Here is a 72,089-nt window from a genome sequence, read left to right as displayed (position 1 = left end):
AATTACATCTTGGAAGATGATCGTGTCTACACCGTTCGTGATGATAAAATTAGATCTTGGAATATTGATAGTGTCAGTACCATTCGTAGTAACTGAATTAGATCTTGGAAGATGATCGTGTCTGCACCGTTCATAGTAACATAATTAGATCTGAGTCTCTTGATTATCTCTGAACTATATCTGGAGAATACCTGGAACTAAGTATCAGAATTAAATCTTGGTCTTGATCATTTCTGAACTATCTCTGGAGAATACCCGGAACTAAGTATCAGAATTAAATCTTTGTCTTGATTATTTCTGAACTATCTCTGGAAGATATCCAAAATTAAGTGTCAGAAGTAAATCTCTGTCTTGATTATCTCTGAACTATCTCTGGAGAATATCCAAAATTACGTATCAGAACTAAATCTCTGTCTTGATTATCTCTGAACTATTTCTGGAGAATATCCAAAATTAAGTATCAGAACTAAATCTCCATCTAGAATGAGCGTCAGAATTAAATCGTTGACTTGATTATCTCTGCACTATATCTAGAAGATAATGTTCATTTGATTGTAGAAGTAGACTGCAAAAGAAACATTAGTTTTATGCAAAGTCGTGATGCATGTATTATAATTTTTGAAATGAATGAGAGTGTATGCATATGCCATGAGATGTATGTACGTTATGAATTCACTATGATATATGATGTATGAACGTGATTTATGCTATTTTGAAGTATCTTGATTGAGAAAATAAATCTCTAGGTCATTGTGACTCTGATGCCTGATCCTGTTTTGAAGATACACAGCTGGGGATTTATGATTTCTGCTTGGGGAGGAGAGCCATTCGTATGAATGATCCTTGACGCGCCTTGACTCGGGATTAGGGAGATGAATAACCCTGTCTTGGACACAAGAAAGGAATCAGAGAACCAACAGTGTTAAAGATGTGAACTCCGTTGAGGAACTAGGTCTTTGTTGGACGAGGACATTTGAAGATATCTTCTTGCGGATTACTCTGTGGGGATATGATCCTGTGAAATCGACCTTGTGGGAAGACGTGGATGCCTTGAACGTTTCCCCCAGTAACTATCATTCCTGGATTTGTGTTGATTGGGACATATCAATGAATATTGATCGAGATGTCAAACTGGACTTTGCATAGGTTTGCCCCTGCTAGTGGGGACTTTGGAAAGATTCGCCTCGTGAGGACTTTATAAGATGTGCACCATGGGCGACATGCCCCTAGTAATCATAGACCCAGGACAATGTCCCATATCGATTGGATAGTAGCCTCAGATCTACTTGGATGCATGCTCCTGATTGTTTTGGCATCCTTGAGAGATTCTTGGAATCTTGACTTAATTGCCCCAGATTGATTGGACAAAGCATGTCATGCCCCTTGTGTACGTAGGAGGCATTGCTTCTTGGAGTAATCTTGTCTGTCGGGATAACTTTCAGTCATTAGTTGTACCCTGTGCAAATTCTTTCTGTTGCTAACATTTGAAATTATGTAGCAGAATATGTTTAATAATGGATTCATGAGATGCAATGCGTACGTTTGTCTTGAGTTTTTGAAAAACGTTAAAATAAGAGATGTAAAAGCGAGATATTTGTAAAAACTCGATGTTTGTAAAAACAAGATATCAACTCAGCATCTTGGTAAACCTTAAGGAGTCAGGATACCTTTTTGGTGACAGTATGCTTTCGAACTAACCACGCTTCAGTTAGGACTTTCAAGGGTTGTAACGTGGATTGGTTCACGGTTTAAGAAACAAAGGATAAAGGCTCAAAATTTTATTTATACCCATCCCAATCTTCGTGATGTTCTCTGATCCTATGCTCAGTTAATTCTGCGTTTAAGCCTTAGCAAAGCTTGACGTTGTAACATTGATATTTGATGATGGTTAATGTATCAGAGTTTTAATTTGGACAGGAAGTCATCCTTTGTTGTAATACTTTCTTTTTGTCGAGGATTTGTGATGACCTCTTTTGAAATTTTTTCTTTTGTCGAGGATTTGTAGCAACCTCTTCTTTGATTTTGTTATCCCTAACTTTTGCCTGAACTGCTTGTTTTGAGATTGCAGTCAGCGGGATGTTTTTTATTTTTGATAAGTCTCCTTCATAGGTTTTGACTTAATAGATTTTTTCTTTTGATATATGTCGACTGCCTGACTTAATGGTTACAGGAATCCATCACTATTTGTGTAAACGACAGCTAGTATAATTGAGTTAACTGAGTCACTACCATGTCCCAGGTTATGATTAAGGGTTTTAATTTGCATATAAAAGAAAACTTCTACTCCTTAGGCTCAAAGGGGTTGACGAGGGATTAACATCCTTATATCTCCACTGTTTAGGAATTGAAACAATGCCTGTACATCGTCAGCATAGTCCGTTCAAAAGCATACTGTATGAGGTTGCGGTATCATTTTCGTCATCCTCCCTTTAAAGGCTTACGGCTTAGCAGGAGTTGAGTATCACAAAACATATGCAAGGTAAAGACATAATTTAAAATGAGTGATAGCGAAATAAATTATTCAAGACAAACATATGCAATGCACTGATGACGATTATTAAAACAGATAATGTCTATCATGAGTCAAATGTATAAACAAACAGAAAAGAAACTTGCAAATGAAAGTAGATCTAATGATCCAAAAGTTCATCCGTCTAGACGTCAATCAGTCTTGTCATGACTAGGCATAGGAGTGGTGATCACCATAGGAGTTTTCAGGAGGGTTGAATTTGATTTCCCCGTTATCGATCAGATCTTGAATCTTATTCTTTAATGTCTGGCAATTGTTTGTGTAATGTCCAGGACTGTTGGAATGGTACGCGCACTTCGCATTGAGTTTATAGCCAGGAGTGGAGGTGTTAGGATTCTTAGAAGGGTCCCTCAGAGTAATCAATTCGATCTTCAACAGATGTTGTAATGCTTGAGCCAATGTCATATTAATTTTGGTGAATTGACGCTTAGGTGCATCTGGCTTGTGTCGTTGTTGTGGAGCTGGTGTAGAGATCAGAACTGCCCAACAGATTGGTTGCGTTCATTACGGCTTTTCTGGTTGTGCACAACATCAGCTATATGAGGTTCCTCAGGTGAAATGAAATCAATGATCTTGTCATCGATTAAGTCTTGAATCTTATGCTTCAATGGTCCATAATCCTTAGTATCATGACCAAGATTGTTCGAACAATAAGCACATCTCGCATTGTAATTGTACCCAGGAATAGGAGTGCCTTCAATTCTTCTTTCCCCTTGGCTGAGTTCAGAATCAAAGTTTGGGATCGGATATTCTGAGCCTGAAGGTGTTTGACTGATTGCTCGAAATCCATTTGTGCTGAAGTAAACAGTAAGAGAGGATGAGATACCTGTTGTGAGAAACCTGTTATGCGATGTTATGAATGCAAATGCAATGCTTTCAAGGTTCTTTAGGAAATTTAGTTCAAGATATATAGAAATTAAATTGGTCGCAGCCTTGTTAGAAGAACTTTGACTTTCGTCTTGGAACATCCTTCTTTGAGAATCAAGCTCACCATATCGAGTGGGTCATCGCCTCTGATTTGGGATATCTCTGAATTTGAAGGTACATGGATAGAGGAAAATAAATCCTCTTGCCCCTTGATAGGTATGATGTCTTTAAACTGGAAGGCATACGGCCAGACTCTTGCCCCTTGATGGGTACGATGTCTTTGATTTGGCAGACAAATGGCCAGAGGAAAGTAAATCCTCTTGCCCCTAGATAGGAATTCCATCCTTGATAAGAGCACCTGAAACTGTGCGTCATAAATTCCTAAGATCCTTGTAAGGGTTAGTTAACATGATATGTTATGAGGTCATGATGTCATGCACATGTAATGCATTAAGTAAAGCATAAGGTAATAAGGACGAAATGTCCTACAAGCAAAACCTGCAAGGAAATCGGAGGGTTAGATAACAAACACAAGCAAGTCACACAAGTGTCCTTAGATCGAAAGGCTTGCATGGAGTTTAGATCATGCAAACCGCTAGTCCTCCAAACTATAAAATATACTTTGGTTACTCGCAGGATCGACTAGATTGATCCTAGGACATAGTCAAACAATTGTTTTTCGATATGATTTGATTCATATTTGTTTGTTCTGACTTCAAGAAAACTTGTCTGTGATATGATCGTTTAACTATTCGCTTGAAACAACACTTGTTATACATGTAAATATGACTTTCGACAAAGAAAACATAAATAAAAGCGTGTAGATTGCAGAAATGTAAAGTGCAGGAATATAACGTGCTAGAATGTTAAAGGCAGAAATGTAAAGTGCTTCGTAATGAAAGTTAAACGAAAAGGATAAAGGAATTGAAAAGATACTTGAATAAAGAAAGATACAAATGTATTTAAAATGGTGTTGGTGTCATACGTACATTTCTCAGCAAACTCGTTCTCTAAACACTTGATACTTGAGTGATTTGTGAGTGATTTGTACAAAATGAACACCCGGAATCCTAACATTAAGACCATTATTTATACTAATTTCGACCCTAACAGTCCTACACTAATCTGATGCCACGTTGCTCGCAAGAATCCCTAGGATGCCGTCTGTCCTTGTTCGGTTACACAGACTATTTCAAAATTCAAATCCTCCTGCCTGAATCCTCTTTCGACGCGTGGCAACGTGATCAGAACCGAGAATGTCATGAAAACACGTTAAGCCTCAGTACCATTCGTATTTCGCAAAATGTTTAAGTCTCAAAGATAATTCAATTCGAATTAGCTCCTATTCTAACCATCTTCACTCCAACTTAAACAACATCCTCGAAACATGGCCATCAGTAGCCATTTTTAATCTCAGAAATGGTCATCAGTAACCATCTTTCTTCGAATTCTAACCCTTCAAAGAATATTTCTTCTAAACGAAATCTCCAGCCAACAAATTGCCCCCAATAAATGCCTGTTTCGAAAACAAGAGAAATAGGCGTTTCTTGTTATGACGAGATTTCGTTTTACTCACTTTTTAGAGTTCCAAGACAACTGACTAACGTCATAATCATTTATGACTCCACTTTCAAAACGTCTTGTCATTTTCAAAGATGTCTTCTCAGAACTTACATTCCCACGTTCTGTCATTACTTCATGATCATTACTCCTACATATTAGGAGTAAGGCTAACAACTGTTCGACCGCCGTTGGATTAAATAAACGCCTGCTGCGTGTCTTTTGATTCTTACCCAAAAGATTTGAAAGGGTTTCCGTTAAACCTTTAAATACTTGAACCTATACCCTCACATAACTTTCACTTCTATTTTCCTACGTTCATCACAGAAAAGAAAATCCTCTTTGGTTTTGTTTAACCCATTTCTCAAATCAAATTTACTCATGGCGTCTTCTTCAAATGCTCTTCAACCTATTCAAAAACTTCAAAATCCTACATAGATAGGGAATTAAGAACATATTCCAGACCCAAATGCTACAGAGGCGTGCGCTATCTACGCTTCTCAGGTAATCATTCCTTTGGAACTTTCTGGAAAAACTCACGCTTTCATGGGTCCTTTACCAGGAGGAAATAACCCCTCTTTGAGTAAATTTTTTCCTGCTTATTATAAAACTAGACCTTTAGTTAGCAAGAATAAGATAGATGAAGATGGTCATCCAATCTTAGCTGATCCTGACAACGCGGAAGAAACCTCGACTGAAACTTCTTCGGTCTTAGAGAAAATTAGGTTAAACTATGTAACCAATTTCGTGAAAGTCTTTAGGTCAATCCCTTTAGCAAAAGATCCTGATATGTATTACGCTTGGCTAGCCAAAGTGGAAAAGCAAAAGGCTTCATTTTGGAAAGAATTAGGGATTTATGACCTAATTCATTTATCTAAAACAGGTTTAGAGTATAACCAAACCATGCTAGTAGCATCAGTACATTTCTGGGATGCTTCTCACAATACTTTCCACCTTCCTTGCGGAATGATCACTCCTACTCTTTTCGATATAGCTGCCATTACCGGGCTTCGACCAACTGGGGAACTCTTCAACCCCAACTTCATGGATACTGATACCATCCAGTTCAATGAGGGAACAGTCACCTATACTGATTTCATTCAAAGGTACCATGTTCAAACGACTACAGAAGTCACTGATGAAGAACACACTGCATTTCTAGCACTCTGGCTTTCGAGATGCGTCTTTTGTTCTAGGTCTATCCAAGTAGCAAAGAGATATCTCTGTATGGCTAACCAGCTAAATGCCAGGAAAAAGCTGAACTTAAGTCAGTTAATTTTAGGATTTCTCTACGAGAACCTTGGTGAAGCAACAGATCTCGTCAAAAACTATAAGACAGGATCCCTTCTTTTTGCTGGTCCTTTCTGGTTGTTGCAACTATGGCTTAATGCCACTTTTGAGGCTTACCTCCCATACAAAAGTGTTGTGGATGAAGAAGATACAGCTATAAAGAATCGAACAGTGGAAGGAACCAGATTAGCTTCCCTAACTCCAAAAGAAGAAACGCGAAAACTTCATGAAACCTTCTTAGCGTATATGATGATGTTCGCTAAACGTTACCAATTTAGTCTGTCCATGGCTCCTTTTGTAAGAAGGAAGGTAGGTCCTGAATGGTTTACTCGAGAACTTCTAGCAACTTCTTCCGATAACAAGCCGAATCCATGGTCATTTGGGAGGCTTTCCTTACTCCTAAGCTGTTATACCACCGACTTCGATCTTCAAAAAGTCATTGCTGTCTTCTTTGTTATCAACCAAATCTGGTTTCGAGACAATTTGGGTTGGTTCAACTCAAACCAAAATGTTTGTATGACAAAAGGAATCACATGTGCCTAAACACTCTACATTTAGCTGAAGATGAATACGAGTCAAAAATCTCCAAATATGTTGGCATCACCACTTGTCTCCCGTCTCCTTCGAACCTGCTTTTTATTCTACCATAGATTTTCATCAATGGTGGACATATTACTATACTACGCAAATCTTCAATGCTGAGAGCCTTACTCAAGAACTAACTGAAGCTTTTGCTGATGTGCAGGCGAACTTCCATAAAGGTACTTCGACTCATATTAAAGAAATCCAAGCATTTCAAAAATTCTTTGAAACTATCTACAGGCCTGATGATCTTAGTCGGACCGTTCGTGAGGCTGCGGTCATTTTACGTGAAAAGTTTTCTGCTAAACTGGATAAGTTGAAATTGCCCACATCTGTTCGACTTGAACTACGTTATGAAGTGGCTTTTGAACTTAATCCTCCAAAATTTCCTCCACTACCTAGTGCTGATTTTGGTGTGGCTTTAAGCCCCCCTTTTCCAGACTGGTTTGTGTAGGAATGCCATTAAAATCCTTCAGGAATAATCTAAAAAACGCGCTGAACGAGTGGTCCCGACTAAGCATACCCAGGATACTTTTGAAGGACATCTTCATATAGGTCTTGAGCACGTTCGCGTCTTGACTCCAATACCTGAAGGTTGGGGTTTAGACAATCCTTCGACTAAATCTTCCTTCTTCACTGAAATACTGATTCCTATTTTGTTCACAGCCGTTACTCGAAAGAAAAGTATCAAGGAGGCCCCTGCACAGAAGGGTTCTGGATCTTTGAGGAGCTCCAAGACAAGTGAGAGTGATTCTGTCACCACTGGCAAGAAACCCACGATACATATACACCTTATTTTCAAATTCGTGCAATTTTTCTGAATATTACTCACTTGGTTTAATATGCATCTTCAGAGCTCGAAGCCTCCAGCACCTTCGAAGCAAAAAATTCCTCAGACAGCTGCTTCAGATGACAAAGATAAATCTCCTCCTCGTACTAGACAAGCAATAAAGAAAAGACAGAAAACTGCCACCCCTTTAACCAAAGAAAAGGGATCTGGGACTTCGAAGCTTACTTCATCGAGTGATAAGGTATCTTCTGATGAATCACCCTTAAAGTCTACTAGTACTATCCCTATTGTAGAGAGCCACAACTCAAGCCCAGACAACGTTCCAACTAAGGTATTTGGATTTCATAACATAATAATCTTTTAAAATTTTAATTTTAATGATTAAGTTCACATCTTACCTTATAAATGTAGGATGATGTTTGTCATACCCCAAAATTTGCCCGTACTATTTCTCTTGTTTAAATTCAAATCAATACACAAAGCTCCAAGACACACTCTCCTAAACAAAGATCAGAGAATTAGGGTTTTGTTGTTCTGAGGGAAAATCAATGAATCAATGGCTCCAACGCATTCCATATGGTCTATGATGTCTCACATTACCTCCACGACAAGTTCTAGGTCTCAACTCAAAGGATTGATCACTCAATTGTTCAGAAAGTCAACAGTCGACTAGGTTGTCCTAAAAGCCAACTGTGGTCAAAGTATAGTCAAAACTCCTGATTTTTTTGTCAACATCCTCATATTGAAGTATCATTCACCATTTTATCAAGAATTGATCATGGTTCTTCAAGGAAAGATCAGAAATCAACAATTCCAAAAGTTTCTAAATTAGGGTTTTCATCGGAGAAAGTCAACTAAACTTTGACCAGCCATAACTCCTACATGGAACATCAAAAATTTTCCATCTAAAGCTCATTTAGAAGGAAATTGAATCCTCTACAAATTTGTCTCTCACATGCCAAGTCTAAAAATGCTTCATTTGAGAGATATGGACCAAAAGATTATAGGTCCTTTTCGAAAGTCAACCGAAAGCAGTTTTTTGTCAAAGCCAATATCATCAAGATAAAATCCTCAAATGGAAAAAATCTTCCAAAGTGGATTGCAGAAGACATCTCGAGGTTTCCAAAAAGTCCCAGAACTCCTCCATATCTTAAAAATTGAGGGAGATATGCCTTGTCAAAGTTGGTCGATTTTAAGAGAAAAAATGTGAAGTAGAAGGCTTCAAAATGGATTTCTTTGCAAAGAGGCCCAATATTTTATGACCCAATCTTTCTATACAAGTTATCTAGAAGCTCCAATCTCTATGTCACGAATTATTGATGATGAATTGATTTTATATGAATTTTTATTCATTAAAAAGTCAATATTAATCAAATATTTTGAAAGAAAATAGAAAAGATTGATTTTATTTTGGTTCTAATCAAATTAAATCATCATTTAAGTAATATTATTTATGTAATTTCGTGCAAGACAATATTGAAGAAAAAAGATTGAAATTGGAGCAAGTTTAGAAAGTTTGAATTCAAGGATTCAATCAAATTTCAATCATAAAAGTTACCAAGATTTGATTCGGTTTTTTACCTAAAAACAATCTCCTATATATAGACTATGAATCCTAATAAAGAGGAGAGGTTTTTGTCTGCAACCCAGAGTTCCAACCGAGCCCTTAAAGTTCAAGGAAAGGTCAAATTCCAAATTAAGATTGCAACCATATTCACGGTGATTTAAAGACTCCAATCGATCCCTTGGCGTTCCCAGAAGCTGTTCCAATCCTTTCCAAGTGCAGAAACCTCAAGAACCACGTCCTCCAAAGTCACGGTTTGCACACTCTAAATTTGACTTCAAATTCAATGTTTTATGCATTCCAAACATAATTTGATCATGTATTCATGTTTGTGGTTATGTTCCGATGATGTCTGGAGTGTTTGATTTAAGTTTGAGTACGGGATCCGTAATTCACCATGGCTAGGTTTCCAAGTTCATGATTTGGGGGTATTAGGTTGGAGGAAGAATTGGGTGAAATTAAGGCCTCCATCAAACTCGTGGGCTAGCATATAGTGAATATGGATTATTGTATTGTGTTTATCAATGGTTATTCGCAGGTTTCGAGATGAAGGTCTATGACCACGCTGAGCAACCGTAGGCAAAACTGTTGCCTTTTCTCCAGAAAATCTCCCACGAAGAAGAAGACTTTGGCTGGGCGCGCGAAATTCCTGTTTGAAATTTATTATTTTATATAATGTTTGTTTGTCTGTGTTGTTATCAGCGAGCGAAGATTGGTGTGATGGCAAAAGGAAGCGCTATAAGGTCTTGGTGCCTAGGGTGGTGGGATCGATCCACACCTCTTGCATCTATTTTTCCTATTTCTTAGTTAACTCTCACTTGTGGATTCCATGCGTACAACGCGAAGATGCCCCATCGTACGTCCTCATATCTCCTCCGTAGGACCGTCACTACACGCAAATCCAAGGCCCCTGTTCGTAGGTGCACTGTGGAACCTCAAAGGCTCATCACGCTGGATTACAGCTGAGTTTTTTTTCTAATTCTTTTTAATTTTAATTATATAAATGCTTTCATTCTTTTTCTTATTCTTCCTTTTTATTATTATTTATTACAATTACTATTAGTTATAGTTTTTAGGGTTAATAGTAGTTTACCCCCCATGTAATATGAGCGTGTTTTGATTTACTCCCCTACCTACCGTTGCCAAAGGCAGGTTTTGGCAACGATTTTTTTGAAAAAACCGTTGTCAAAGGGTAGGGAGGGGGCAAAAACATAATTCGCTAACATTACAAGGGGGTGAATTACTATTAATCCTAGTTTTTACCCTATTTTAATAAATTATTTTCATAATAAATTATAATTATTTATTTTATTGAAAGCTCGAGTTTTTTATAATTTTATCCATAATTGTTTGTTATTATTTAAAATCCAATGTTTATTTTCAAATAAACCTTTTATCAATTAAATGATTAGGATTACATCCAATAATTATTTAATTGGTATATATTGATTCGAACTCTCGATTTTTCTCTATTAGCCTTGGTACTATTTTTAATTTAGTTTTTATTCATTCTATTAACCATGGCTAACTTGTGCCCTAATCAGGGTTTACGAGGATCATTCATGCACTGAAAAAAATATTTTCTTTTGGGCATTTTTTCAGGGTTAGCAACAGGGTGTTTCCCGACTGTGCACCACGCCTATTACGAAGCTAAGCCCCGATTTAATCCTTATTTAAACACTTGTTATTTTATTTAAAATTAGGGTTCGCCTTCAAATATAATGAACTCCGCCAACACTCACTTCTTTTTTCTGTTTGCCTTTGCTCTGCCAATTTTTCAGGGTTAACCCCGAGGCTACCTCTGACTACGAACCATATCAGATCAAATCAAGAGCTAAGTCCTACTTCATATTTATTTTTAATTTTCTTCTGCCACTTTTTTATCAAATTAGGGTTAGCTTTAACCTTCGATGAATTGATAATGCACTCACCCCTTCGTATTTGTTTTCTCTTTTCCCAAATTTCAGGGTTGTCCAACCGTCAAAGCTCCATAGTCGGTAACCCTAAAACCTATCAATTATTTTTCTTATTATTATTTGTGTCAGACTTACTGCCTTATTGATTCGCTGGTTTCTTTTTCCCCTTCCCCGTATTATTGTGTGGTTAGTAATCTTAGGGAGTGCAAGCCTTGAACTGAATTAGAATCAACTAATTATAAGATAAATAACTGAATTTAATCACGTGATTGTTGCACCCACGCACACTTTTTGGTAACCCCTCTTGTTGCCTGTTGCCTGTTGCCTTGTGCTTTTTTTTGCAGAATAGCCATGTCCCTCGAATACGAGGATACCTCAGCCATGTTGCCTCGATTATGCAAAGATCATAGGTCCCTAATGATGCTGCCTTCGATACGCTAATATGATCTCATCCCTCAGGAGTTGCCTACGAAAGGCTGAGGTATCTTCTGGTTGCCTACGAAAGGCTATTCTGACCATTCCCTTAGACTACCTGCCTCTCTATGGCATGGGATAGTCTTATGGCGAATGATATTGCAACGACCCTTCAACCTCCAAATGAAAGGCTTCCTGCCCTCTTATGGCATGGATAGACCTTTTCACCCTGAAAGGCTAAAAGAACTGATTTTCTACATTATTAAGGTAATTGCCCCTAATTGCCTTGCTCTGGCTAAAAAAAAATTTCATATTCTTTCTCATAAACCATCAAAATGGCTACGCTCATTTACGAGCTAAAGTCCGTATTCTCTTCTTCTACATTTCTTTTCAAAACGAGCAAAGTAATTAAGAGCCCATGGATAACCATGGATGCAAAGGGTGCCTTACACCTTCCCTTTGCATAAATTACCCCCCGAACCCGTTTTCTTTTAAAAAGGTTTTTTCTGTTCTTTTAGCCTTTCTGAATATTTGGATAAAATAAAAGTCGGTGGCGACTCTTGCTTACCGCGACATTTCGATATAAAAAGTCAGTTCACCGTATTACAGAACTGGCGACTCTGCTGGGGAGATTTTCTTATAAAAGAGGGGTTACCTTAAAAGCTTAGGAACACTTTAAAGGTTTTTATTGTTTGCTTTGTTTGTTTTATTTTTCAGGGGCGTTTTGGGAATTAACTGAAGGACGAATCCTATTCCCGGATTCAAGAACACTTAAGATTAGGAGTGGCATAGTCATGGCGACCTCTTTCACATATGTGGGAGATGAGTCAATATGAAGTTCACACTTGAGTTAGGACTCCATAGCATATGCACACCTTTCTCAAATGAGGGGGTCTATGTATGTGTCTACGGGTGCGCTGGAGCTCAAGGACCTTTAGTTATCCTTAACCCATCCTGGCCTTTAGGAACGTAGTGGGGGGACTACTCTTGACAAATGTTGAGAACTAGTCGCTACCCGATGCTACAATTCAGATAGGTCCTTTCTCAAAGTATCATTGCATGATGCAAATGTATCATGTCCAAGGGTGCTTTAGAAGGGCTGACAATTCTGGATAACTTGTAGAACCCGTTGCTGAAATTTCCTTATCCATAGAAATACCCTTGGGAAGGACACCTGATCAGACTCCATGCAAGCCTTAAGCCAAAAATTGTGTGACTTGTGTGACTTGCGTGACTTGTGTGACTTATTTGTGTTTGCTACTAACCTTCGTTTCCTCGTAGGTTTTGTTAAGAGGACTTGTTTGTCCTTACTATTTCACACTATACTTAATGAACTGCATTCGCATAACATCATGACATCATGACATCATGAGCATAACATGTTAACTAACCCTTTCAAGGATCTTAGGGATTTAGGGCGCACAATTTCAGGTACTCTTATCAAGGACTAAATTCCTATCAAGGGGCAAGAGGATTTATTTTCCTCTAGCCACATACCTTCCAATTCAGAGACTCAGTACCTATCAAGGGGCAAGAGGATTTATTTTCCTCTAGCTACATACCTTCCAATTCAGAAGCATCCCGAATCAGAGGCGATGACCCACACGATATGGTGAGCTTGATTCTCAAAGAAGGACGTTCAAGGACGAATGCGAAGGTTCTTCAGACGAAGCTGTGACTGATTAAATGTCTAAATGTTGTTAACTAAATTCTTAAAGATCCTTGAAAACATTTCATTTGCATCCATAACATTGCATCACAGGTTTCCACCACAGGTTTCTCATCCTTCCTGGCTGTTTATTTCAGCATCATGGATCTCGAGCAATCAGTCAAAAATCTTCAGGCTCAGAACAACCAGTTCCAAGAGATGATCCTTAACTTGGCCAAAGGGCAAGAAGAATTGAAGGCACTTCTGATCGAGAAGGAGAAGAATCAACATAAGCATCAAGGTAGTAAAGATAATCGGAAATCCAAACCTAAGCGAGCATTTACTCCGTTGCACATGCCGCTGTCTCGAGTTTTGCAAAAACTGCTCAATCAAAACTTGATAACTCTATTGCCTCCATATTCATTTCCTACCAATGCCACTCCTGGATACAAGTATCATGCAAGATGTGCTTATCATTCGAACAATCCTGGTCATGACACAGAGGATTGTTGGCAACTAAAGTACAAGATTCAAGACTTAATTGACAACGAGATCATTAACTTCAACTCGCCTGAGAAGCCTCATATGGCTAATGCTATATACAACCAGAAAGGTCGCAATGAACACGACCTACCCGTTGAAGCAACTCCACCACAACGCAGCAAGCCAGGTGCACCGAGGCGTCAGTTTACAATGATCAATATGTCGCTGGCTCAGGTATTGCAACATTTGCTGAAGGCAAACTTGATTACTGTAAAAAACCGAATCAAATCTTGGTAACTTTTATGATTGAAATTTGATTGAATCCTTGAATTCAAACTTTCTAAACTTGCTCCAATTTCAATCTTTTTTCTTCAATATTGTCTTGCACGAAATTACATAAATAATATTACTTAAATGATGATTTAATTTGATTAGAACCAAAATAAAATCAATCTTTTCTATTTTCTTTCAAAATATTTGATTAATATTGACTTTTTAATGAATAAAAATTCATATAAAATCAATTCATCATCAATAATTCGTGACATAGAGATTGAAGCTTCTAGATAACTTGTATAGCAAGATTGGGTCATAAAATATTGGGCCTCTTTGCAAATAAATCCATTTTGAAGCCTTCTACTTCACATTTTTTTCTCTTAAAATCGACCAACTTTGACAAGGCATATCTCCCTCAATTTTTAAGATATGGAGGAGTTCTAGGACTTTTTGGAAACCTCAAGATGTCTTCTGCAATCCACTTTGGAAGCTTTTTTCCATTTGAGGATTTTATCTTGATGATATTGGCTTTGACAAAAAACTGCTTTCGGTTGACTTTCGAAAAGGACCTATAATCTTTTGGTCCATATCTCTCAAATGAAGCATTTTTAGACTTGGCATGTGAGAGACAAATTTGTAGAGGATTCAATTTCCTTCAAAATGAGCTTTGGATGGAAAATTTCTGATGTTCCATGTAGGAGTTATGGCTGGTCAAAGTTCAGTTGACTTTCTCCTATGAAAACCCTAATTTAGAAACTTTTGGAATTGTTGATTTCTGATCTTTCCTTGAAGAACCATGATCAATTCTTGATCAAATGGTGAATGACACTTTAATATGAGGATGTTGACAAAAAAATCAAGAGTTTTGACTATACTTTGACCACAGTTGGCTTTTAGGTCAACCTAGTCGACTGTTGACTTTCTGAACAATTGAGTGATCAATCCTTTGAGTTGAGACCTAGAACTTGTCGTGGAGGTAATGTGAGACATCATAGACCATATGGAATGCCTTGGAGCCATTGATTCATTGATTTTCCCTCAGAACAACAAAACCCTAATTCTCTGATCTTTGTTTAGGAGAGTGTGTCTTGGAGCTTTGTGTATTGATTTGAATTTAAACAAGAGAAATAGTACGGGCAAATTTTGGGGTATGACACACATCATCCTACATTTATAAGTTAAGATGTGAACTTAATCATTAAAATTAAAATTTTAAAAGATGATTATGTTATGAAATCCAAATATCTTGGTTGGAACGTTGTCTGGGCTTGAGTTGTGGCTCTCTACAATAGGGATAGTACTAGTAGCCTTTAAGGGTGATTCATCAGAAGATACCTTATCACTCGATGAAGTAAGCTTCAAAGTCCCAGATCCCTTTTCTTTGGTTAAAGGGGTGGCAGTTTTCTGTCTTTTCTTTGTTGCTTGTCTAGTACGAGGAGGAGATTTATCTTTGTCATATGAAGCAGCTGTCTGAGGAATTTTTCGCTTCGAAGGTGCTGGAGGCTTCGAGCTCTGAAGATGCATATTAAACCAAGTGAGTAATATTCAGAAAAATTGCACGAATTTGAAAATAAGGTGTATATGTACCGTGGGTTTCTTGCCAGTGGTGACAGAATCACTCTCACTTGTCTTGGTGCTCCTCAAAGCTCCAAAACCCTTCTGTGCAGGGGCCTCCTTGATACTTTTCTTTCGAGTAACGGCTGTGAACAAAATAGGAATCAGTATTTCAGTGAAGAAGGAAGAGTTAGTCGAAGGATTGTCTAAACCCCAACCTTCAGGTATTGGAGTCAAGACGCGAACGTGCTCAAGACCTATATGAAGATGTCCTTCGAAAGTATCCTGGGTATGCTTAGTCGGGACCACTCGTTCAGCGCGTTTTTTAGATTGTTCCTAAAGGATTTTAATGGCATTCCTACACAAACCAGTCTGGAAAAGGGGGGCTTAAAGCCACACCAAAATCAGCACTAGGTAGTGGAGGAAATTTTGGAGGATTAAGTTCAAAAGCCACTTCATAACGTAGTTCAAGTCGAACAGACGTGGGCAATTTCAACTTATCCAGTTTAGCAGAAAACTTTTCACGTAAAATGACCGCAGCCTCACGAACGGTCCGACTAAGATCATCAGGCCTGTAGATAGTTTCAAAGAATTTTTGAAATGCTTGGATTTCTTTAATATGAGTCGAAGTACCTTTATGGAAGTTCGCCTGCACATCAGCAAAAGCTTCAGTTAGTTCTTGAGTAAGGCTCTCAGCATTGAAGATTTGCGTAGTATAGTAATCTGTCCACCATTGATGAAAATCTATGGTAGAATAAAAAGCAGGTTCGAAGGAGACGGGAGACAAGTGGTGATGCCAACATATTTGGAGATTTTTGACTCGTATTCATCTTCAGCTAAATGCAGAGTGTGCAGGCACATGTGATTCCTTTTGTCATACAAACATTTTGGTTTGAGTTGAACCAACCCAAATTGTCTCGAAACTAGATTTGGTTGATAACAAAGAAGACAGCAATGACTTTTTGAAGATCGAAGTCGGTGGTATAACAGCTTAGGAGTAAGGAAAGCCTCCCAAATGACCATGGATTCGGCTTGTTGGTCGGAAGAAGTTGCTGGAAGTTCTCGAGTAAACCATTCAGGACCTACCTTCCTTCTTACAAAAGGAGCCATGGACGGACTAAATTGGTAACGTTTAGCGAACATCATCATATACGCTAAGAAGGTTTCATGAAGTTTTCCCGTTTCTTCTTTTGGAGTTAGGGAAGCTAATCTGGTTCCTTCCACTGTTCGATTCTTTATAGCTGTATCTTCTTCATCCACAACACTTTTGTATGGGAGGTAAGCCTCAAAAGTGGCATTAAGCCATAGTTGCAACAACCAGAAAGGACAAGCAAAAAGAAGGGATCCTGTCTTATAGTTTTTGACGAGATCTGTTGCTTCACCAAGGTTCTCGTAGAGAAATCCTAAAATTAATTGACTTAAGTTCAGCTTTTTCCTGGCATTTAGCTGGTTAGCCATACAGAAATATCTCTTTGCTACTTGGATAGACCTAGAACAAAAGACGCATCTCGAAAGCCAGAGTGCTAGAAATGCAGTGTGTTCTTCATCAGTGACTTCCGTAGTCGTTTGAACATGGTACCTTTGAATGAAATCAGTATAGGTGACTGTTCCCTCATTGAACTGGATGGTATCAGTATCCATGAAGTTGGGGTCGAAGAGTTCCCCAGTTGGTCGAAGCCCGGTAATGGCAGCTATATTGAAAAGAGTAGGAGTGATCATTCCGCAAGGAAGGTGGAAAGTATTGTGAGAAGCATCCTAGAAATGTACTGATGCTACTAGCATGGTTTGGTTATACTCTAAACCTGTTTTAGATAAATGAATTAGGTCATAAATCCCTAATTATTTCCAAAATGAAGCCTTTTGCTTTTCCACTTTGGCTAGCCAAGCGTAACACATATCAGGATCTTTTGCTAAAGGGATTGACCTAAAGACTTTCACGAAATTGGTTACATAGTTTAACCTAATTTTCTCTAAGACCGAAGAAGTTTCAGTCGAGGTTTCTTCCGCGTTATCAGGATCAGCTAAGATTGGATGACCATCTTCATCTATCTTATTCTTGCTAACTAAAGGTCTAGTTTTATAATAAGCAGGAAAAAATTTACTCAAAGAGGGGTTATTTCCTCCTGGTAAAGGACCCATGAAAGCGTGAGTTTTTCCAGAAAGTTCGAAAGGAATGATTACCTGAGAAGCGTAGATAGCGCACGCCTCTGTAGCATTTGGGTCTGGAATATGTTCTTAATTCCCTATCTATGTAGGATTTTGAAGTTTTTGAATAGGTTGAAGAGCATTTGAAGAAGACGCCATGAGTAAATTTGATTTGAGAAATGGGTTAAACAAAACCAAAGAGGATTTTCTTTTTTGTGATGAACGTAGGAAAATAGAAGTGAAAGTTATGTGAGGGTAGAGGTTCAAGTATTTTAAGGTTTAACGGAAACCCTTTCAAATCTTTTGGGTAAGAATCAAAAGACACGCAGCAGGCGTTTTTTTAATCCAACGGCGGTCGAACAGTTGTTAGCCTTACTCCTAATATGTAGGAGTAATGATCATGAAGTAATGATAGAACGTGGGAATGTAAGTTCTGAGAAGACATCTTTGAAAATGACAAGACGTTTTGAAAGTGGAGTCATAAATGATTATGACGTTAGTCAGTTGTCTTGGAACTCTAAAAAGTGAGTAAAACGAAATCTCGTCATAATAAGAAACGCCTATTTCTCTTGTTTTCGAAACAGGCATTTATTGGGGGCAATTTGTTGGCTGGAGATTTCGTTTAGAAGAAATATTCTTTGAAGGGTTAGAATTCGAAGAAAGATGGTTACTGATGACCATTTCTGAGATTAAAAATGGCTACTGATGGCCATGTTTCGAGGATGTTGTTTAAGTTGGAGTGAAGATGGTTACAATAGGAGCTAATTCGAATTGAATTATCTTTGAGACTTAAACGTTTTGCGAAATACGAATGGTACTGAGGCTTAACGTGTTTTCATGACATTCTCGGTTCTGATCACGTTGCCACGCGTCGAAAGAGGATTCAGGCAGGAGGATTTGAATTTTGAAATAGTCTGTGTAACCGAACAAGGACAGATGGCATCCCAGGGATTCTTGCGAGCAACGTGGCATCAGATTAGTGTAGGACCGTTAGGGTCGAAATTAGTATAAATAATGGTCTTAATGTTAGGATTCCGGGTGTTCATTTTGTACAAATCACTCACAAATCACTCAAGTATCAAGTGTTTAGAGAACGAGTTTGCTGAGAAATGTACGTATGACACCAACACCATTTTAAATACATTTGTATCTTTCTTTATTCAAGTATCTTTTCAATTCCTTTATCCTTTTCGTTTAACTTTCATTACGAAGCACTTTACATTTCTGCCTTTAACATTCTAGCACGTTATATTCCTGCACTTTACATTTCTGCAATCTACACGCTTTTATTTATGTTTTCTTTGTCGAAAGTCATATTTACATGTATAACAAGTGTTGTTTCAAGCGAATAGTTAAACGATCATATCACAGACAAGTTTTCTTGAAGTTAGAACAAACAAATATGAATCAAATCATATCGAAAGACAATTGTTTAACTATGTCCTAGGATCAATCTAGTCGATCCTGCGAGTAACCAAAGTATATTTTATAGTTTGGAGGACTAGCGGTTGTTTACCGGAAATCACCGTAAACAGTGAGATACCCTTCCCCAAAGGTATTTCTAAGGATAAAGATGATATCAGCAACGGGTTCTACCGAGTTACCCAGAATTGTCAGCCCTCCTAAAGCACCCTCGAACATGATACATACATACCATGCAATGATACTTTGAGAAAGAACCTATCTGAGCTGTAGTATCGGGTAGCGTCTATGCTCTCAACATACATCAAGAGTAGTCCCCCCACTACGTTCCTAAAGGCCAAGATGGGTTAAAGGTGACTAAAGATCCTTAAGCTCCGACTCACCAACAGGTATCCACACGAACCTCTCTCATGCAAAAGAGGCATGCAAACACCCATAGAGGCCTAACTTAAGCGTGAACTCTCATATTGACCAGTCCCAAGCATACACAAGGGAGGTCGCCATGACTATGCCACTCCTATCTTAAGGTGCACTCGAATCCGGGTATAGGATTCATCTTCCATTCAATACCCAAAACAACCTTGAAAAATAAAGCAAGCAAACAAACAATTATTAAAGTGATCCTAAACTTTAAGGTAACCCCTCTTTTATTCGAAAGCATCCCCAGCAGAGTCGCCAGTTCTGTAATACGGTGAACTGACTTTATTCGAAATGTACGGTAAGCAAGAGTCGCCACCGACTTTTATTTTATCCAATAAGAAAGGCTAAAAGAACAGAAAAAGACCTTTTAAAAAGATTTTGAGTTCGGGGGGTAAGTTATACAAAGGGAAGGTGTAAGGCACCCTTTGCATCCATGGTTATCCATGGGCTCTTAATTGCTTAGCTCACTTTGTTTTCAAAATGTTTGAATTGTTTGAAAAGTGGGGTGTGAATAGGAAAAGATTCGTTAAGGACTTTAGCTTGTAAATAAGCGTAGCCTTGTTTTGAAAGTATTTGAAAAGAGTGGGAAAAAGAATTTGAATTTGAATTTGAATTTGAAAAAGAGCAAGCAATTAATAGCAACTACCCTAAGTTTGAAAAATCGTTATTTTAGCCTTTCGGGCGAAAGGGTCTATCTATACCATAAGAGGGCAGGAAGTCTTTCAATTGGATATGCGGTTCATCGAAAATTATCGTTCGCCATAAGACTGTCCCTACCATAAAGAGGGCAGGTAGTCTAAGAGAAGGATATAATAGTCATTATTCTTTTAGGCATCATGCGAGGATACCTTAGCAATTGGGACAATTATCTTATTTCCGAGGCAGCTTCGAGGGAGTTTCAATAACTTTAAAGGCAACATTTGCTTTAGGTATCATCGGAATCGAGGGACTTGACTATTTTTAGGCAATAAAATTAAGGCAACAAGGCAGCAAGTAATAAGGCAACAGACAACAAGAGAGGTTACCCTAAAGGTGCGCGTGTGGTACAATCACGTGGTTCAGTTCGAATATTTAATCTTGTATTGTTAGTGATCTAACATTTTGATTGATGATCTTGCACTCCCTAATTTACTAACCACGCAATTAATAGTATACAGGAATTTAAAACAGTTGATGAGTGCATAAAGTAAAGTGCGGAAAGTATAAAAGCCCTAATTACTATTACATCAAAAAATGAATAATTGCAGCCTATACACCTTCTAATATTTAAATAGCGGGAACTAAATTAAATAATTAAATTAATAACGTAATTAAATAAAGGCATAATTTAAAAAATGACGGAAATTAAATAGTATAATTTAAATAACTAAACCAATAGCAAATTTAAATAAGCAACCATGCGCCAATCATAAAATATGGGATGAGAAGAGAAGTCGAGGATCGAAAATTAATTGATGTTCGAAAATAAGTGAGATAAAAACTTAAGTTAAAAAATAAAATGAAACCTAGTTACTAAATGAGTTGGAATTATTAAACTAATTAAAAACCTAAAATTAAAAAATAAAATAAAACCTATTTACTAAATTAATATCTAAATTTAATTTTTTTGTAATTTTAATGGTTGATTTTAATAATAAAAATGATTAAACAATTTAACAAAAAAAGAAATAAAAGGATAAAAAAAGATTTAGACAAGCCTGGGGGTGCAGTCTGGAGAAGGGAGTATGAATAGCATGTCCAAAGCTGAAAATAAAATCCATGGCGCGCATAATCCTGTACGGCGTCCTCCTGATGGCGCATGGTGGAATCTGTTTCTTGGTCCATCAAATGTGCGTCCAGAATGATCAAACGGCTGACTTTGGAAGTTGCATCGTGGGAATTCAAAAGGTGACCGCATGGGATCTGTATTCAACATATCTCAAAAAAAATAACACACAGCCTGGGTTCGAACCCAAGGCCTTAAGGTCACTAAAAAGCGCTCCCCAACCACCTGTGCTACGTTTGGCTTGTTATCATATAATTATGCAATAAAAATAATATATGTAAATAACGTATCAACAGGAAAGTCAAAACCTGGGGCCCAGTTTCATGAGCGAACCAATCAGAGAAGGAGTAAGAAATTGGACTGGTTGACCAACGAATGCAGTGAAGCCACGCGTGCGGAGAAAGGAAGCATATGTTGACTGGCGAACAGATGCACGCCACGTGTAACACCCTTCTAAACCCCGCGGAAATAATCATATAATTCAGAGTAAACATGAAATACAAGGGTATCACAAATACTTTAATATAAAATACCATAGTCAATTGTCATGCCACACGAGGAACAATTTAACATAAAACACAATATTCATGTTCAACACAGCGGATTATAATTCATAACATTGCATATTCATTATCCATGCAAGCTACTCCAATACAATTACTAAACAACAAAACCAACAGAGTAATTCGTCTCTAAACTAGCGTTCCCCAGTGTTACATCAGAGCATGACCGACACGACTCATGGATGAACTCTAAGAGCTATCCCCACCGAATCAGCTAAGCCGCTACTCCTCAGTCTGAAAAACAACATGTAAGGGTGAGTTTCATTCACAATTAATAAGCATTATATAATTTTTGGCAACAAAATATCATAGCTTATAATTCACCCAATTTGTCATATATTTCAGATTCACATCCATTATTCCTCAATTCACACAATAATAGATTACAACACAAAACACAAAAATCTATACAATCATGTTATGATAAAATGCATATGGCACAACTGACACTATGCATGTGGTACCAATATTCGTGAATCACATTCACAGGACTTCTCTCTATGATACTGCCCTTCAAGTCGTTCACACCCCACATGGGCACACGACTAACCTCATCGCTCAGACCCCCATGGGCACACGATGACTGCTTACTAATCTCCGCACAATGGGAATTAGCCACCAACGATCCACTCATCAACGGGATCCAATGTAAATGATTTATGAATGAATGCACACATATCACATACTTATATCATCACTGATCCGATGCTCAACATCGTCTCATTTCGTCTCACCAATATCATCACAAACAAGTATGTACATGTCCAAGCATCATTCACATACGTTCACCACAATCAACATATTAATATTAACAGCATATTAATATTCACAAATCATCAATCATCACCACAACCATACATTGTTACATCTATCATCATTGCACACAATGTAATAAATTGCCAAAACAACCCAACAGTATAATCACGAAACATGCATCATCTACGACATGTTATATACCAACATCACTCAATGGATATCATAGTCCAATCACCAACACAAATACATGCATCTAATAGTCATTCACAATTAATACTATTCACAATCGCATAACGTATTTTCATCACACAACACATTGTCATATATATAAGCACATATACATATACAATATTTCAATTCATCAAAACAATTAAATTGTGTTTTAAAAATAAAGTCGGCCACTGCCCATTTTATCAATTCATCACATAAAGCTTTAAATTAGCTTCGCAACGCTCAAAACGGTGCTCAAAACGGATGTACGGTTTGAAAGTTATGCCCCTCAAAAAATTTGTCATAAATAGGATGCTATGCGTCGACGCAAACCCCCTTCAGGTCGATGCATTGGATTTTCTGTCCCCCCCGGGTATGCGCATGCTGACCCTATAGGTCGATGCATGCTGTCACTCAGGTCGACGCAAACTGACACTTAGGTCGACGCATCTGACGCTTAGGTCGACGCATTCTTCGCAGATGCAGATTTTTTTTGCGATTTTAACATATTTCTTCTCCCAATTTCATCCAAATCGCACCAGAATGGTCCCATACAAAAACCTCATCAAATAACATATTATAATACAAATATAACACGTTTTAGAAGTCATCTAACATCAAACGTTCATCAATTTTATCAAATTCATCAAAATTATCAACACCTAACAATTCAATCCAAAGCATCATAATTGAACCGAACCACAAGATAATCAATCCTATCACCTAGAATCACATAATACTTAGTAATAGGAAGAATCCCCCCTTACCTTAGGTTTGATCTTCGGTCTTCCCCTTTCCAAAGCTCTTCAGTTATTTTCACGTTCTTTCTCTTCTCCCAATTGCTGTAACCCTCCTCTTCCACAATTTCCTTCTATTTTATGAGAAATAGAATAACTTTGGTTAATGGGCCTAACAAGTTAACACCTCCTTTTCTCACTAACCACAACACAGCCCAATAACTATTTTCCAATATTTCTCAATATTCCTCATAAAATCAATTATTCCAATTAAATAATTTTCCTACTTAAGTTAAATAATTAGGATTAATTTTTGGGGTGTTACCCCACGCATACGGTCACCCTTCCAGGTCCACTGTTCATCATCTTCCTCATGTGGCTTACGGATTTACTTACGGACTTTGCTACGGACTTACCTGCGGATTTTTTCCGCAGGTTCTTCGTCTTCATCCCTACAAAATTCAAACACGCCAAAACGCGATCCAAGCAAGACTACAAAAGACCCAGATCAACGTAAAAACCCATTCTGAACACAATAGTGGTGTTGGTTTGGCCTGTAAGTGTCAGAAAACATGAATACGAAGAACAAAAGGAGCTTTTCCATAACAATGGCAAAGTGCTAAACCTGTGTTAAAGCTCGACACAAACACATCAAATCGGCTCTAAACAACGTCATATACATGTATGAATGCACAAACATAATTTATATTGAGGGAATCAAAGGTTTGAGTTTTCGAACTTTTACCAAAAACGGAGCAAGTTTGTAACGACGATCTTGGGTACTCTCTGGCTTACCTTCGGACTTGGAACGACCCCTGGGAGCTTTAGGAGTATGAATGGACGTTTAGGATGGATCTTGGTGGGCTGCAACTTGAAAATCGATGGTGCAAGCTTGCTGAACCTTTCCTCGTGAAACCCTAGTGTAATGGCTGCCAATCCCTCCTTTTAGGGTATGAATACATTGCATATATATTGCAAAAGAATTAGGTCAAACGTTTTTGGAAAGGATCCATATGCATTATGAGAAAAATTTGATTTGCCAATTTGCACCAATACTTTCTATTCTTGACTCAAAGATATTTTCAGCTCTTTTTCACTTGCTCTTGGCCTTTGGATCGTGATCTGATCTGATTCAATAATTGGAGAATGAATCATAGAATATTCTTTTATTAACTTATGATTTTATTTGGATTAAATTGATTTTAATTGGATAAAATCAAAAATAATTGAAATAAAACCAAAAAATAGATAAATATTGACTCATGGGCCTCTCTTAAGCTTAATGTCACGTGGGTACTTCAATTGTTAGGGCCCAATACTCAAAAGTTGGAATTTTTCCAATTAGGTTTTCACACTTTTCTTGAAAATCGACCAACTTGTACCAAGCATATCTCCCTCATTTTTAATCATATGGAGGTGTTCTATGACTTTTTAGAAAGCTTAAAGAGTCCTCTAGAATATCCTTTTGGTTTCATCTCAATTGAGTCTACCATGTTCAAGTTATGAGCTTTGAGAAAAAATGACTTTTTGCAATCCTTTAGAAGGACCTGTAATGTTTTGGCTTATATCTCCTAAATGGTGCATTTCTGGCCTTGGATTGTGATTGACAAAGTTGTAGAGAATTCAATTTCCTTCAAAATGAGCTTTAGATGGGGGAATTTCTGATGTTCTATATGAAAGTTATGGCTGGTCAAAGTTGGGTTGACTTTCTCCTTAAAAACCCTAATTTAGAAACTTAAGTTTTGATGATTTTGGAGCTTTCCTTGATGAATCATGATCAATCCTTGATCAAATGGTGAATGATACTTAAAAATAAGGATGTTGATAAGCAAATCAGGAGTTCTGACTGTACTTTGACCACAGTTGACTTTTAGGTCAAATTAGTCGACTGTTGATCGTTTGGGCCATTGAGTGAGCAATCTTTTGAATCAGAGCTTGAAACTTGGCATGAGAATCCTTTGAGACATATGAGAGACCAAGGGTTCCATTTGAGGTCTTAGAACTTGATTTTACTTTGAAAATATCAAAACCCTAGTTTGAGTGTTGTTGTTTGGGAGAGTGTACAGTCAGTCAAGTCTTGAGCTTCTGATATTCAAATGAGCTTGAGTATAAAATGTGGTGGGAAAATTTTGGGGTATGAAAATTGGTTTTGTATGCTATTAATTCTGTGTTTCTGCTGTCTCTGTTCTGTTTGTATAAAGGCAAGTGAAAATCTCATATTCTTAATGAGTAATTTGAGTTTGATAGGATTAAGAACTTTTTTAGGATTAAGAATTGTTTGCTGCATATGTCCATTTACTATCTTTGGGAAAATTATGTGTTATGTTGGCTGCATGTGTACCATTACCTTCCTTTTTTCCATAGGATTAAGGACTTTTATAGAAAACAATACAATTTTACATTTGAGAGTTTTAGGAAATTATTAGCTTTCTTAAGCATTGAACTGTACTCATTGAGATTAACTAGTAGCATACAAATCATGTTTAGTACCTGTATATGTTTTACATTGAGATTAACTAGTAGCGCTCAAATCATGTTTATTACATGTATATGTTTTACATTGAGATTAACTAGTAGCACACAAATCATGTTTAGTCCCTGTATATTTTTTACAATTCCTGATATTTATTAGTATTTTTCACGACTTATTGAGTTTATGATTAACTAGTATTGTTAGTATCTCATTAACAGGACCGAGATATTAACTAGTAGGGTCAAATGAATTCATATCAAGAGATTGACTGGTTTTATGTGCTATTAATTTTCTATTTTTTATGTTGCATATGTTTTGTTAGTAAGGAATAATTTGAGTTTGATAGGATTAATAAATTTTATAGGATTAAGAATTGTTTGCTGTTTGGACTTTTGCTCTGGCAATTTCCGGTGAAGGACTGTAGGTTTCCGGCGAGGACTGTAGGTTTTCTGGAACGGTTCATCTCTTGCTTCTGACTGCTCTCTTTTTGGTGTTGGTTTAAACTCCTATCCTTAGGGTTAGGGACCATGATGAAAAGGGAAAGGAAGGAACGCAAGATCTTTGATTTGTCGATGGCTCGAGGGAAGGGACGACATAAGAATAAGGCATCCATTCTGACGATACCAACCATAGCAAGTGAAGTGAAGGAAAGCATGAGCAATAAGGTAAAGGAAGCGACTGTTACAATGCAGGAAGAGGATAAGGAAACTGAAGAAGGGGATTGTGAAACCCTAGATGGAGTATCAGAACCAGATAAGACTGCAATAGGTGAAACTAGTGAAAGGAAACTCTGGGTAGATGTCATAAGTGGGAATAGGCTTCCTGCGAATGGACTCGTGATTGGATACACAGCCCCGAAGATTGTAGCTGGAGAGACTGAAGTCGAGATTGAGGTTGAAGATGTCCAATCTGAAGTGAAATTCTAGGAGAACACAATTATCATGTATGTGTTAGGAAAGGACCTCAGCATGAATGCAGTTAAACAATTTATGGTGAGATTGTGGAATTTCATCAAATTGCCAGAGTTGTTTTACCACGAGGATGGATACTTCTTAATGAAATTTAAGAACAACCATGACAAGGAAATGGTACTCTTGAGGGGCCCCTATTCAATACAGAGTATGCCCATGATACTAAAGAACTGGTGCCCCAATTTCAACTTCAAAAGAGATATGATTAGAACAATCCCGGTGTGGGTTAAATTGCCAAATCTTCCTCTGCAAATGTGGGGCGCTTCGAGCTTGGGAAAGATTGGAAGTGCTATTGTCAAACCTCTATTCACAGATGAATGCACGGCAAATAAACTAAGGATATCTTATGCGAGAATACGAGTTGAAATTGACATCACCAAGAAGCAGAAGGAGAATATTACAATTAAAGACTATGAAGGAAACTAATTCTCCCAACCTGTAGAGTGTAACACCCGTATAATTTTAATATTAATTTAATTGGAACATTGAATTAATAATTAGAATTATAAATATTTTGTGAAAATAATGAATAAATAATGGTTTATGGTATTTGGGCCATAGGAGTAAATAGTAAAAGGGGGAGGGTGATTTTATAATCCTTTTACTAAATTATTATTATTTTTCATAAAACAATTGGATTTGGGAAGAAAGAAGGAACGTGAAAGAACAGAGGGTTGAGAACACGAAGAACGAGAAGGAGAACTGTAGAGGGAGAGACCAAGGATCAAGAACAATTGTCTAAGGTAAGGGGAGACTCTCCATTTAATCTCTATTATCGTGTTATAGGTAATAGTATAGATTAGTAGTATTGTTTTGATCAATGGTTTCCATGTTCTGTGTTGTGTTCATCTTTTGGATTGAAATTTTGGACTGATAAATCCCTAATAACTGAGTAGATCTAGAGTATGATGAACGAAATTGATTATTGGATCATATATTGTAGTATCTGGGTGAATTCGTATGCTGTTATGAGATGAATTTTCTGGTTTTTAGACCCAAATCGCAGACTGTGCAGGTGGATTCGCGAGGAAGACGAATGGGTAAGTTGCAGGTTTCTGTGAACTGCTGCCCATTTGCGTATGATACGCGTACGGTACGCGTATGAGGGGTGTGGTACGCGTATGGTACGCTCCCCATGGTGCATCAGAATGTGCCCTTCTGCTGGTACGCGTATGATACGCATATGATGTTGTTTTGTGTGGAAATATGGTTCTGTCCATACGCGTATGATACGCGTATGGTGTGTATGTTTTGTCTGAAATTGTGCTTCTGCCCGTACGCGTATGATACGCGTATGGTGCGTGTTTTTGTGAAGTTCTGGCCCTGTTGGTACGCGTATGGTACGCGTATGGCCAGCGTGATTGACAGATTTTGCTGTTTTGTGATTTTTGGAAGGTTAATGGCGTGTAACTTTCGAGCTGGTATATCTGTATGATTTATTATGATATGATTATTTGAATGATGCAATCTAATTTATATATATATGAACATACTTGTTGATGATGATGATGATGATGATGAATGATGATATATGAGTATAGACGAGGCTACTCATTGTGTGATGATGATGATGGTATGTTATATATATGTTGCATGCATTCATAGTCATAGTATGAGGGCTGTATCCTAAAGATGAGAGGATGCAGTGAAGGGCAGGATTCCCATTGTGTGGAATCTGTGCAGGCAGGGCCGTATCTGGATGATGATAGATCGGTCGGTGGATGATGTCCACTGGTGATGTTTGGTACCACATGCATAGTGTCAGTTTCATACATGTGCATGATTGGTTTATAACATGATGGTGTATGTTTTAAGATGACTTGTCTGTCTATCTATGGATGTGTGAATGATGATTTGTCTGAATATGAAACAGTTGGTGAATGATATCACTATGACATGTTATTATTTATGATGCAATAACATTGGTTAACTGTGATGAGACTCACCCTTACTTGTTGTCATTTTCAGATTGAGGATAGCGGCGCGACTTGGTGAGGACTAGCTCATAAGTCGGTTTTTAGTATTGTGTCGGTGTCATGCTCTGGTAGATGTAACACTGGGGACGCGTTGTTTTTAGAGTTCGATTATAACTCTATTTGTTTTTGTTGATAAAGTCTGATACATTAATGATGGATGTTGACTTGATGATTTTAATTCCGCTGTGTAGACATGGTTTGTTTATTGAGTTATAATTACAGACGTTTTCAGTGAATGCATGACATGTTCCGAACGTGTATTTTTCTTTATTTATGAATTGTGACACCTCTTGCATGTTGACTCTAATTAATATTTATTCTATTGCCGCGGGTTATTAGAGGGGTGTTACATAGAGTTTGAGTGGAAACCTCGTTTCTGTGAAGTCTGTCAGAAGGTGGGCCATCAGTGTGACAATGAGAAGCCTAAAATGACAAAGAAGTGGCAGCCTGTGATCAAGGAGGTGAATACTCCGGTAGAGGTTAGTACTTCTAATGCCCCCATAGAAAACACTAATGAAGTATGGACTGATGTTGTCAACAATAGGAGAATGAAAGGTAGAACTATGTTCCCAGCAGTAGAACAAAGAGCTAAGTTACCTTGTAGCAATGGTTTTGATGCCCTCGGGACTGGAGATGGTCCTGCAGGGGCAACAGGGCTTGCCACTGGATGATTTCTTGGAATGTCCGTGGTCTAAATAAAGCAGGGAAGTATAGGGAATTAGCGAATCGGATGAGAACTATTGACCATGCTATTGGAATTCTCATTGAAACTAGAGTAAAATTTAATAAAGCTACTGAGATTAGAAATAAATTGGGCACTAGTGGTCCTTTCTAGATAACTATCAAAACCATGAGAATGGGAGGATATGGATCTTATGGAACAGTAATAAGACACAGGTAAAAAGAATTTGTAGCTCAGACCAGATGTTACATGTTGGCATTTATTCAGTTCAAGGAGACTTGTAGATATGGTGCACATCCATTTATGCTCATAACACTCTGGAAAAGAGACACAAGTTGTGGGAGGACATTGAACAACTATCTCATAATATTAATGCCCCCTGGATGCTGATGGGAGACTACAACAATGTCATGACAACTAAAGATAGAGTTAGGGGTAATCCAGTTATCGAGAAAGAGTATATTGGTTTAGTGGACATGATGACCAGAGTGGGCCTGTTTGAGAAGGAGAGTGTTGGAGACCATTTCACTTGGTCTAACAACCAATGCAATAATACAATATACTCTAGAATTGATAGAATTATCGGCAATACCTTATGGCACCAACAAAACATGAACAACAAGTTGCAGGTGATGCATCCTGGAATCTCAGACCATGCTTTGCTGTGGCTCTAGAAGAATGACTGTATACACAGATATAGTAGGAGCTTTAAATTCCCTAATGTGGTGGCAAACTCAGAGGGTTTCTTGGCTGCAGTTGAGGAGGGTTGGAAAAAACCTATGATTGGGCAACCCATGTTTTGTGTCTGGAAGAAACTTCAGATGCTCCAAAATGTCATCAAGACTATTAGCAAGCCAATCCAAGGGATAACTAAGCAGCTTGAGAAAGCTAGAGCTGAACTTGGTCAGGCCCAAGAGGCTCTTGTAGCCAAGAGAATGGATCCTAGTACCATCACAAAAGTGCATAAACTGTATTCAGGAAGTGATGCACCTTGCTGTTGTTGAGGAAAATTTATTGAGGCAAAGAGCCAAGGTTGATTGGATAAAGCTTGGAGATAGTAACAATGCTTTCTTCCCAGATTAATTAGTAAGTTTAAATGAGTCATAGATTAATGTTTTAAAGCCATTAAAATAACTTAGGAAGAATGGCTACTAGCTATCATGGGTTTGAATGACACTGTATTGAACACCGTATCTGCTATTGATGTGAGCCAAAAGTAATATTGTGATTAGTATTCATTATAGAGTTGTTAGCATATTATGGCTTCCACTTGTTCTTTTAGTTTTTTATTCCCAGTATAGAAATCTACAATTATATTTATTTTACTTGGCTTGATTTAGTTTTATAAAATTTTGTCTCCATAAATGTTGTGTATATTTATAAAATATGCAATTATTTGTTTTGTTATAGACGGAATTGAATGGCACTCCCCCAACTCCTTCAGATTTGTTTGTTCATACACACCAAAATCGCAAGAATACGACTTGGGTTGATCGAAGATCGGAACATGTTTATGTAACGAGTTCTCAACTTTAAAGAGTTTTATTTTTTACTTTAAATGTTGATTTCATTTTATTATACTTAATTTTAAAATATTAACTTCCTTGTATTTGTGTCAATAGGAAAAGTATAAACGTAGATGGGAAGAATTAACCCAACAACATTCTTTGCAAGGAACTCCGCCACCAAAAGAAATCGATGTGTGGACTGAGGGTGCAGAAATAAGGAAAAGACATGTATATGGTCTTGGGAGTGAATCTTCTTTATTTGCAAGTAGAAGAAATAATCGTGGTTCAAGTTCCTCATCAACTGAATGGGTGCAAAGACATGAATTTGAAGAACTGAAAAATGAAAGGGAAGAAATGAGAATGGAAAGGGAAGAAATGAGAAAGGAAAGGGATGAACTTCGTGATATGGTAAAACAATTGATGGAAAGCTTAAGCTTTCGGCCCAAGCCATATATTAGAGATTAAGTTCATGAAGATGATGTGGCTGATGATAATGATGATGTGGCTGACGATAATGATAATGTGTCCGATGATAATGTTGATATGTCTAATTATGTTGACGAAATGGATCAAGAATGGCAAATGTAGTATTATGACTTACTTTTGTACGTTTTGTGTTTGTTTCTTGAGTTAGGATATTGACTTTTTATATGCAAGAATTGAAAGGGATTTATTCCCCCTTTTGTATGTGTATGATGATGGTGAAGATCAATTCACTTAGTTTTGGATATATTTTGGATTCATTATGTATTTTTTAATAAGTATTTGGTAATACTTAAATATATTATGTTCTTGTGGTGTGCTTGTTTATATATTTGGTGTATATGAAATAATTTTAGATATATTAAATTTGATAAATTAAATTTGATTTTTTTAGATATATTAAATTTGATAATTTTAGATATATTAGATTTGATAATTTTAGATATATTAAATTTTAGATATATCTAATTTTATAAAATATATTTTTGTATAAAATAAATTTTATTAATGTTTGTCTTAAATCGTGGAGTTAGAAGTTGTTTACTTAATTATGAAGAATATTAGTGAGTAATTGGAAACAAAATTATTAAATAATAAACAAAATAAATAATGAATAACTAAATGAATAAAAAGACAAAAGTAACCTTGAAAGTAGTTTTTTTAGGGCTAATTTTATTTAATATATTTAATAATCAATAATAATTAGTAATGAAACGTGGTTATTTTTTATAATTTTGTTTTTGTAATAATTAGTATGTTTAACTGGTTTCAATGAACTAAAAAAAGGAGATAATGAAAATAGATTTTTTTAGGGTTAATTTTATTTAATATATTTAATAAAGAATAATTAGTGGTGAGTGGTTTATGTTTTATTTTTGTAATAATGTATAATTTATTTTTTATTTAATTAATTAATTAATTATTTATGATAGATTTTGGCGGGAAAATTTTGGGAGAAGAAGTTGTAGGATTATAATTTAGTAAAAATAGATTTTTTTTAGGGTTAATTCTATTTAATATATTTAATAAAGAATAATTAGTGGTGAGTGGTTTATGTTTTATTTTTGCAATAATGTATAATTTATTTTTTATCAAATTAATTATTTATGATAGATTTTGGGGAAAATTTTTGGGAGAAGAAGTTGTAAGATTATAATTTAGTATGATATGATGATGATTTGTTTCCCTTCCCTCCTCTTTTTGTTTGTCTTGTCTTTTTAATTTATGTATTAATATAATACAATTTAGTTTTATATTTATGACATTTTATATTATTTTAATATTCAAAACTAAAGAAATTAGTAATTTTATGTCATTAAATTACAAAACAAAACTAAAAATAAAAATAAAACAAAGTAAAAGAAACAAATGTTGATGAGAGAAATTAGTAATATAATAAAATAAGAAGAGCAAAGCTTAGAAATATAAAAGAATATATATATATATATATATATATATATATATATATATATATATATATATATATATATATATATATATATATATATATATATATATATATATATATATATATTTAAATTAATTAAATAGAATAAAATTAAATACAAAAATCACAAAAGTATTGTTAATTTATTATTGATATTTTAAATTTGATTACACTTTAATATTGAGATATTATATTGATTAGTTATATTACAACATAAATCATATTTTATTACAAAAATAATGTGTAGAGAACAAATTAAATATATTTATTTGAAATGGTATTTGTGATAATTTTATCATATTTATATTTATATATAAATAAATAATTAATATAAAATAAATAAGATAAGAATTTAAAAATATTGAAATAAATTTAGGAAAAAAGAATAAATTCGTACCAAAAAGAAATATAAAAAAATCTGTTCATCGTAAAACTCTCGTCTTTCGAAAGCACACTTAATTTCTTTAGACAAAAAAAGAAAAGAAAAGTATACTTAATTCCTTTCTCGCATAAAACCCTCTCCTTATTCGACTTTCGAATCGGTCATTACGTTGTCATTATTCATTAATTAAATGGAAAGTAAAGAGGTGATGTTGAGGTCCTTGGGAATTCTCACCTTAAATGCGCCTCATGCTACATATGTCTTTTTGTAGTTCCGATCATAATGATCTTTGGAAGCTAACATACTCGAGTGTCTTTCTGAGGCGATCTAGAGTGTTCATAGTGCTTATTAATTGTCGATAAGTCACCATGTCATCTCAGAAGAGCCAGCTTTGTAGTTTCTTGAGACGTTACCTTTGTTTCTTTGTCATGTGCATTTCTATAACATATTATATTTTAGTAACTGAAGAAAGAAATATTTACCATACATCAAAAAATAAAATAAGTTGTTTTTGTCTCTTGAGTTGACTCTATCGCTTCATCAAGTGCTTCTATCTTTGTTTCTATTTAGATATAGGTCCTTCTTTGAATTGGGGTGAACTGGCCCCTAACGAAGACAAGAAAATTTGTAGTAGGTATGGCAAATGTACAATTCCCTTATATGAATGTACCTTCTCAATCATGGGTTTACACTTGCCCTTCAACAGTTTTGAGATAAAAGTTTTAAGCTACTTGATGATCGCACCTTCGTAGTTGCACCCTGCAAGTTAAATTCTTCCATTATGGTCACGTCTTCCAATATTGGTGTAAGTATTAGGGGAAGGCACTCTTTGTCTATTTTCTTCAATCTCTTCAAAGTAAAACATAGTTCAACAAACCAGACGCAGGGTTAAGGCTTGATTACTTAAGTACAAGTTACTCAATGTTTTGGAGCATTTTCAGACATCTTAAAGGATATCAAAAATTAGTTATTCTTGGTCGCACCTCTCCGCCAAGAGGCCCATGCGGCAATATCTACCATAGGAACTAAGGCATTTTCAAATGATCGCAAAACAACCTCAAGGTTAAAACTCATACAGTCAACCACCTGTTGTGTCAACAAAGAATTATGAGGACGCAAGAACTCTTATTCTTTTTAAGCATATCCTAAACTGCTTTGAACAGTAGCTAGAACTTGGTCTTTCATCAACATGGTCTTCACCAGATGAGTCACCTTGTTAGAGAGAGAACTAGTGAGTTTCAAAGGAAGCAAAGCATTCTTCACCCCAAAAAGAGAGGTATAAGTTTTGATTACTTCACGCAGGTACCCATCCCACTAAAGCTTTAGGTTGCAGAAACTATCCTTCATCAGTTGCTTTTGAGCATGGTGCCGGTAGGACCAAAAAGCCTCCTAGTGACTGGATGCACCAAATGGTAGGCTGTTAGGCCTGAGACCTTTGGTAAAGTCGGCAAGGCCTCCGCAACATTGTCACTCCCGACAGACTGTATTCCTAGTCTTAGAAGCCGGATATGTACTTCAATATCCATATATTTTGCATGCAATTTCAGGTAAAGGAAATACGTCAAAAATATGCATATTAAAAATATCAAAAAATTCTGAAGATTCCAGAGCTTATCAAAGATGGGTTTTCTTTCTTCCCAAGAGTAGTTTCCTATCAATAAGTAGATGTTAATAATGCGCTTCAAGCGTTTTATCAACCTCATCCACCAAAATACCTTCTCTTATATATCCCAAATTGTTGATAAACTTATTTAATTGGCCCTTCTGGTACGAAGCCTCATTAGGAAGATCTCTTTCATTATATACGTAAAGATGGTTCCTCAGTAGGAAATAACCCTCACTCTAATGCTTGGAGAACAACTCAGCATATCTACCCTCTATTCGCCACCAATATTGAAAACTGCACCATGAGCTTTAGGGTGGACGGGGGAGGTCAAAAGACATGAATAGTCAGTTCTAGGTAGATCAATCCTCTACCCCTCATCTTGGTCACCGAGTCACAGCTGTCATACCCTAAATTTTACCCCTAAGATTCCACCTAACACACTATTTGTATTAAGTCAAGATCATAAACATGGTAGCCTCTTAACCCTTTCTACTTTGGGTTTGTTGTGTGGGAGATCATCAAGCACCCTTTGTGTGTCATTTGACTTTATGTTTGCATTTATGCTTTACTAATTGTTCTTGCAGAACACTTTTGATTACCTCCTGGAAGCGAATCAGGTGAGGTCACAAAGGAGTTTGAGGTATCCTCCTCCTCGGCGCAAGCCTTTGAGGAGAATATTGATTTGGGGGATTCAGATGGCGTGATTTCAAAATGCGTGCCCCCAAGAAGAATGTCTTGCTTATCCCTCTGATTGGAGCCCCTCATACAGTGTTCCTTGGTCTAAATGACCATTAAGCCGCCTTGTAACCGTCGTAACCATTTCATAAATGTTGCAACGTCTGTATTAATCCCTCGTAACCGACTCCACTAATGGCCTGTTATGTTATGACCATTGATCTTCTGTTTCCGACCCGGTCATGATAATTATGGGCTATCATCCCGGCTTCCGACCCTAGATGCATTAGTACAAACTTGGCAGCGACTATTTCTTAGTAATGCTCGGTATGTCTAACTTGGGCACCCGGTCTGGAGAATTATGGAATATGTACAAACCCCACGATCTTGATACCTTTAGGGTCAAAGAGTTCGGATAAAGAATTCCATAATGGTGCATTTTGATCTACTAGTCTTAGGAAATTCTACCCCATCTAGACTTTCTAACTTACATGCCCCGTTGTTGAGTACTCCTTTGATCCTATGTGATCCTTCACAATTATCTTGCTTATCCGGATACCTATTCACCCCCTAAGCGTGAGGCACGTGTGACATGATGAAGTGCTTTGATTTTACAGCTATTTCGGTTAGATATACCCTAATGTGTATTGATCTCTTCCTGGTGTGGATCACTTGCTAGGCTTCTATATGGATGTTTATTCAATTTCATAATGTGTAATGACGTCTTCTTTTGACTTCTTTGGTAAAACATGGGTTCCTCTTGGTTTCTTCGGTGACCTTTCTTGATATATCTTTCGTAATCAAGCATAACGCGTAATACTGATAACTTCAACGACAATTTATAGGTGGATTTAATGATTCTTATACTTTATTTCCAATCATCCACGAGTTCTAATTTAGAGGGGAGATATATGTATTATGATCTTGAGTGAGGGTTTTAGTATGGCGAACATACTAGGACATATTCAAAGGTTGGTAACCTATCCTGGGGTGGAGGACAATGTTTTAGAATAGTAGCGAGAACACCGTGGATTTACCGATCCTATTAACATGAATTTAAAAGGTCATAAAGCGGAAAACTTATCTGATCTTAAACACTGATATCGAAGATTCTCCAACCATCCCGATTGACATCACCGGCGTCGATCTCATTCCTCACCGAATAGCATATGTTTTCATCTGACTAGCAGCCATATCGCTGCCTACACGTGCGATCCGATTGCGATTTTCAACATCAGAGTTCCGCAAATACGATCAGCAGCCCATGCTATTTTACCAAACCAACTATCTAATCTTGAGCATTGATGAGTACCGGTTGTAATGCAAGTTTGATAGAAATCTACAATATAAGAAAGGTATATGTTGTTGAAAGTACCAGTATGCCCCTTTGGTCTGTTGCTGCTCCACGTGGCTAGCTTTGTTGATCACCATTGCTTCCTGCTCTTGACAATGCTTCTATCTTGCTTCTCCCAATGACTTCTACACGGGTGGGTTATTTTTTTTATTGAGTACATGCAAAGCCAGAAAGCTAGCTATATCAATCTAATATCTTTATTGAAAACCCAATATACTGTTACCTTTACCTAATATGTCTAATCATACGAGCTTCCTCTTTTCCACCTCTTTCCTATCTTACTCTGTCATTGCTTAATATATCTTCTTCTTCCATCTTCCTCTCTCCTCATTTCTCTGCTATCTTCATATTACACCTTCTTCCCATCCGTTTACCGTTTTGTTCTACTGCTTTAACGATGGCTCGACCGATGGAGAAAGTGGTGGACATCAACGACACGAAGGAACTTTGGAAAGTGGCGGTGAGAGTTGTCCATAAATGGAAGGTGGTATCCAACAACAAAGAGCACTTTGAGATGATTTTTCAAGACAAAGAGGTAACTACTGATGTTTGTGTTAAGTCTTTTAGGTTTGTCATTTGTTGTGTTGTTGTTTGAATGGTTTCAGGTACACTCACTCTTCCGTTTCTTACAATAAACCCTAATCAGTGGTTTGATGTTCTTAAAAAAAGTTGTTCAACGGGAATGGTTTAGGGTTTTGAATAATGGTTGTTTATATTTTTTTCATGATGTTGTGATGTTTATTTTTTTTTCTTAATCTTTTGTTGTTGATTTCTGTTTCCTTATTTTGTGTTGTTGATGTATTGTTTGTCTTTGTAACGTGTTCTTCTTTGTGTTTCTAGCTATTAGTTGTACATTTCTACTTTCTCCATGTGATATTTAGGATTAACAAGATTTCGGTCTTTTGCATTTGACAGGGGTCTGATATTCACGTAGTTGTTCCAACTACGTGCATGGCCGCTTACAATGATAAATTTGAGGTGGACCACACGTACACTGTATCTAACTTTGCAGTTCAGCTAAACAACTTGGTTTTAAACCAACTACTCACAATTTCTTGGTGAAGTTCACGGGAGGGACTTCTGTGAATGATGTCAACAAACATGACATACCCCACATACATCGCACATTCATAAGTTTTCCTGATATTATGGCCGGCAACTTTAAAAAGGACATGTTGATCGGTATCTCTACATTTTGTGTTGTCTATACTTTCGCTTTTATGATGTTGTTCATTTTCTGATGTTTGTTGTTTTCATTATGCCCTTAGATGTTATTGGCGTGATCGATGCTATTGGATATCAACAAACTGGAAGTGGTGGAAAAAAATTGCAAGTCAATTTTGTTCTGAGGGATGCAGCGTGTGTATTCTCAACTTTCTACTGATTTTCTAATGCTTCTCATTCATGCCTTCTAACTATAAATGTTGTCGTTTTACCAGCAACAACACAATGAACTGCACCCTCTGGGAGGACTATGCCAAACAGTTTTTCAAGTTTAACGAGGAAAATGCAACGACGTTTGGACCAACGGTGGTTTTGCTTAACTATGCAAAAGTTAAAGAACAGGGTATGATGATTTGTTGTTAAAGTTATATCCGCATTGTTTGTAATGATATTTTGTACGTTTCTTTTTTACGCAGGCCAATACCCGCTATCAGTTACAAATACGTTCCATGTTACAAAACTCCAAATCAATCCAGATCTACCTTCAGTTAAAGACTTCTTAAATAGGTATCTTCCATTCCATTTTTTGTGTCCCATTCATTGGGTGACAATTTGGTTGTTTATGTTATCTTATCCATACATGCAGTTTCTCAAAGGCAGCTTTGCGTACCGTTTCAACCACACTCAGCTCGCACTCTCAACAATATTCCCGCAGCTCGGGTTCTGAGAACGTCCAACAGAGTGACACCCAGAAGTTGCTTAGTAAAGCTGTTGCTCTGCCTTTGAGTGAGATTAAACAACTGCGCGAGGTTTACTTACTGAATTTGATATGAAGAAATTTGAATATAATGGATTAACCATATGATTACTATTGATACCTGATTGTTTGTTGGAGCAGGAGAAATTCTGTGCCACGGTTGCAAAGACAAGTAAACTTATCGCTTCATCCTATGGATGGTATTACCGGTGCTGCCATGCATGCACCAAAACCGCACGCGGTGAGAAACCCCCGTACGAGTGTGATAATCGCCATTTGACTCAGACGGAAATATATAAGTATGAATGTGTTCACATATTTTTATATGAAGGTCACAAACTCTTGCTGATTTTATTATTTTTTTACATCTAATACTTATCCAAATTCAGGTATAAGATTGAGGTGGAAGGATTCCACCTGGAAACATCTTGCAAGTTTATTTTCTGGGACAGGGAATGCAGTCAGATCCTTGGTGTTTCAGCTGCTCAAATGCGAAACACAATGATAGAGGTTGTTCATGTTAGACAACATGAACTAATTGATGAAAAGTTATGTTGTATGTGTATTCTCCTTAACTCGGTCGCTTTCTGTTATAGGCGGGTATCACGGATCCTTTGGATTTTCCCTTACGGCTTGACGCCATGTTGCACTTGGATCTGGCTTTAAGAGTTAGGTGGCAGCCCAGTTGGGACAGCTGCTCTGTTATTATGTTTGTGGATGACAAACCGTTTGTTAAACAATTCGGTGCGCAGTGGGAACCTACAGAGGTAACACTTAGTCACGACCTAAGTTTCTTTTGGTTTTACATCCTCCTAATGTAATGCTGAATGTATTTTTTCTGTATTAGGCCAACCTCCCGATACCTGAACCTTCCGGAACAAAACTACCAGTGCAGGTCGTCTAATGACCACAAATATTGTATTTCAATACCCATTTTATGTGTACCTTGATTATTGGTTTAAATGATTATGATACGAGCATGTCTGTTTACGTTTTTCAGATAAAAGAGAGCGTTGATGAAGCTAACACCGCTGCTGCCGATGATTGTGAAGTTCTTACGGTATGATACATGTAATATCCAATTCATGTACTCAAAACATTGGCTGAATAGTGCATAATTGGTAGCTGTTTCTTTCTATTGTGTAATTGCAGGACCTGGAGATAACATCCAAACATAACCCCGATCCGCAAACACCAACTGCTAAAAGGCAGAACCATGATGGCTCAAGCGAATCGACGACCGTGTGTGATGGAGAACTTTCTTCCACAAAACTTAAAAAGATCATCAAGTTGGAAAAGACTAAATAGTTTTACTCCTGTTTAGCAAAATCTTTTTGTATTGGCATGTACCATTTTGATACTGTGTTGTGTGCCTCCATTGAGCAGCCGTTTGTTGCTTGGGATTATCCTACTATCTTTGTTGCTACCTTAGAACTATATCCTAATTTCTAAGCATGTTAAGTGCGCACTTTTTGTCAGAAAACACGGTTGGAAGTTTATTATTATAACAGATTTGTCAAATACCTTTTTTATCTTTGTAAAATTATTACTATTAGTTTGTGAATTCCCATCTATATTCATAATATATAAGATCAAGTTGAAATTAAGATTTCGCCACTATTGGTTGTAAACAGTAGTCAACCTTGAGGAGTGCAATGACAGTTCATATACATGTCCAAATATATGATCCATAATTTTTTAACTTCATCCACACACAACAACAACTGGTAGAAATATATGATTCATTAATTTTGACTTCAACATGTTGGTCCTTGAGATGGTATCTACCTGAAAGCGGAGATCCTAAAGTACAAGCCTTGAGTATATCTTTTACTAAAAGATTTTCAGAAATACCTTTTTACTGAAACATTTTCAAATACACCTTTTGGTTATAACCATTTCAAAGGATTACTCCCAACTTGATGTTTTATTTGTTTTATATTAGATTTTATATATAATCAACAAACAAGGAATCACGTGCAAGGTATGACTCAGCCAGCTTTTCCTACAAAACTTCCTTTTGTTGTAGTGGGATCAGCCTATTGTTTCACATGTCCAATCATGTCTGTTTTCACGCTTTCCTACACTCTACATGCCAAGAAAACGCCAAATCAAACCCATCCCATGGACAGACCCTTATAGTCTGTATTAAAAAATTAATACTTTTTTGTTCTGAAATAGATTGTTCAAATGTATTAAAATATTAATACTTTTTTGTTCTGAAATACATTGTTCAAATATATTCAGCCATTTCACGGGAAAATCAAAAAATTCAAATCTCCCTCTAATATTGGATACCACCCCATTTGCATCAAACCTCAGTATACCTACTGATAATGCATGGGAGTCTCATACTCCATTCAGTGTTCCATTAGCCGAATAATTCTTCACTAAACTCTGTTTCAACATCTAAACTGAGAAATGTATTATATGTCTTGATTAATCCATGGAGTACGGAACTACCTCAAATCCAATTGCCAAGGCTACTGTTGCCAGACATCGGAGAAGATTTATTTTGGCTCATCAAAGAGCCGCACGTCGTCACAAGCTCCCACGTACACCGACGGTCGTGCCACACCAAATTACCTCCTCCTTCCAAATCGCATCCAACTTTACAAATGGTAGTTGTTCCATGGGTCAACCGTTGCTCCATTCATCTGCTCATGCAATGGCTAGAAAGAGGAGGAGGATGATTTTGTTTAACAGGAGGAATGCCCCACATCACCATAACAAAGAAAATATCCCATTGGTCGGAAATCATGTTCCTTCGACGAATATGACACCGACTTCATGTAATCGACAACCTCTAACTGACAACCTATCTAACCTGACTAGCACAGCCCCTTCCAGTAGACATGTACGACGTGGAGTACCGCAGAAAAGGCCCAGGCTTAATCATCATGTTAACAACAACCTCCTAACAGACTTTAACCAAACAGTTATCCAGGGGCCTTACACGGACGTGGCTTCTACGTCTAATGCACGTGTAAACGATGTTACACGAATTTCTGTCACTGCAGCTCATGCAACAGACGAGGGAGACTCTGGCTCCGATGATAGTCTCAACTTGGGAGACAATTCTGATGATGATTACGATGGAGTTGATAGTGAATCCTGCGTAGATGCCCATCTACAACGTATGCTTCCCTTCTAATGTTTATAATCTATTTGAAGTTTATATTAGTTTCTAATCTCCATTTACCATTCAATACAGAATACTCCGACATAGGAGATCGAGTTTGGGAATGTCAGTTTTGTCATGCCTCTATGTGGTATCAGGAACGGAAGATGAAGTCACGACATACCACTGTTCCTAAGTTCCATTGGTGCTGTAAGAGCGGAAAAGTTGTACTACCCTTACTAGCGAATCCCCCGCCACTGCTGCAACACCTCCTGCATAGCAGTGCCAGTGAAGAAAGCAAAAACTACCAAAGCAACCTTCGTGTTTACAACGCCATGTTTTCGTTTACGTCGCCAGGAATGAAATTCGACAAAACCGTTGCTGATGGGAGAGGGCCTCCTACATTACGCCTGCATGGTCAGACATGTCATCGAATAGGGACGTTGATACCGGATGATGGTCAGACCCCGCAGTATGCTCAGCTTTATATTTTTGACACGGACAACGAAATAGATAACCGGATAAAATGTTTCAGGTAATTGTATATTTCAGCCATTAATATATCACCATCGTAGGTCTTATGCAAGCTCAAACCTAACGCCTTTTAAATGATGTGCAGTGACAGTGATGTGGTCAACAGGGATGTCGTTGGTAAGTTGAAGGATATGTTGGACAACTGTAATCCACATGCAAAGGCATTTCAAATGGCGAGGGATCTGTTGAGAGGAAACCCTTTCTTAGACCTTAAGATACGACTGATCTGTGATCGTCCTCAGGATGGCCGTGTCTACAACACGCCAACTGTATCAGAAGTTGCTGCTCTAATTGTGGGAGATATTGATCCGGATACAACACGAGACATCATCATCCACGCCCGCAATGGCCATCTGCAACAAATTACCAAATTTCATCCTGCTTACTTGGCATACCAATACCCTCTCATTTTTGTTTATGGGGAGGATGGATATAGGAAAAATATCCTACACAGATTTGAACACGAGCAGGAGGTTACGCGGAAAAATCGTCAATCGATCATGGATTGGCTATCTTTCCGGCTACAATATCGTAACACCGAAGCAAAAACGTTACTTCATTCACGACGACTTTTTCAACAGTTTTTAGTGGATGGATTTGCAATGATGGAGTCAGAGCGTCTCAATTGGTTAAGGACCAATCAATCCAAATTACGTGTTGGGAAGTATAACAACTTGAGAGATCAATGCAACGACACTGAGACTAATGCGGCACCAAAGCGAGGAAAAAGAGTTGTTTTGCCATCTACTTTTGTTGGGAGCAAGCGGTACATGGATCAACTGTATTTTGATGGTATGGCCATTTCAAGTAAGTTGGGGTTCCCCGATTTGTTCGTGACGTTTACCTGCAATCCTGCTTGGCCGGAAATACAGCGTGCCCTTGCCGGGACTAGCTTAAAGCCACATGATAGACCTGATCTTATTACTAAAGTTTTCAAAATTAAATTTGATGAGCTCATGGATGATATAACAAAGCGCCACGTGCTTCATTCTCCTCCATCTTGCCTCGGCCTCGAGTGATTGAAGTGACCTGCATAATTTTTCAGATACTTAACAATCGTATTTTATGCACCAGATAAGAGGTTCCAAAACTAACAAGAAACACATAAATTTATTAGGCAGAGAACGTAAAACAACCAGTGTAATACTCACCTCTCTTGACTTCGACCGAAAAATGGATTCCCGTAACCATTGCTTGACATTTTTCTGCTGCGTGATAAACCCCAGATGCGCACGATTCTACCTGTTACAAAGTTTACAATAACGGCATCAGAAGACAAAGATGTTACCCTAATTTGACTTAAATATCTTATTAATCATTCTTACTCTGTGACCATTGGATCAATACCATTAAACTAAAGCCCAACTACTGTGTCGGCCCAATAGTGTATCTTTTTTTCCCTGCCTTTACAGTGATCAATGAGGTTTAGTGGTTCAAATGTTTTTGTTACATACTATAAAATTATTTTACCTATTGTACATATTACAACACTAACTATTAACAAACTTTAATTCATATGGTTTGCAACATTTACCACGTTTATCTTTGTTTTTATACAAAAAGTAATTTCTTTTTTTGTTTTTGGCTTTGCTGCACTTTCTTAACCAACGTTATTAAATTTAAATATTTAACCTATGTTATCAACTATAATGCCACCTATATATAATTACTTTATTTTATGGTCATTGAAAAAAATAATTTATTCTTTATTTACCATTCAACAAAATACTTCAATAATATATGGTGAAGTACTCTTCCATCCCATGTTGGTTCATTTGGTCTCTATTAGCTGCCTATACATTTTTCTAAATACTATATAAATTTTACTCAATACAAACCTTATATATTTACCTTATACATTTCATTTAATTCTTAATATAAACTAATCTCTAAAACTTATTTTTAACATATTCTTTCAAAAACACTTTTCCAATGCAATATTCTCTCATGTTTTTAACTTACCAAGATTTCACCACCCTTTAATAACAACTTTTACATTCCTTTCAAATTATTAATGAAAACAAATAATATTACTTAAATAACCACATTCCACATATATATATATATATATATATATATATATATATATATATATATATATATATATATATATATATATATATATATATAGCCAACCAAAAAACATAAACAAAATATAACCAACACAGATATCAACATAAGTTACTTAAAGCACCATATAACATAGTACAAAAATTCCATGTTTAGTTGTCCGGTAGAATATTACAACAACATTAATTATAAAACTCCAAATCACCCCACTTAATACACAACATGCAATAACAAGACACAGCTAACACTCATCACTTTCTTAACTGATTCCCACGGCAAACAGAGACAACTATTTCTTCCACTGGAGGGTACCTAATGGTGAACTGCAAAATATCACCTTTCTTGAAGGTTTTGCTTTTGGCAAACTCATACCACCCCCTGCACAGAAACATTTCAGTCTTCCCATCTCTCTTCTTGAGAACACATTTATGGCCCTTATGGTTGTCCCTGTCATACAACATGATGCTGGTCTTGCCTTGCATTTCACACCCAGTGATTACATCAGCAGGTATTTGCTACAATTAATTATACATTGCTCCAGTTAGAAATTGGTGCAGGACTAACTCACAATAACTATCTAAATAATGTCATGCACATTTAGAGTTTTAATATATCACTTACCATAACCTGAGTCCCCATTGTTGCAGGCTTGGTGACCTCCTTGATCCAGTTTTTTTCATTTTCGAACCCAACAAACTCATCATCATGCCTGAATGAAATTGTAGGCATTTAAAACTATTATATATTTAACTATACCCTATTACTATAACATAACAGATTTACACAATCTACGGTTTAATGCCTTATATGATGTATAGAATCAATCAAAACATTTAACTTCTCACTTTGGTTCTGGATTACCTTCTAAATATTTAACATTTAACAGAAATTGATATATCTACCTTGGCTCATCAGTTGAAATAGAAACGTGGTCCTCCTCAGCCTCTCACATTACTTCTTTTCCTTTCCAGTCAGAGCTCTTTTCTTTCACACTCCCACTTGGTCCACATTGCTTCTTTCTGCTGTTATCAACCTTTTTGCATCCTGTGCCGACAGTCCCTTCCCTACAACAACAACACACAAATTGAACCAGTCATCCTAATTATTTCACATTAGGCATATTATTATTATACTTTTTATTTGTAACTACCTAATTGTTACTCTAGGTTATACCTTTCTTCAACTGTTGTACTCTGTCCTTCCTTACTCATTTGCCTCTTCTTACACATATCAATGACTTGACCATGCTGTTCTTCCCTACATCCAAAAGAACATCGAAAATATCTTCTATCATAACATTTTTACAATTGTCACAGCACTTTTACCCTTATAGATTACCTACTTAATGTAATATTTTTACTTAGATACGTCCAACACTTACATTACTTCATCTGCACTATTACATGACTATAATAAGTATCACCTTGAATCATAGTTGCTAAGTAACATATATAGTGTAAAGGTTTTACCTCTCAGAGTCGGAAGATAATACAATTACATTACATTCGGCCTCTCTTCGGGACTTCCTTTTCCTGCCACCAGAACCAAAAACAACCTCATCTACACCAATTCCTGCACCTTTTCCAGAATGTGCGGATTGCCATCCTGCCTTCCATTTTATTGAAGTAATTCGTTTGTCGAGAATTCCCATTACACGCCTAAAGTGACTCTCGCGTTTCCAGAAGCATCCCACCCACTTCCTTCGGTTGACTCTCTCCCAACCTCTCCTCCATTTTCCTACAACACTAATCAGCTCCAAGACCCGGCGAATCTCAATCTCCCTCCTCAGCCTTTCCCAGCTGTCCTCCAGTCGAAGTTGTTCTATGGTCCTGATATTCCAACAAGACATGGAAACATTAAAACGACAAAGATCACCATTGGACTCATAACAACATAATCCCATGAAAGCTGCTTCCGCATAACTAATACAATATCAGAAAAATATAAATACATGCAACTAACCGTTGGGGGACGTCATATGGTCCTGAATCCGTCATTGCACCGCGAATAACGATCGTTGCTCCGACGACTGACTTTTCCTCACCGTCCAGAAACCCTAAGTCTTCGGGAAAATATGTAACTCAATTTCTGCCTCCAAACCTTATATGTGCTTCTGGTGCATGTATATGTCTTGGGCCCTTAACTACTATATTTAGCCTAATGTCTTTGTGCTGGCCCATTTTAGGTAGTACAATTTTTGTCCTTTTTAACAAAAACAAACATTCTTCTAACTATTAATTGGAAAATTTTGTCTTTAGTACTTTCTGATGTCACCTATATTTTATTTTAAACTCTATTATTGTATATTTTATTTCCCATTTTGGATTTCAATTTTTTCCCATTTTTTGACATATAGGTCCCACTAATTTGGACTACAATAACATTATAAATTTTTATTCTCTCTCTTTAAATATTTAAAACACAATATTTAAATATCTTATTAATCATCCTTCCTTTGTGCCCATTGGATCAATATCATGAAACATCAGCCCAACTCTTTTCTTAGCCCAATTTTGCACTGTATTTTTTTCCGTCCATTCAAGTCTTCAATGAAGTTTATTGGTTCAAATTTTATTCTTACATACTCAAATTAATTTTATATTGCATAGATATTAAAACCCAAACCATTAACATCTTAAATTCATATGGATTGCAATATTTACCACGTTTATCTTTTGTTTTATACAAAAAATCATTTCTTGATTTGTTTTCAAAATTACTGTACTATCTTAACCAACATTATTATTATTATATATTTTACTTGTGTTTTCAACCATAATACCACCTATATATAAATCATAAGTTGTTTAATCATAAATCATAAGTTGTTTAATTTTAATTCTTAATATTCTATAATTAACTTATCCAATAATAACATTTTTTTATATATTTTTATGCTTTTATATTTAATTTAAATTACATCTATTTCCATTTACCACACCAATTTTTGTCCTGTAATCTATTATTTTCCATAATATTAAATTTTATTTTATACTAACCTTACATATTAACCTGTACCATCTCATTCAACTCATCATATATAGCATTTTTGTCAATCATATTATTAAATTATTGTTTCAACTTCTAATATTTTTTATAATTCTTATTCTTCCTAACCTAAATGCTCCATCCAACAGCGGTACCCGTGCGTAGGCACGGGTATGTTACTAGTATCAACAAAAACTCTTTCATGAGCATATATTTTAATTGCCACAACAATATTGAATGTAATTCATGTAACAGCAAGATAAAATTGAAAATCACGAAGTAAAACCAATAAGAATTACGTATCTTTAATTGACGGTAGCATCGTGATTCTCGCCCTGGTTCGGTTCACTAGCTAGACTTCTATTTATTCATCTAACATATTATATGTGCGTCATGTGCAATATTTGGAGAAAATTACATGCATGAATGTGTCAAGATAGAGTGGGTAAGATACCAAATTTTGGCTAGACTAATTCAAATTAAGAGACACCAGTACGACAGAACAAACCGTCGTTTGCTCTCAACCCACACAGCAACGCTTTCCACTTTCATTCCATTATTACCTTCGTGTATGTTCACAATTCATTATTACCCTTGAATTCGCTTATGAAACTTATCACAATAATGTAACGTATGCCTCACTTATGATAATCATTATCAATGCTGATAACACAATATGTTATTATATAACTAAGCACCATATGAATCCTACGTTTGTTCATTATTATATTAGGATATTAATTAACAAACATCCTCCCTTAATCAACATGATATATGTGAAATATTGGATCGAACTCTAGTATGGCCGAAGGGTAGCTTCTTGGTTCGACAGGATTAAGCATGAAGTCGAAGGTTGTTCACATGCTTGTGTCGAAGATGCTAGGGTTGTTAGCATGTTAAATTAGGTTTTAGTGTTTAAACCCTAATTTGTTAAGTTAGCTTGTTTATTAAGTGACTTGTGTAATGGGCCTTGTGGCAAAAGCCCATTAGTTAGTATGTTAGGTTTTATTATAAATAACATACTAGTCTCTCATCATTGTAAGCTGCAAATCCTAATTTAGGGTGAGAGAGGTTATTTGTTATTCTTGTAAACTTGTAATCTTGCTTTAAGAGAAAGTAAAAGAATAACAGTTATAACCAATTCTTGTGTTCTTCTTATCTTCCTTAATTACCTATTATACTTTGTTCTTGACATCGTTTTTCACAACAAATTGGTGCGGTGAGCGTGGAGAAGATGCCTTCAACAAAGTTTGAGATTGAAAAGTTCACCAGAGTGAATGATTTCGGTCTGTGGCGCTTGAAGATGAAAGCCCTACTGGTTCAGCAGGATTGCTTGGAAGCGTTGAAGGGAGAGGCAGCCATGAATGCAGAAGAGCTAGAACAGGCAGAGATTCCTGTTGAGGTGGAGCATGAAGAAAGCTAGTTTGTTCCCTTGATGTTGTAGAGTTAGTTCCAAGGTGGAGATTTGTGAGATATTGGATCGAACTGTAGTATGGTCGAAGGGTAGCTTCTTGGTTTGACAGGATTAAGCATGAAGTCGAAGGTTGTTCACATGCTTGTGTCGAAGATGCTAGGGTTGTTAGCACGTTAAATTAGGTTTTAATGTTTAAACCCTAATTTGTTAAGTTAGCTTGTTTATTAAGTTGACTTGTGTAATGGGCCTTGTGGCAAAAGCCCATTAGTTAGTATGTTAGGTTTTATTATAAATAGCATGCTAGTCTCTCATCATTGCTAAGCTGCAAATCCTAATTTAGGGTAAGAGAGGTTATTTGTTATTCTTGTAAACTTGTAATCTTGTTTTAAGAGAAAGTAAAAGAATAGCAGTTATAACCAATTCTTGTGTTCTTCTTCTTCCTTGTCCTTTATTCTTCCTTGTTTTATACTTTGTTCTTGGCATCGTTTTTCACAACAAATTAGAGCGGTGAGCGTGGAGAAGATGTCGTCAACAAAGTAAGTGATTGAGAAATTATTTGCTAGTCACCCTAAAAAATGTGGCTCTAATCTTGGACTAAGTTTTACTATCCTTTGCTTGAGAAGTTTTGGACTTTGGACCTTAGACTTAGGACTTAATTTTCCCTTTGCTTGGAGTGGTTCTTGAGACCTTGTGATTCATCTGGACCCTTGAACTTTAATGTCAAAATTGGCCTTATCCTGAGAAACTTTTGATATTCATCTTAGACTTGAGACTTCATCTGATATATTATGGTCTTGGGAATTCATCATATGCCTGGTTTTCATCTGCTTGCTTAAAGATTCATATGATGATATGCTATTCTTGCTTTCTTGCTTATCTTGTGGCTTAATCCAAAAGGAAATGAATGCTTACTTTGACCAATGTCAAATGCTTGCTCCATCTTGTGGTTAGTACACTTGCACACACACAAAGGCTTTTTCTTGGGCTACTTTACAATGAGACATTTTATTTCATGTCATTTACTTGATGCTTTAGGATATTCTCTTCATCTCATATCCACTTCTTCAATTTTCAAAACTTCTTTCTTTTTCAAAAACTTCTTGTTTTAAACTTCAAATCTTTTCTTAATAAACCTTGACTTTGTCAAGTGATCCCGAAAATCTTTTCTCATTAAATGTTAATACACCTAAGTATATTCAAACTCTTTCAAAACTTCTAAAAAAGACAAATATCATCAAACTTCTTTTTGTGTCATTGTGCACATTTTTTAAAATCCTTTTCTCAAAGATTGGAAGTTTAGTCTATTCTTGAGATGATGCAAACTCCTATACTTCTATAAGATGTTGTGAAGTGATTGACGTTTTCCACTTGAATGTTGGGATTTACTTGTGATAAATTCCAAGTAATGTTCTCTATATCAAGATGATGTGAATGCCCACTTTCTCATATATGTGGGTAGTAAGTTAAGTTTCCACTCGAATACGATGAAACGTCTTTTCAATTAAATCAATCAAAAAAATTTCATGCTTTCTTTTTATACGAACTACAAATGCTCTGACTTCCCTATTACATAAAAGGGGTATGTAGGCATAAAATGTGATGTCTTGTCGAGCACACAAAAGTAATTAAAAACTTCTTTTCTTATCACCTCAATATTTTTTGCAAACAACCTGATTTTATCATAACATGAATTTTAAAGAGGTTCCTATGGAGTACCATAGATGTGAGGGGCGCTCATACCTTCCCCTTGCATAATCAACCTCCGCGTCCAAATCTCTTTTGTTTTATTTTTGCATTTTATCAATATTTTCCCTTTCTCTTGGAAACAATAAAGTTCGGTGGCGACTCTTGCTTTTCAAGTTAAGTTAATCAATAACTTAATCTTAATTTTTCCCGCCGAGAGAACAACGACATTTGATGAGACGAAAGAATAGGACCACACAAGACTCTCTACTCATGTACTCGCACCAGTATTGATAAACTTTCATGTATGCCTAGAATGTAGGATGGAGTTATGAAGGAGCCATGGCCAAATGTTTTATAACCTATATCCCAAAGACAGTGAAGGGGAGACAAATGCCCATGGTGGAAAAACCGAAGTCATACAAAGGAATGGCGCCAACACCATACTTGTCACATATTCTTTCGACCTTAGAAGGACTCGAGATTCCCCAATCATAAAATGAAACAACTTCCATAAAAGCGTCGTCAAGGTCACCTGCTTTAGAAAAAGCAGAAACAATAGAAGAGTAGATAGGATCCATCCAAGAAGATGGAGTATCCTTTTAGGATTTGTGAACACTTTTATGTGATTTCTTGCTCATATCCCGCTAACTTTACAATTGTAGGAAAATGAAACGCTAAAGAAGAAGGTAACTACTATACTTGAAAAAGAATGACTCAGAAGAAAAAGACACTTACCTTTCTAATGGATACTATAATCTAGCATGTAGAAGGACTTAAATACGTCAAATCATTTGGACGTAACACTCAAAAGTTTTGGTTCCCAAGAACTGTAATGATGACACCTCTGAAATTACGTTTGAAGTATGATGTATTAAATACACGGTTTCCTAAAGAAATTGAAACACTTGTCCTTCATCTTTCTTAAAGTGATCTAGGGGAGGTCAACATCTGAGGCTGTAGTATTAAGTCTCCGCCAACCCGTACATTAGAAAGGGCTTAGGGGCAATTGTTTTGGGTTGACCACATCGACCCCGGCCGACCACTAAGAAGGGGCTCCAATCCTTCCAGAATCTTCTCAGCAAACAGGGATAATCATCCTAATGATCATAAAAGATATCAACTGCGAGTATATCCAACAACTCTTCGGATTTCACAACTAACAAATAACGAGTTTGTTATTTCTCTATCTGTATATATTAAGAATGTGCCAAATTGAAGTAACATGTTTTAAATACAATTTCATTTTACTCTTCTTCCTCAGATATTGACTTGAGTGTTGAGGTATTCATATTACCGTTGTTCACTCCCCATATCAGAAGTTGCAATTCACTATCACCATCGTTCCTTATTTCATCTCTCGTTCTAGAATGGAACAAGAGTATTCATGTCTTTTTATTTGATTCCCTACTCAATTCCTTAATTTTGAATCTCCTAATTAAATAAATGTTATAAATAATTAAGAAGTTAAAAAGATTTAAATAGGAAGCAACCTAAAAAAACAAATCTAATACTCATATATTCCAGTTGATAACCCGCTACTAATTCTTCATCTTATGGTAAATCAAAAGGCGTCACATTCTACTAGGAAATATATTAAAAAACAATTAATTTCATACGTTCATATATATTTTTTTGCTTGTAATTTATCATACCGTTAAAATGACAATTGTAACATCCTGACGTTAATAAATCATACACGTGGATTACAACACTAAATATTAATGAAGTTAAAAAGCTCATACATGTGGTGATTAATTTGTGGTGCTTGGAGATCAATATATAAAATCCTATCTTTGGAGGATAACACCTAATGTCAAGCGGCATTCAGTGAAGTCAGTGGAGATCTCTGATCAAGCTGTGTGTCTGATGGTGATGTTTATCATAAAAAGTTCTTTCCAGCCTCATCGGGAAAAAATTTAAGATTCTGGTCAAGTGCTGTCATACCCCAATTTTACCCCCTAATATCCCACTTCATTTGCATTAAATTCAAAGGAGTTTGACCATTATCATCATAATTCATCTCATATAAAGATCCTCATGCATCATCGCTAACGTCAAGATACAAGAGATATGTGCTTGTTTGTTTGCTTCTTTCACAAGGCATGTGTGGTGGATCAAGGAGCTCAAGTAATTTGGGTTTTGTGACTCTCAAAATGATCCAAGCTTCTCATATGATAAAGTGATTCCCCTCATCAATACTCAAGTTCAAATGTGCCTCAATTCAAGATCATCAACTTTCCAAATTCATTTGATGAACCAAATTAGGGTTTTGAGATAATTCCCAACGATGTTGACTTTTTGGTAAAAACATGATCTTTTGATTTAAAACATGATTTAAAATTCTCATATGCTTCCTCATAGCCCACTCATATGATTCAAATGGCTAAAGAAGCTTGATTCATTGATATTAGAAAGACTGAGATTCATTAGGTAAAAAGTCAACTACTTAAGAATCAAGTTGACTTTTGGGATTTTTGGTCAACCGTTGACTTCTAAGGTCAATAATCATGAAAATATGGTTGATGGAACCATTTGATCAAATGAAGAAATTTGGGATTACTTGCAAATTCAGGTTCGAATGACCAACTTTAAAAGCTTACAACTTCCAAACTAAGTCATCATTTTTCATGCCCAAGGGGTGTACATCAAGATGATACTTCATACTTCAATATTGTAGAAGGAATTGATCAAAAATCTCACGAGGATTAGGAGTTATGTATTGATCAAATTGATGTTTCAAAGTTGTAAAAATGTTCAAACACTTAGAAATTATTCTAAGTGTTGAAGAACTTATTTTCTTAATTTTGTTGGCCAAATTTTATTATGATCCAAGTTGAATTTATTCAAGTGACGAATATGAAAGTTGAAGTATGTGATTTCCTCTTCCAATGATCCCAAGAGCATGGATTTCTTTTGCTTGAACATGAAGTTATGATTTTCACAAGAGGCCATTGTAGAGTTGTTTGTTCAAGACAGATTTGCACCAAATTATATTTCACACGAATTCAAGGGAACTTTTGGCCAACTTCCAAGTATCTTTTGAGCATACCATCAACTGGAAACTTGTTCCATGCCATAAGATCTTCACATTGATCCAAATCTTTCATCATTTGATCTTCATTCATGGAAGAAAAAGATAATCCAACATACCATCTCAAACTTCTTTGTGCATTACTAGAAAGATGGATTTTGATCATTGCATCTTTTCCATTGATCAAGGATACACTCTATAGATTTTGAGCAACCAAGATATTCATTATTTTGGAGAACTATCGCTTGTTTACGAATTTTCTACCGTAAATAGTATTATAAAAATATATAATTGTTCTCTATCGTTCACTTTAAAGTTTAGTAATGTTCACTTGCTCGTACTTCAACTTCCATACTTTTTTTTAATAAAAAATAATCAATAGTGATTATTTTGATTTAAAATTGATTTGATTTGTATGTTGGTTGATCTCTCATTTTCCTTCATAGGATACTTCTATATTGGAATTTAAGATGTTTATAAAGTTTATGTTTATGAGATGTCCACAATGGAGAACTTATTATGAACCAAATTGAGAGGGCAACATGTTGATAAAACATTGATACATATTAGTTGCTCACACGAGACAAAACAATGCAACAATAATAGATAGTATAAGATGTGATTGAACATTATTCTCTTGTTAATTGGTTTAGCCGTCCCCTACCATCTTCTTTATATTTCATCATTTGTGTTTGTCGTATTTCTTAAAGCAATGGTGTCCCCAACATCAACATGTACATGCATGTTGAATGTCTCTTTCCGTACTTCTACTACATTACAAATTTTAAAAAAAAAAAAATTCAACTTTTCCTTCTGTATGAAAAAAGGGCAAAGTGAGACATTTTTGCAATTATTTTTAAAAGAAATGAACTCTTTATAGTAAAACTATAAACTTAAACTCTTACCACTTAAGTATCTCCTCAAATGTAAAAAGTATTCAACTTCTAAATTATTGGAAGCCACTAAAATGCGAAACGTCTGATGTCTGATGTCACATCCTTCTACTATTACCTTGCACTCAAAGGTATCAAACAATAAATAAGTGGCAATTTGGTTGTTTGTGGATCAAGGGACAATGTCATTGCCCTTTCAAACGAGAATTTGAAAAGATGGTTTTGTGTTTTCTCTATTACTATAGTAACTAGCACTTGGAATGTGTTCACATCTTACCCATATAAGATTTTTTTTACCAAGTGGCAACAATCAATTATTTTAGCTTATGTTCTTTTCCTAATTTGTTGTTTGTGAATCATTAAGGTTAATATAATTTTTATGGTATTAATACTTTTACTTCAACACTTCTTATTAGTTTGATCGTGTATACTTGCATATGCAAAATAGTCATCAAGTTCTTGACTCTGTTGTCGAGAATTGTGTCATTAATATTTTAATTTTCGTTAAATTTAAAAAAGTTACACTTAAACTTTTGACACTTTGTCATCGGGTGATACGATAGCTGTGTGAGTTATTGTATGCACAGATTATTAATTCATGTATACAGAAGAGTCCCTGACTCACAAAGATCTTTCAAACTCTTAGAGTGGAAGAGAATAAATAAGTCACTCTATTGTTTGGGTATTTCACGACAGAATAGACCAATTTTCTCATTTCGCTAAAGCTTGGAGGGTACAAAAAGTGATGAAAAATGGTGAGTTCTGCTCCATTCCGTCCATTTTTAATTAATCCAAACAATGAAATATAAATTTATACCATCACTTTCTATCTCATTCCATCACATTCCATCACATTTCATTCCAGTCCATCAATCCAATCATATTTGAGAAACATGAAGAAGATCTTGAAGAACAACAAGAAGACAAGACACAACAAGATAGTATTGAAATTTGTTGGTGCACAGGAATCAAAGATGATAACAAAGAGAATAAACAAAAGAATAACGACGCAAAAGGATGAGAGAATAATTGTTGTGTTATATTAATGATAGCTACTACAAGGCTATTTATACAAAAGAAAATTTGTCACATAAGCCCTAATAGAATAAACTTAGTGAACAAGTCTAAGGTACAAACAGTACAATACTACGAAATAATAAAGTACCCTTACTAACTAAATAACTAAGCTAACAGGACCCAGAAGGTAAAACTTCTGGTCAACACTATTTTCTGAGTAACCATCAGAAGGTTAGTCCACATCAGAACTTCTGATGCTTAGAACTTCTGATGCTCATCTTCTGAATATGAATTACTCTTCAATAACATCCCTTAATTCATATTCTTCACTCAAAGCTGACAACACCAATTCCATCCCTTTAGAGAAGAAATTGATCAGTCTTGATTTCCTTCGTTAGAACATCTGTCAGCTGCTTCTGCGTGCTACATTGCACAACCTCTAATGTTCCATTCCGGACTTGGCTTCTCAAGAAATGATACTTAGTCTCAATATGCTTGCTTCTTCCGTGTAACACCGGATTCTTGGCAAGATTGATTGCAGATTTGTTATCAATCATCAGCTTCAGAGGCTTCTTCACTTTAATCTTCAGATCTTCTAATAAGTTCAGAAGCCACACAACTTGACATGCAGCTACAGCGCCTGCAATGTACTTAGCTTCACATGTTGATAGAGCAACAACAACTTGTTTCTTGGAAATCCAAGAGATAGGACCTCCCAGAAACATAAACAAATATCCAGAGATACTCCTTCTATCAACTCTATCTCCACACCAATAAGAGTCATAGTAACTCAATAACTTTGATTCTTCTTTTCTCCCATAAGGAAACAATATGCCAAACTTCAAAGTTCCCTTGATATATCTCAAGATTCTGACAGCAGCTTGATAATGGGACCACTTAGGTTTACTCATGAACCTACTAACCAATCCAACTGCATAGCATATATCATGCCTGGTATTACACAAATACCTCAGAGAACCCACCAGCTGTTTGAAGATCGTACCATCAACATCTTCACCTTCAGAGTTAGAGTCCAATTTCTGTTTCGTTTCTGACGGTGTAAAAGCAGCTTTCCAATTCTCCAGCTTGAACTTCTTCAGAAGTTCTAACTCATACTTCAGGTGATGCAGAATGATACCATTTCGTGATTATAGAATCTCCATCCCTAGAAAATATGACATTTTTCCAAGGTCTATAATCTCAAACTCATTCATCAGCAGCTTCTTGAACTTCATCAAATCTTCTGGACAACTCCCTGTAAGCAATATGTCATCAACATAAAGACACAACAGAATCATATTGCTTCCATGATGTTGCACATAAACTCCATATTCCATCTCACACTTTTGAAACCCTTGCTTTTTGAAAAATGAATCAATCTTCATATTCCAAGCTCTGGGCGCTTGCTTCAATCCATACAGAGCTTTATGTAGCTTGTAAACCATCCCTTCCTAATTCTTTTTCACAAAGCCAGGGGGTTGTGACACGTATACCTCCTCTTGTAATGGACCGTCCAAAAATGCAGACTTTACATCCAGATGCATCAAGGACCAACCTTTGTTTGCTGCTAAAGCAATCACCAGTCTGATTGTTTCATGTCTAGATACAGGTGCAAATACCTCAAAGTCATCTAGTCCAGGTTTCTGAAGGAAACCTCTGGCCACTAGCCTTGCTTTGTGCTTACCAACTGATCCATCTGGCTTCAGCTTTACCTTGAAAACCCATCTGACGCTGATGGCTTTCTTCTTCTTTGGAAGTTCTGTCATCTTCCAAGTCTTGTTTCTTTCTATAGCCTCAAGTTCTTCTTTCATGGCATTCAGCCAGACTTTCTTCTTGAACGCCTCTTCAATACCCGCTGGTTCAGAATCTACTAACATGGCACACTGAATGACATCTCCCTCTGAGTCAACTTCAGTGTCTTGCAACATGTCAAAATCTGCAAACCTTCTAGGTATAGTTCTGACTCTTTGTGGCCTTTGATCTACTTCATAGTCACCTACTCCAGAGTCACCACATCCAAAGTCACCACCTTCATGATCATCACCTCCAGATACATCCCTTCCAAAATCATGACTAACACCAGACTCTGGATCATCATCAGAGTCTGGATCAGAATCTGGATCAGAATCAGACTCATCTTTAGAAGATTCTTCATCTTCTGACTCTAACTCTTCTTCAAAAATTATCTCTACATCAGAAGTTGGTTGAGACTCTCTCCAATCCCAAACTTCTGATTCTTTCACAATGACGTCTTTGCTAACTTCAACCTTTTTTGTCTCTGGACAATAGAGCTTGTATGCACCTGTACTGTGGTACCCTACCAATAACATCAATCTGCTCCTATCATCCAATTTCTTCCTTCTAGCTTTTGGAACGTGTTTGTAACACACATAACCAAAAACCTTCAAATGACTAACACTTTGCATTTCTTTAGTCCACTTCTCTAAAGGAACAATTTCCTTCAGCCTCTTTGTTGGACACCTGTTGAGCACATATGCTGCAGTAGCAACAGCTTCTCCCCAAAGGTTGTGAGGAAGCTTCTTCTCTTTTAGCATACTTCTCGTCATATCAAGCAAAGTACGATTTCTTCGTTCAGCCAGACCATTGTGTTGAGGAGTATAAGGAGCAGTAACCTCATGTTCAATTCCATTATCATCACAGAACTTCTGGAATTCTGTAGAGTTATATTCACCCCACCATCCGTTCTGAGAATCTTTATCTTCTGACCACTCTGCTTCTCAGCCTTCACCTTGAACTTATGGAATTTTGTGAACACCTCAGTCTTAAACTTGATAAGTGTTACCCACGTCATTCTTGTGAACTCATCCACAAAAGACACAAAATACCTATTTCCTCCAAGTGAAGGTTCTGGAAATGGTCCACACACATCAGAGTGCACTACTCCCAGAGCATGCTTTGCTCTTGGAGAAACTTCTGATACAAATGGCAATCTGAGTTGTTTGCCTTTCATGCATACCTCACATGACTTCTCAGGCTTCACAATCTTAGGAATGCCATGTACAAGCTTCTTAGAACTTAGATGCCCTAGACTTCTATAGTTCAGATGCCCCAACCTCTTATGCCACAGCTTACTATCACCTTCTGAGCCTTCTGCACTCAGACACTCTGTTTTAGCTGTTTCTACATTCACCTTGAATGTTCTGTTGCTTCCCTGTTCAGATTGCATAATCAACTTCTGATTGGAATCATACAACTTCAAGAGATTGTTCTTCATAACAACTGAGAAACCTTTTTCAATGAACACTCATCAGATTGCTTTTGATTCCAGGAACATACCAAACATCTTTGATCAGAACATTCTTCCCATTCTTCACTTTGACTTTGACATTTCCCATTCCTTCTGCATAAAGGTACTTGTCATCAGCACATCTAATCTTTGTCCTTCTTTCAGAGTCAAAATCTATCAGCCATTGTTTGTTTCCAGTCAAGTGATTTGAACACCCAGTGTCCATATACCACCACTCTGACAAACATCTTCCGTCAGACTCTGAAGCCATCAATAGCATAGGTTCATCATCTGAATCACCTTAGCTATATTTGCTTCTTCCGATTTCCTTCTTCCGATTTCCTTCCTTTGTTTGCCAAACAGTCTCTAGCAAAATGCCAAACTGTTTGCAACAGTAACATTGAACTTTCTTCTTCTCCTTTCCCTTCTGATATTTCTTCTCATCAGAAGTTAAGGCTTCCTTCTGGAATTTATCACCACGTCTATTCTTGGACTCTGACCAAGAATGCTTCTGGTCCTTCTTGACAAAAGAAGCTTTCAGAGCTTGCTCAACTTCCCTTTCAGAAGTTCTTTCAGTCAGACGCAACTCTTGTGCTTCTAGACTTTGCAACTCTTATATTCTCATGGTTTCCAGATCTTTAGAATGTTCAATAGATACAACAATATAATTAAATTGAGGAGTAAGTGACCTCAATATCTTCTCTATGATTACTTGTTCAGAAAGGGTTTCTCCACAAGCCTTCATCTCATTAGTGATCAAAATCACTCTAGAGATATACTCATAAACTTTCTCATTATTCTTCATGTTGAGATTCTCATATTGCTTTCTCAGGGATTGAAGCTTCACCTTCTTCACTGATACGTCACCACTGTAACACTTGACCAGTATATCCCACGCCTCTTTTGACGTCACAGAATCAACAATCTTCTCAAACAGATTCACATCCACACACTGATGGATGAAGAACAACGCCTTCTGATCTCTCTTCCTTGTTTCTCTCTGCGCTTCTCTTTGTTCTTCCGTTGCATCCGCTGCAACCGGAACATATCCTTCAGTGACAAGATCTAGAACATCTTGAGCACCAAATAATACACGCATTTAAATTATCCATCTATTCTAGTTTTTACCATCAAGAACTGGAAGTTTGGTATTCAAGTTGCTTCCACTCATCTTCAAACTTGTGCAGAAAAACAGATTTCACTCACACTCACACAGTGTTTCCTAACCCACAAACAACCAAGGAAAAATGTGATTCAACGCAACTTTGTTTCCCAGAAACAAAATCAATCACACAGTAACACAACCTCACGTTCACTCGTGTTTCCCTGTGTTTGGAACCGGAGCTCTAGATACCAATTGTTGGTGCACAAGAATCAAAGATGATAACAAAGAGAATAAACAAAACAATAACGGCGCAAAATGATGAGAGAATAATTGTTGTGTTATATTAATGATAGATACTACAAAGCTATTTATACAAAAGAAAATTTGCCACATAAGCTCTAATAGAATAAACTTAGTGAACAAGTCTAAGGTACAAACAGTACAATACTACGAAATACTAAAGTACCCTTATACTAACTAAATACCTAAGCTAACAGGACCCAGAAGGTAGAACTTCTGGTCAACACTATCTTCTGAGTAACCATTAGAAGGTCAGTCCACATCAAAACTTCTGATGCTCATCTTCTAAATATGAATTACTCTTCAATAAAATTCCCAATAATAGAGCAAGAAACATCAGAAGCTATATTGTCTATGATCCAAATTCCATGAGCATTTGTATCATAAAGCTACAAATCAATGTATTTCAGTTTGAGTTCAAACCAATAATATTTTGAATGTAGCAAGCTATTTGTTAAAATTCATGCTTGACACATAATTTGTTTAAGAAAAAAAAAAAAAAAAACCTCCCAACTACGTTAAAACTTAGAGCATTGTTAATATGTTATAATGACACCAAAATTTATTACACCTGTATTTTATACCGTAGGAATTATGCGAGTGTTGTATTTATACCGTAGGAATTATGTGAGTGTTGTTCCTTTTAAATAAACCGTAGGAATTATGCGAGTGTTGTATTTATACCGTAGGAATTATGTGAGTGTTGTTCCTTTTAAATAAAAAATTAAAATACTGTATTTTCTACGGTGTAGTGTCAAAATTGAGTCTCAATTTAGCATTCTTCTAAAATTATTAAATAAATCTAGGAGGCAACTATCTTGACATTTCGACCATGATATCTTCTTCAATCTGTTTATTTGTCTTTGGAATGAGTTTTCTTTGCTTTTGAGAGTCCAGCTTTTGGTTCCAGTTGGCGTATTCTCTTAGAATTATTCCAATGTTCCTTTTGAATATTCAAAATTTAAATATAACACTAATTTACAATTTTATGTAAAATAAAATGTCTTCTACTATAATTCATGTGCATTTTTGGTAAAGTATATGTTTTATTTTCAAAGAATCAAAACACCTTTTTTTAGAAATATCTGGCATAATGGGAATCTTCACTTTCTATGTAAAGGTGAATGCCTCTGTATAGGGTTTCCAACTAAAGTTTGGTTTGGAATGATTCACTACTTTATTAACTTTTTCAAAAAGTAGTTTTGTCCTTTTCTTTAAGGAGTCATATATTTTGAGCATAAAAATTTAAAAGAAAATTAATAAGATTATTTCTAAAAATTTATATTAGTGAAAAGGTATGCATTTTTACAATAAACTAGTTTTTTTTTTTTTTAGTGAAAACTCTTAAAAATCAGGTAGTCTATTCATATTAGATTGTTATTAAAATAAAAAACATCAATAAAACTTATTAAAATATAGGAAAAATATTATAAAAATTTTTTAATCTTTTTTTTAAACAAGTGTTTAGGTTTATACGGGGATTATACATTAGTCTACAATACTTATTTGAAAAAAATTCCTCAAATTAATTATAGAATATTTAATTTATTTAATGATTTTTTTCTTTATTATTAAATAAATTAATATTTATTTATTAGTTTATATTTAATATTCATGTTGGTGCGCGCTCTTGGTAAATCAAGGGTGATTGTTGCTCTCTCTGCAACCACTGTTGGTTGTTTTGCTAAACATTTAAATATTACTTATGCTTTTTATGTAGAGATTTTTGGTATGATATGATCATTGAAATTGTTTATTTTAGTTGTGATTAGAGACTTTTTTATTTTTAAAATTCTATCATGATTTCGAGACACTTAAGAATTTGATGGAGAAACTTTGTTGAATTTACTGAAAAGATGATCTTTATTATCTCTTATATTGCTAATATTAATTTACATATTCAATATATCCAATAGTGAAATTTATTTCTGCTAACATTTGCCATGCTTTTTTAAGAATAAATATGGTTTCTAAGCGTATAAATTCTCGTTAATTCTATTTTAGAAGTACTACTCCACTCTTTTTTAATTCAACCTATTCTCCTTAATTATTTATAAATACAAAAATTTAATTAGACAATTGGTTTATTTTGTATAAACTCGTATTGGGTTTTAGTATTCTTTTTTATTTTTTTATTTTTAATGTATTAGAAGATAATCTATTTTTTAAATTGAGTTAAAGTAGTGTTAGCATAACTATAATGCCTTTGATTTTCTTAATTTGCTATCATCTTTTGATTTTAAGATATATAAATTAATATTTTAAAAATAAATAAATTAATATTTGATTTTTCACTAAAACTATCTTTTTAATTTAACATAAAAAGACAACCATGTGTATTAAAGCCAAATTTCAAAGTCACATCATGACGATATGTTTATTTTAACTTGTTACTAGGGATATATGATATCTTTAAAGTGAATAATTATGACAGAGATATGAATTTGATTTTGAAATATAATATTTCAAAGAGTTTTTAATTTTAAAAAAATAAATTTCATGGAGAAATAATTTGTGTATAGGATCAAATTACACCAAAATGTCAAAGTTTAATTTGACATTAAATCTCACCGTTAAAAATAAACCGTTATATTAAATAAAATAAAATAATAAAAAATATATATAGTCTATTTTTTCCCTAAAAAATAAACTATTTATACATTCGTTTGATCGAGTATTATTAATGGTTGAGATTTAGTATCAAATTAAATTTTGACACCTAAGTGTAATTCCATCATATTCTATTAAGTTGATTCATTGATAGTTTTATTAATTTTATTTAATTCAATTTAAGTATTTTTTAAAATTTAATAATTTTAATTTTGATTTTTTGAATTTTTTATTATGAAAATCTTGATGAAGATGTAGGAGAGGGGAAGGATGGAGATAAAAAAAAAAAAAAAAGGATGTTTATGATTCACAATTAGATTATGTAGTCTTGCAAAATCTAACAATTTAACTTTTGAAACAAAGATCAAATTATTTAAATTAAAAACTAATAATTAGGTTTATAGTGTCAACTAACAATATATATCTTAGATATTAAAAATTAAAACTGATTAGAATAAAGTAATTTATCTAATAAAGTTATATTTAAGGGATCAGCTTTTAATAAATAAAGAGGCAACATAAAATAAAATAAAAAACTAGGTTAAAAATTTAGAGTCTAATAAGATTACTTTTAGCTTCTAAAACAATAGATATAATTTAATCTCTCATTTTTTTCTCTAACTCTTCTATCTATCTCTTTATTAATAAGAATAATTAATAAAAAATTCATAAAAAGTATTTATAAAAGTAAACTTGCTTTTTAAATTAGAGTTAAATGCCTTACTAATCTTTTATTTATTAAATCAATTTTTGATTTATCTAATAAATAACTAGTTTCTTAATTTTCTAATTTTTTATTTGTATTATTCTCGTCTTATTTTAGATTCAATTTTACTAACATGACATTGACAAAATAAACAAAATTTAATATGGCAAATTGGTAAAATTGTCTTCAACATATGGCATGAAATTTTAAATTTATCAATATACGGACCACAATATTAGATTAAAATATATATTTTTAAATAAAAAGATTAAAACTTTGACTAAAAAAAATAAGAGAATCAAAAGTATATTTTAACTTTTATATAATTATTGATAAATTTTTATAACTAATTCTATCAAACATCCCTATTAAATCAACTAGTCTATAGTACAATCTTTAGTTAGATTTTCCCTACTTTTAACCAATTTATTCAATTCTAGGTTTGTCTTTCAAAACTTATCCAAAGAAAATCCAAAAACGGCATCATAAGAATTTGAACAAACTAAATAATTGTGCTGCTGCTGCCTTTGTCCACTACCTAGAAGTTTGCTAGAAAACCGTCCCCTACACTGCCATCTAGATTTGCTTCTTAGTGCTCAATCCATCGTTTCAACCTATTATCATCTTAGCTCTAACTAACTGTGCTCTATTTCGTCGTTATTATAACTGTGGTGGAAAGTTTGCAGTTATTACCCCTACATGAATGTCCTTTTTTGAGAGATCATCAATGGATTATCATGTCCCATAAGATGGTACATTTTAAAATTAATCATTCAATATGGAAACTCCAATTTAGATGTGCATCAATCTTTATTGGGTTTTGGAACTATTAAGTGAGTTGTTGAAGTTGTTTGCCAATTTTATTTTTTTTTGGAATTTTGTTGATTGTTGTTTTTTATTTTTTAGATGAAATAGTAATAATTATTGTAAATTCATTCATATAATTGTCACATTCAGAGGACTGGGTTTTTTCTTTCTATATTTCTTGTTTTCAATAACATTCTTGTCATTTGGCCGTGGGTGCATACGATTTCTTGATCGCAATACTATGGCTAGTGCCTAGCATGAAGGATTGTCAGTGCAGGAGGAAGAAGAAGAACACCACTACGTAAAACACAAACAATGACGGTTGTGAAACACATATAATGACAACTTTGGCCCGTGGGTGCATACGATTTCTTGATCGCAATACTATGGCTAGTGCCTAGCATGAAGGATTGTCAGTGCAGGAGGAAGAAGAGGAACACCACTACGTAAAACACAAACAATGACGGTTGTGAAACACATATAATGACAGTAGCACGTCCGTTGTTATATAGCATGTGATTGTATGTATATTGGTTACCATAACAGGCGTGCGACCGTTGTTATAAATTAGATAGTGCACTACTTATAAATATGATTTATGAAAACAACCGATGTGTTATAATAAAAAGGTCTTGGGTTCGACTCCTACAACACCATTTTGGGTTTTATTATTCGATTTATAAGAACGGTTGAATTAACAAGCATTGTGATATTATTTCTAAATAATTCTCAATCATATCATACTAGATATAGCAACACAACAATTTTTGAATTGAAACTTGTATTACATCAATGACATAATTTCATTAGAAACCAAACAACCTACAAAGATCAGAGAAGAAACACTAATACACCAGTTATGCGTAAGAAGGAATATCAAAACTTTCAAAGAAGGGAAAAAGAAATTTGAAAATACAAAGAGATGTAGTCATTCAACAGCTCGAGGTTTCCAACTTCCAAGAGAAAAAAACTTAGAGAATTAAAGAAACAATAATGAGCAAACTTGACATGCATAAAATCTTTTGGCTTTTAGACTTTCAAAGTTTAGAGAAGAGGAAGAATCAAAAGAACCAATATAAAAGCGAAGTTCTTCTTTAAACCAAAACACAAAAAGAACTTCATTTAAAGGAATTAGAGAAGAGGAAGAATTAAAATGAGTACTTCTGCTAAAACTTCCAACAATGTTGAGAGAACAGAAATCATTGTGTTTGTAGAGGTCAAAACTCATGTGCAAAACCCTCCTCAAAATCAAGAAGAGGTCCAAGTTATTGAAAGTTGTGATGGTTGTACCGAACCTTTGAGACCCATGAGAGCTCTTAGAAAGAGGAGATTAAGAAGAAGAAGGGTGAAAAGATCAGTCATCATCAATTCTGATGATGATGAAACAAATTATACTTGGTCAAACTTTCTCTCAGGAAGAGCATTTAGATATGATTGATAAAAAAATGACTGGCCTTTTTGTATGTTTTCAGCTTAAGGTTTATTTAATGAAAGTTGTATTCAAGGAATTCTATAAACGTTTTTTATCTTTCAGCTTAAGGTTACAACTAATCTATCAGTTTATTTTGACGTGCACACTAATATAGGGCTTTCACCATATGGTTTCAAGGATTTCAGGAACTCCTTTCTTAAAAACAATAATCTATTAGCTTTCATCATATGGTTGTATGCTACAAAATCTAAATAAAACCAAAACACAGTTGCAACAAAACAAAAATAAAGGAAATGTGAATGTCACAAAATCTAAAACATGAAAAATACACAATCATAAGAACATAAACAGATGCGCTAACCCTAAGAATTCATAAGCACCAGAGAGAGAATGGTGACGCACCAAAAATGATATTCGAAGATGAGGGTGAAGATTTTGCTATCGCTTTGGTCTCGTTTACTAGGTCACCTCTGTGTGTTTTGAACGAAATAAACTACCTGTTATGTTTTAATTTTGTGGAAAAAAATTTCACAACGGTTACGAGCTTCAACCGTAGTGATATATGAAACTTATAACCACAGTTGAATAAAACAACCGAAGTTGTTATACTTTCAATTTTTAAATAAAAAATTATTAAGGGACATGTGCTTATTTTTATTGTAAAAATGAAAAAAATGTTGATGTTGGAATTCGAAATTTGTCACCCAACTTATATGAAAATGGTTTTTATATGATCTTTGATGACAAGTTTCTTAATAAAAAAAACATGCGCATAGAAAATGTGATATGACTACGATGAATATTGTGGTAATATAGTGTCACAGAAGGTGTATTGCGTAGTAGTGGAAGAAGGGTTTTGCTTTGATATTGAGAAGGATGGAGAGAAAATAGGGGATCAAAGATGGTGGTTGGTGGGGAGATTTTTATGCAAAAGATCTATTCATGTGAAGTCGATGAAAGTGGGGATAGCGAAACTATGGAGACCGGTGAAAGGAGTGACCATTAAACAAAAAAAAAATGAGGGATTATTTAAGAACATTCTTGAGAGCTTTTTAATTAAGATTGAAGTTGGCATCTCCTTTCAAGCTGTATTGCATGAAATCATATTTATTGTCGAATATACTAACATGAGAAATTGAAGAAATATTTTGCTTGAAATTGACTTAATCTAACCTTTCGTACATTTTTTAACGTGAATATTCTTCTTTTAACATCTTTTAATTAAATGAAATAATACTCTACAGATACTATTAGTTCATTTAAATTAAACAAAATAAATTACTTTGTTGATTATTTCTATATGTATTTTTCTTAGTTTTTAAAGATTAGATTAGAAATGTCAAACTACTATTTATACTAATTGTTTGATATGGTATATTTTACATCCCATTTTCTTATTCAATAATTTTATTTTTATTGTTATGCTGTTTCCTTTCTTCTCAAATATATTGGGATTTTCATGTCTATCTACTAGATAGAAGAAGTAACCTTTTTCCGTACGCATCGACATGAAATATTGTAAAGTTAATGCTTTCATCTGGCTGTCACGATCATCAATTACAGGTCCACCATTGAAACCATTGTTTTGAATCCAAATTAGAAGCTCTCAAGAATAATTTATAGACTGGGCCACAATCCATCTAGCATAAGAACATGTTATAAGTATACTTTAACAACTCTGGAGATCCCATCAGAACCACATGATGAAGAAAATATTATAGTTAGTCGGTGGTATGTGTTGGGTAAACTAAACATAAGGAAAAGAAAATAAAAGACACACAAAATATAAAGTTGTCCTAGACCGGCCAAATATTCGAGAAGAGAAAATTCATATTTAAGTCAGAGCAAAAACATGTCAATTAATTCTCATATATAAAAAAAGATCCCATATGAAGAAAAATGGATGGTTAAGAAAATTCTCATTATTGTCTTATTGACTACCTTGAAGTGTTAATTTTGGAGATGAGTCTCATCTTCTCTACATGGGAAGTTTAAGTCTACTATAGTGAAGCACTAATTCATCGTTTTATTTTCATCGATCATTTTTAGTTTTGAACTGAACAATGACACCGTCTATGAGTCTCGTCTTTTGCTTACTATGAATTTTCACAATCATATCCATATTACTCAAATCAAGATTGTTGAATCAATCATACTAAAAGAAGGAACTCTTGACCTTGCTTCCCATTGCACTTTACATCCTTCCAACTTAGGATTATCTTCGATCTTTGTCGTCGATTCAGTTAGTCAGAGGATGTGGATTAATGTGTTTGTAGGTATAATGTCGTAGTAGTCAACTGACTTATATTATTTTATTTATGACAACACCGTGAGGTGACAACACAGGGACATCCACGACGCCCCTATATCCGAGCTACATATGTTGACGTCACCCTATGCTTTTTCGTAATGGGATATGAACTTCCTTGGCCCTTTTCCCTAACACTAAGCCAACTCAAATTTCTAATAGTAACAATTGATCAATTTACTAAGTGGGTCGAAGCAAAGGCTTTAGCAAAGATTATTGCGGCTAATATTTTGAAGTTTTTTAAGAGAAACATTTTGCCTGTGTATGAGATCCCTCAATCCATCATAATTGATAATGGAGCATAATTCGAGGATAAAAACTTGAAGCAAATGCGGAAAGATTTAAACATCAAGCAACATCTTACTTCAATAGAACATTCTCAGACGAATAGGTAGGGAGAAGCGGCAAACTGAGTTTTGTTAAGGGGGGCTGAAGCAAAGACTGCAGGCGGCTAAGGGGAATTGAGCAGATGAGCTTTCACATGTACTTTGGGCATATCGACTACATCTCACTCGATGAAGGGAAAAAACCATTTCCACTTACCTACAGATCTTAAGTTGTCATTCCTATGGAAATAAGGGAGCTTAGATGGAGGTTGACACACCCCGTGCTAGAGGAAGACAATACTTAGGAAATTAGAGAGGATGTAAACTTGTTAGAAGAAAGGAGAGAGTTTACCGCCCTCATAAGTATTATTGTGAAGCAAGCAATTTCTTCTAGATACTACAATAGAGTTCGACCTTGAGAGTTCTAACCCAGAGACCTCACACTCAAGCGTGCCAACGTCTGAGGGAATAATGTTGAGGATGGGAAGCTTGTAGCCAATTGATAAGGACCGTACATGATCAAATTTGGTACTGAGAACGAAGCATACACCCTAGAAACCATGAAGTGGATCACATTCATGCTCAAACGAGTTTAGCTGAATACTACTCAGGTTGCCCAAATATGAATTGAATGATTATTATCTAATATAATGTTTTGAGATAAATAATTCCATGACCTTTTGTTGAACTTTATATAATAGTCTCCAATAAGAAAACAAGATCAAAGAATAATTTGACACATAAAGCCATAGATGATACCACCTCATGTTGGTCGTTACTCACGCTAGAGCGCGGAGAGTGAAGTCTATGATACGTCAACCCTCGAGGATAAGAAGACTTGTGGAAACATGAAAGAAAGAGGATGAGTTCCTCTAGATACCTGTCCTAATGGTTCGGGTAGGAGGCCTCCTTGAGATTATCCTTGCCCAAATTTATTTTTGCATTTTCCATGAAAATAAGGGGAGGTTCGTCATCAAACTTTTGCTTTTTCTCTCGAAGGAATAATGTTATTGTCCAATCACGTTCACTTGCTTACTAAGTGAATCATTGTTTAGTATCTGAGTCGCGTCGATGGTTGCATCCATCTGGACCGGAGTAGCAGTTGGATCAGGGGAGGCAAGTACCTCATCCTCAAATAAGGCCTTCCTTATCTTTAAAATATTCTAAAGGGGTGTCATGTTATCTGCAAGACAAAACAAGAATAGTGAGCATAATATTATGAGAATGACAAAGGCAAACATAAATAAAAATCCTCTCCTGACCAAACACATTTTTTATCTCGAGTTATGGAATCATCCATAACCTCTAATGTATTGATAAAGTGTCTATTAAGCTATATAGGTTGTTCCTCTGAAGGGCCAACTCCAACTTCAAATCCAAAGTTCATCCAAAAGGCTACCAAATGCACCTTCAATGTTTCTTCCTCTGGGGTCAGACAATCGAACGAGTAAGCGTAGGTCCTAGATCCCCCGGTTGAAGTGGTTCCACGACCATTATTTAAATATTCTTTTCTTTCACCTCACCGGTGGAGAGTCTAAGGGGTTGGACAAGGAAGCCCTGTAACACCCTGGATTTCCGCTTACCCCGCAGGGCTTCCGGCCTACCAAGCATGTCACCAGCTTAATCAATAATCCCCCCTAGGTCCGCTTATCGGCTGCCCAGGAAATATTGTTTTTGCCTCCCGCAGGAATCGAACCATGTACCTAGGGGTTAAGTACATATTCATAGCAATTCCTGCTACCAATTGAGCTAGTAGCTCAAGTGGTAGCAGGAATTGCTATGAATATGTACTTAACCCCTAGGTACATGGTTCGATTCCTGCGGGAGGCAAAAACAATATTTCCTGGGCAGCCGATAAGCGGACCTAGGGGGGATTATTGATTAAGCTGGTGACATGCTTGGTAGGCCGGAAGCCCTGCGGGGTAAGCGGAAATCCAGGGTGTTACATTAAAAAGGCGCCTTTTTAATGTAACACCCCGATATCCGCTGCACGCATCAACCGTGTCGGCCAACCGAGCATGTTACCGGCTTAATCAATAATCCCCCCTAGGTCCGCTTATCGGCTGCCTAGGAAATATTGTTTTTGCCTTCCGCAGGAATCGAACCATGTACCTAGGGGTTAAGTACATATTCATAGCAATTCCTGCTACCAATTGACCATATGGTCAAGTGGTAGCAGGAATTGCTATGAATATGTACTTAACCCCTAGGTACATGGTTCGATTCCTGCGGGAGGCAAAAAACAATATTTCCTGGGCAGCCGGTAAGCGGACCTAGGGGGGATTATTGATTAAGCCGGTAACATGCTCGGTTGGCCGACACGGTTGATGCGTGCAGCGGATATCGGGGTGTTACATTAAAAAGGCGCCTTTTTAATGTAACACCCTGGATTTCCGCTTACCCCGCAGGGCTTCCGGCCTACCAAGCATGTCACCAGCTTAATCAATAATCCCCCCTAGGTCCGCTTATCGGCTGCCCAGGAAATATTGTTTTTGCCTCCCGCAGGAATCGAACCATGTACCTGGGGGTTAAGTACATATTCATAGCAATTCCTGCTACCACTTGACCATATAGCTCAATTGGTAGCAGGAATTGCTATGAATATGTACTTAACCCCTAGGTACATGGTTCGATTCCTGCGGGAGGCAAAAAACAATATTTCCTGGGCAGCCGGTAAGCGGACCTAGGGGGGATTATTGATTAAGCCGGTAACATGCTCGGTTGGCCGACACGGTTGATGCGTGCAGCGGATATCGGGGTGTTACAAGCCCCGCTTGGTAGAATATTGCATAAGACAAAATGAGCCTTCAGGTTCACCAAAAAATAATGATCCTTGAATATTCTTCAAACTTTTAAAAAGATGTCAAATGTTTTTCCTAGATTGCAAAGTGAGAGAATCCCATGTTCGTGTTTCGCGTCGGAAGAGGTCAACATTATAGAAAAGATTTTGAGGAACATATATAGAGAAGGTTATTTTTCCTAGTACTCACAACAATATTGGAATACTTTGATAAATGTGTAGGCTACTAGGTGCAGCTGGGACAGAGTTATCTAGAGATGCTTCACTACCCCTTCCTCGAAGTTATTGAAAGGCAAATTGAACTTTAATTTGCAGAAACAGAACTCTTGTAATGGAATTGAACATCCATCAAAAGAGCTAGAAGTTCTCTTAGAATTATTGATATGGGAGATCGACCAGTCAGAAGACAGCCCAACGTCTATGTAGGCGCCCCTAAATGACCATCATTATTGAAGTAGGATATCATCTCCATTTATTCTGCATCCACACAATGGTATTAAGCAACGTCATCTTCATTTATTGACGTGAATATTGATAAAAACTAGTTATGAAAGCTTACTCAAACTTGGTGGTAGAAGTTATATCTCTTTGTGAGTGCATTTGTCCATTAGATGTTTTGAATAATGTCAAATCTAAGAAAAATTTAGCATTTTTGTACATTGAACGATATCTCTGAGTCATCATGTGCACCTTAGCATTAGGGATCTTGGAATGCACCTAAAAC

At 35.8% G+C, this 72,089-nt stretch overlaps 2 protein-coding genes across 2 annotated transcripts; both read left to right on the top strand.

The window, feature by feature from the left end:
* The first annotated feature begins 38,197 nt into the window (after positions 1-38,197).
* On the top strand, positions 38,198-40,278 carry LOC131597914 (uncharacterized). Its single transcript, XM_058870573.1, has 11 exons — positions 38,198-38,231; positions 38,318-38,408; positions 38,489-38,616; positions 38,690-38,780; positions 38,860-39,022; positions 39,112-39,170; positions 39,360-39,480; positions 39,567-39,737; positions 39,818-39,865; positions 39,971-40,030; positions 40,123-40,278. Exons 1-11 carry the CDS (start codon positions 38,198-38,200, stop codon positions 40,276-40,278), a joined length of 1,122 nt encoding a protein of 373 aa, XP_058726556.1.
* Positions 40,279-41,416: 1,138 nt separating this feature from the next.
* Positions 41,417-43,644, top strand: LOC131597913 (uncharacterized). Its single transcript, XM_058870571.1, has 3 exons — positions 41,417-42,107; positions 42,185-42,626; positions 42,711-43,644. The coding sequence occupies exons 1-3, from the start codon at positions 41,417-41,419 to the stop codon at positions 43,642-43,644; spliced, it is 2,067 nt and encodes a 688-aa protein (XP_058726554.1).
* Positions 43,645-72,089: the final 28,445 nt, after the last annotated feature.

Source organism: Vicia villosa, linkage group LG4 (genome assembly GCF_029867415.1).
Source record: "Vicia villosa cultivar HV-30 ecotype Madison, WI linkage group LG4, Vvil1.0, whole genome shotgun sequence".
NCBI classification, from domain to species: domain Eukaryota; kingdom Viridiplantae; phylum Streptophyta; class Magnoliopsida; order Fabales; family Fabaceae; genus Vicia; species Vicia villosa.
Note: the sequence above shows the minus strand (reverse complement) of the source record. Positions and strands in the feature narration are given on the sequence as shown.

Coding starts and splice junctions, on each gene's coding strand:
- LOC131597913 (XM_058870571.1), top strand. CDS start 41,417: ATGGAGTACGGAACTACCTCAAATCCAATTGCCAAGGCTACTGTTGCC. Junction 42,108..42,184: donor CGTAGATGCCCATCTACAAC/GTATGCTTCCCT, acceptor CATTCAATACAG/AATACTCCGACATAGGAGAT. Junction 42,627..42,710: donor AACCGGATAAAATGTTTCAG/GTAATTGTATAT, acceptor AATGATGTGCAG/TGACAGTGATGTGGTCAACA.
- LOC131597914 (XM_058870573.1), top strand. CDS start 38,198: ATGGCCGGCAACTTTAAAAAGGACATGTTGATCG. Junction 39,171..39,359: donor ATCGCTTCATCCTATGGATG/GTATTACCGGTG, acceptor ATCCAAATTCAG/GTATAAGATTGAGGTGGAAG. Junction 39,481..39,566: donor TGCGAAACACAATGATAGAG/GTTGTTCATGTT, acceptor TTTCTGTTATAG/GCGGGTATCACGGATCCTTT.